The sequence below is a fragment of the Trachypithecus francoisi genome, unplaced genomic scaffold (assembly GCF_009764315.1).
Source record: "Trachypithecus francoisi isolate TF-2019V2 unplaced genomic scaffold, Tfra_2.0 Lachesis_group10, whole genome shotgun sequence".
Taxonomy (NCBI): domain Eukaryota; kingdom Metazoa; phylum Chordata; class Mammalia; order Primates; family Cercopithecidae; genus Trachypithecus; species Trachypithecus francoisi.
Genome location: NW_022681455.1, coordinates 97996986 through 98059131, shown reverse-complemented (window position 1 = coordinate 98059131; position 62146 = coordinate 97996986). Strand labels below are relative to the sequence as shown.

The window sequence follows — 62146 nt, the reverse complement described above, 5'->3', positions numbered from 1 at the left end:
CCTTGGGGTGGAATTCTGAACAGAACAGGAAGAATCCAGATGGTAGCCTTTTGGGAGCTTTAGAGTCCTTCTTGCCTCCCTTAGCTGGTCCGTAATCCTTTATTTCTCAATCATAGAGTACTTCATCCACCTCAGTCATTTCATCAGGCTTAGACTTCTCTTTTCCACACATTGCCTTCCACCTCTCAGAGCACTTCTTGGAAATTTCTGTGAAATTGACAAGCACCTCTGGGTTTTTCTTCCTGTGTTCTTCTCTGACATCTGCATAAAAAAGGCATAAGCAGACATCTCACCTTTTGGTTTCTTGGAGGTCATCTTTAGCCATCCTGACTGTATTGTTCGCTAGTCTGGGCAATGCAGGGCACCTGCTTTACACATTTTTAATTGGGCTTTTTGCCACTTTCTTACTGATTCATAGGACCTCTTTGCATGTCAGAAACCTTAATTCTTTAATACATATGAGCCAAATATTTTCCCAGGATCTTCTGTATGCTTTTAGCTAAATTCTTGGTGTCATTGGTCATAGAAAAGTTTTGCATTTTTATAGTTAGATGTAGTCTTTCTTTATGATTTCTGGTTTTCATGTCTTGCTTTAAAAGGCTTTTTCTGATTGGAATTTATTTTAAAAATACTCTCCTATATTTTCTTTTTAATACTTTTATAGTATCTGTTTAACATTTAATTCATCTGGAATGTTTGTGTGCGTGAACATGTTGTGAGGTAGGGATCTAATTTTTTGTAGAGTGAGTCTTTTTAAAAATTGATAAATAATAGTCATACATACTTATGAGGTACATGTGATATTTTGATCCATGCACACAATGCGTAATGATTAAATTAGGATAATTAGGATAACCATCACCTCAAGCATTTATTATTTCTTTGCATTGGGAACCTTCCAAATCTCCTATTCCAGCTATTTTGAAATAAACTATAAATCCTATTAACTATAGTTGCCCTACTAGGATCTAATTTTGTTTGCATCTAAATGGAGAACCAATTGTCCCAACATAATTTATCGATTAAGTCACCCCTTCCTGCCTGACTTGTGATGTCCCTGTGTCAAAAGCGTCTCTCTGTCATTTTATGCATTCTTCTTGTGGTTGGCACATGGCAGGACTCGTGAATGTTGACTTTAGGAGCAGCTGAAATGTCGGCTGAATGAGAGCGAACATACGCCACAGTGCAGCTGACCAGAGCTCACCTTGCAGCTCAGAACTCAGAACCAGAAATGAATATGAGTGGCTCCCAACATCAGTTAATATTTGTGGCTTTGGTTTTGATGCTGTTTTCAAGACAACTTTGCTTACCTACAATAAAATTTCCACATTTTAAGTGTACAGGGTGATGACTGGTGACTTGGCAAACATGTACACTCTTGGACCAAACACGCCAACCAAATAATACAGAACAGTCTATCTTTCCAGAAAGTTCCCTTGGGACTCTTTGCAGTCAATTTCCCCTCCACTTCCACCCCAGGCAACCACGATTATCTGAAACCACACGTGTGTAGCACATTGATAACATTGTCACAGAAATAAATAACCCAGCTGCAGCATGAGCTTGTTGGCTGAGGAGGAAGGCCAACTTCCCCTAAGTGGCAGGACTTCTCTCTTGAGGCCGACAAACTCCTTCCTGGGCTGGTTTGGTTAAGAAGAAATGGGATAACCCAAACCAGGTCTCCCCAACTTCAGGTAGGCAAGTTCTGTTCCAGTGGTTTTCAACAAGTCTAGAAATTGGCCAGATATTTACTTAATATTTTCTTCTAGATCAATTGGTCTTTTTACATGTAATTCAAAATGATCACTTTAAAAATAAAATATAATATCCCATTAAATGATGAAGGGCACATGCCATAATTAACAAAGGACTAGTGATTATGTAAAATGAAACATGAATCTTCTGTGCCATCTGAAATCACATGAATACTGCCTCAGGGGGCAACCACAGACATGAAAGAGGTAAGGGAAAAGTAGAGGAAGAATCTGGAACTTCATTCAGGTTGGAGGCTGGTGGTTAGAGGGGAGGCAGAGGGGCACAAGGGCTGTCTCAGCAGAGCTAAGGGGTGAGGGCTCCCTTTATCACTAAAGCAAAGGAGTTGCTTTGGGAACAAACCTGAGTCTATGCAATCCCTCCCTGCAAGGCCATAAGAAGGTAGAGAAACAGCCCCTTAGCTCATAGGTTCTAGGACCTTCCAGCCATAAAAGGAAACAGAGTGGTTTTTGAGGGGCCATTCAAGGGGAAAATACCTCTGGCGTCAGACAGACTGGGATTCACTTCTACTTAGGTGACATTGGGGAAGAGAGTAAGTAGAAAGGCCTCAGTTTTCTCATCTGTATAATGGATATAATAGTAGTACCTCATTGTAAGGACTGAAAGAAGTGTGGTTTATAAAGCACATTGCCCAGAAATGATAACCAGTCACCTTTCATTTGCCCTGGGATCCTGAAGGATACAAACACGTGGATATCAGCCTTTGCCCCAATGACTGAGTAGTTAATAAAATCAGTCCCCACTGAAAGAAGTGGGGCTGGCAGTCATGAGTTTTATTAATTAATTTCTCATTAAAGTTTTGCCAGTGGGAGCAGTTAACTGCCTGTAGGCTGGAAGCCCTAACTAAATGAGAATGGATTCGGGGGTTGGCCTAGAAGCAGGGCAGGATTTGGGTGAGCAGAGGCTCTGGCCACAGAGGGCCTGCAGCAACTACTCCAGAACGCCTTGGCCAAGGCCTCTCCCAGTTCTGGCTTCCTCTGAGGGTGGAGGCAAGGGGCCTGCAAGGGCCTGGCAGAGGCAGGAAGCGTGCATCGGTGGGCTGGGAATTACTTTTTGCATGACTGAGCTGACCCTTTCCCAGGCCCTGTGCAAATTAGCTCCTGCAATCCCGCGGGGTCCGCCAGGTGAGTGCTGCTGCCACCTGCAGGCACAGGTGAGGAGTGCTCGGTGGTCAGGTCCTTGCCCCAGTGCCCACACTCAGCACTGCCCTTTCCCCCGCGGGAGCAGACGGAGATCAGGGCCACACACTAGGAGGGACCGTCAACACCTTTGCCTGATGAGCAGGGCAGGAGGGGCTCTTCAGACTTATCTCAACTGTGCCTTACCCCATTTCACTGAGCGGGTGGGGAGGACTGGAGCCCAGAGAAGGGCAGGGACTGGTTTGAGGTACAGAGTTAGAGGCTGGAACCCAGGTGTCCTGCCTGGGCTCAGGGAAGGCAGGTCTCAGGTGGGCCTGGAGGCCCAGAAAGGGAAGCCTGCCTTCTTGAGTTTGTCCAGCCCAAGGGGAGCAGTAAGTTCTCACCTAGAATTATTCATCCATCCCTGTGAGAAACTGCTGGCCCAAGCCAGATACTGGGTAACACCTACCTAGGTGCTATGGCTGTGGTAACTTTAGAGACTGTAGATTCTGAAGACTGTGGCTTCTGGGGAGGCAGCTTCATCTCATCAGCTCACTCTCTATCACCCAGCTCTTCAGGGGCCTTGAGTAACTTCAGCAACTCTGATAACAAACTTCCCAGTACAGACACAACACTGGGACTTGGTCACATGAGCTGGTGGCAGGAGGGGAGATGATTAGCCCTTCCTCTTGGTTCACCCCTGGGGAACCTGAGTTCCAAAAAGACAGGACTAGGCTACAGTCACACAGCAGCTATGATGGCAGAGCTGGGACTAGAATCCTGGGAATCCTGCTTTCTATAATGAAGGCAAAATACAGACACTTTCTGGCAAATAAAAACTGAGAAAGTTCGCCACCAGCAAACCTTCACTAAAGAAAATTCTAACACAGGTACTTGAGGTGGAAGGGACCCAATCCAGATAGAAGGTCAGAGGTCACAAAAAGAATAGGGATCAGAGAAAGCGGTAAATATGCAGACAAATGTGCACAAACATTGACTGCATAAAACAGTACTGATCGGCTGGGCGTGGTGGCTCATGCCTATAATCCCAGCACTTTGGGAGGCCTAGGTGGGCGGATTACGAGGTCAAGAGATCGAGACCAGCCTGGCTAACATGGTGAAACCCCGTTTCTACTAAAGATACAAAAAATTAGCTGGGCGTGGTGGCACGCACCTGTAATCCCAGCTACTCAGGAGGCTGAGGCAGGAGAATCCTTTGAACCTTGGAACCTTGGAGGTTGCAATGAGCCGAGATCGTGCCATTGCACTCCAGCCTGGGCAACAGGGCAAGACTGTGTCTCAAAAAACAAACAAACAAACAAAAAAATCCAGTAATGGTCATATCTAGTAGAGTTTGGAAAAAAATGTAAATACCAGACAACATAACATAGGAGTTGGGGTTAGGAAGCCAATAGATTCAAAATATTCTAATATCAGTGTGTTGTCCAGAAGGGTAGAGGTTTTCATTAATTGTAGGCTTTGATAAGTTAAGTGTGCATGTTATAATTTCTAGAGTGAACACTAGAAGAAGTTACACACTATGGCCCATGGGCTAAATACAGATTGCAGCCTGTTTTTATATAGCCTGCAAGCTAAGGATGGTTTCTAGATTTTTATTCATTCTTTTTTTTTTTCTTTCTAGTTTTTAAATGGCTATAAAAAATCTGACTGTGGCCCACAAACCCTAAAATATATATTATCTGGCCCTTTACAGAATAAAGGTCTCTAACCCCTGCACTAAAGGAATAGAAGCAATATGTCATTTCAAACAAGCTAAGAGACAAAATTAAATGATAAAATATTTGCAGATAATTTTTTAAGTCCAGAAAGAAGAGAAAAAGAACAGAATAAGCAGATAAGATAATGGATTTAATTCTAAACATTTACAAAGTATACACTATGTTTACAGTTACATATACATTTACATTAAATATAAATGAACTAAATGCTCCAGTTAAAAGGCAAAGAATTTCAGACTGGATTTGGAATGGGGGGAGGGGAAATTATGGTGTTTACAAAAGAAGAGATACATTTAAAGCATAAGAATAAAGTTTAAAGTAATAAGGTAAAAATACTAATGAAGAGAAAGTTGAAAAATTACCTATGGAATACAGTGTCCAATATTTGAGTGATGGGTATACCAGAAGCCCAACTGCACCATTACACACGTAATATCCACGGAGGAAACAAGCACATGTACTCCCTGAATCTAACACACACACAATTTATTACACACACACACACACACACACACACAAAGGCAGATATATTTATATTCATGAAAGACAAAATAAACTTCAAGGCAAAAACCAGAGGTAAAGATAACAAACATTACTAGGAAGACATAACAATATTAAATTTGTGCCTACAACATAAGCTCAAAATATATAAGCAAAACTTAATAACACTATGGAAAAATCAACAGCCATAATAGAAGAGTTTAAGACACCTTTTTCAATTTAATTTTAAAAACAAGACAAAAGAGTATACAAGATTTGAAGAACTCTGTTAATAAACTAGACTTAATGAGCATGTGTATAACACTGCACACAATTGTTGTAAGATACATGTGTCAAGCAGAACGTTTATAAATTTGGCTCATATTCTAAGCCTAAAACAAATCTTGATAAATTTCTAGGAATTTTAACCATTTATGTAATGTTGCTCTGACCACAATATAATTAAGCTAAAATCGATTTTAAAAAACTAGAAAATCCCCATAATGTGGAAAATTTAAAGACATACTTCTTTATAATATATCACAGAGAAGTTACAATTAAAAACTAAAAGCATTTTGAGGTGAATAATAATGAAAATATATATATCAAAGCCGGTAGGAAATGTTTCTAAAGTTAATACTTACAAGAAAATATAGAGCATATATTAGAAAAGAATAAAGACTTAAAATTAACGAACTAAGCATCCATTTCAAAGAGCTTAGAAAAAGAATCGTAAATTCAACCCAAAAAGTATAGGAAAGACCAAAGCACAAGTTAATAAAATAGTAAGCATACAATTAAGAAAATGAACAAAAATCAAAATTGGCTCTTTGAAGAGACTAACAAAATTGGCAAACCTCTGGAGAAATAACGAAGACCCTAGGAAAAAAAAGCATAAATAACCTATGTCAGGTAGAAAAAGGAGAACATTATTGTGACCATAATTATATAAGAAGATAATATTATGAACAACTTTATGCCAATAAATTTAAAATTTATAAAAAGCCTTAGAAAAGCATTGCTTACCTAAATTGGTGTAAGTAGAAATAGAAATTCTGAGCAGTCCTAGACATTCTAGGATTTGTATTTATACTCAAAAATCTTCCCACAGTGAAAACTTAAGACCAGACAGTTCCACTGGCAAGTTATACCAAACATTCTAGGAATAAATAATAATTCCAACTGGCCCCAAACTCTTATGAAGACTCAAACTCATTTTATGAGGCTGGCATACTCTTGACACCAAAATCCAACAAGACAGTATGAGAAAGAAAAATTACAGGCTACTCTTTCTCAAGAACATCGATGCAAAAATTCTTTTAAAAAATTAGTAAACTAAATCCAGTAATATATAAAAGGACAACATTAGGTTTAACAAATGCAACATTTTTTTTACATTGCCAAAAAAATTAATGTAATTCACGACATTAAAAGATCAAAATTCTAATAATGATCGCAATATATGCAAAGAGATGTTGACAAAATTCAACATTCATTCATGATTTTAAAACAAACAAAAACCCTTAGCAAGCTGGAAACAGAAGGGAACTCCCTAAATCTGATAATATCTGATTAAATATACAGGTGTATGAAACCCTACAGCAGATAGTATATTTTCAGATGAAACTGTTAAAAACGTTTCCTTGGAGATTGGTAACAAGATAAGGAAGCTCACCATTACCACAGCTGTTAAACTCTTGTTCTGTAAGACCTGGCCTGTGTACCAAGGAAAATAAATAACATAAAATAAAATGTGCAAGGACTGGAAAGATAAAAATGAACTTTATCATTCATGGATAATATGATAAGTACATGAAAAATGCAAAGCAATCCACAGATAAACTATTAGATTCAACAAGAGAGTTTAGCAAGGTTGCTGAATACAAAAATCAATACTAAAACATCATTATGAGGCCAGACATAGTTGCTTATATCTGCAATCTCAGCACTTTGGGAGGCTGAGGCCGGTGGATCACTTGAAGCCAGGAGTTTGAGACCAGCCTGGCCAGCATGGTGAAACGGCATCTCTACTAAAAATACAAAAATTAGCTGAGCATGGTGGCATGTGCCTGTACTCCCAACTACTTGGGAGGCTGAGGCACAAGAATCACTTGAACCTGGGAGGCAGAGGTTGCAGTGAGCCAAGATGGCACCACTGCACTCCAGCCTGGGCAACAGAGTGAGACTGTATCTCAAAAATAATAATAATTATGTAATACTATATAGCAGCCGTAAGAATTAGGAAATGAAAATTTTTAAAAATCACTGCAATAGACAGCCTCTAAAGCAGTCTCCCAGTGAACCCTACTTCCTGGTATTCACTCCTTTGTGTAATCTCATCTTCTTGTATGGGCTGGATTTAGTGACTAACTTCTAATGAATAGAATATGGCAGAAATCATGGGATGTCCCTTCTGATATTAAGTTGTAAAGAGTGTGGCTTCCATCTTGGATTCTCTCTCTCTCTCTCTCTCGTACTATCTTTCTCTCTCAGATCACTTGCTCTGTGTGAAGCTAGCTGCCATGTCACAAGGCAGCCCTGTGGATCACCTCCACAGTCAGGCCCTTAGATGAGACCTCAGCCCTGTCCTCCAACTTGACTGAAGCCTCATAAAAGACCGTGAGCCAGAGCCACTCAGCTAGGCCACCTCTGGATTCCTGGCACACAAAAATGGGGAGATAAATATTTGTTGTTTTAGCCACTGAGTGTTGGAGTGATTTGTTACATGGCCATAACTAATATGACCATTATTTATAATACTTCAAATATATCAAGTACTGAGAAATAAATCTAAATGGAAATGTACAAAACCCAGATAAAATTCTAAAACTGAAATGAGAAATAATTTTTTTTTTTTTTTTTTTTTTTTTTTTTTTTTGAGACGGAGTCTCGCTCTGCCGCCCAGGCTGGAGTGCTGTGGCCAGATCTCAGCTCACTGCAAGCTCCACCTCCCGGTTCACGCCATTCTCCTGCCTCAGCCTCCCGAGTAGCTGGGACTACAGGCGTCCGCCACCTCGCCCGGCTAGTTTTTGTTTTTTAGTAGAGACGGGGTTTCACCGTGTTAGCCAGGATGGTCTCGATCTCCTGACCTCGCGATCCGCCCGTCTCGGCCTCCCAAAGTGCTGGGATTACAGGCTTGAGCCACCGCGCCCGGCCGAGAAATAATTTAAGACATGCAGAAATATACAAGTTAGGGCACTCGCCAGTAGTCTAATACATATGTGGCTGCCTGGTTTATGACAGAGGTGACATTTCTGAACATTGAAGGAAGAGTTGACTTTTCAATAAATGGTGCTAGAACAGTTGGGTAGCCCTATGGGGAAAAAAATGAAATTTGACCCTAGCACGTACCAGTCACCAAAATCAATTAAAGATCTATGGGTGAAAAGCTATTAAACTGCCAGGCCATAACATAAACTAACCAGAAGTAAGAGTTTAATCAATTAGAATATATTAAACTAAAGAACGTCTGTTTGTCAAAAGACAGCAGGGAAAAAAAGTGAAAAAGAAAATTCATAGAATGGGAGAATATATTGACAATAATATAACTGACAAAGGAGTACTATCCAGAATACATAAATACCTCCTACAAATGGACAAGGAAGAAATGAAGAGTGAGCCTGAGACAAGGACTTGGGTGCAGGCAGTATATCTAGAAGGTCATGCCAGGAGCAGGAGTTGGTGGGGGAGGGAGGTAGAAACCCAGTTCACAGGCATTGTCGAGGTCACTGCTATAGGTACTGAAGACTGGGTTCCTTTGGGACCTCCAAGGCCCCTGAGAGTTCCAGGGTTGTTTCCACAAGGTCAGGAGGCTGGAGCATTTCTCCACCATTCCAGGCTTTCCACATGGTTGGAGGAGTCCCTGGGGTAGAATGTGGAAAGACTGACTTTCTGGCAGTGGGAGGCTCCATGACATGGAGGCTGAAATCAGAGTGATGCTGGCCCCAGATGTGTCTGCTATAGAGCCAAATGACCCAATAAGAAGCTGGAAAAGCATTTGAATAGGCACTTCAAAAGAGGAAATCCAACTGGCCAATAAATACATGCCATGGAAATACAATTTAAAATAACAATGAGCCATCACGACACACCCATGAGATTTCCCCCAAATTAGCCATACAGAGTGTGGCTCTGTGGAGCACTTAGGAGGGGGCAGAGGATGGCTAGGTGGGGCTGTAAATTTGTTCAACCACTTTAGAAAGCAGGTATTATCTAGTAACATTGAAGATGCTCATGACCTGTGGTTCAGACAGTCCACTTCCAGATACAGAGCCTGCAGAAGTACACGCATATTTGTACCTACTCACCTATAAGAATGCTTATAGTAGCATTGTTCATAACAGCTTTAACCTGCAAACATCCCAACATCCATCAGGAAATGAATGGATTAATAAATCAGAGTATGTTCACATATTGGAATAGTATACAGCAACGAACAGGAATGAACTACTTCTACGTACAGCAATGCAGATGAATCTTACAAATATAACGTTGAGTAAAGGAAGGTGGGTTTCATTCATGTAATCTTCCAAAATAAGCAAAACTAAAACTGTATTGTTTCAAAACTAAAACTAAAGAGCTAAAACTGTATTGTTTAAAACTGTACAGGTGGTAAAACCATAAATAAAAGTGAGAGAGAGATTCCTCTAAGTGTTGGGATAATGTTTCCCTCTCCAGCACAGTGAGGTTGTGATGGAGGATTGGGGATGGGGGTTTCTGGGGTGGTGGCAATGTTCTCTTTCTTTACCAGGGTTGTAGTTACACAGGGATTTGCCTTATCATTTTTGTTAAACTATCGGTATATCCTGTGTATTCTCCATAGTTCACCATTTTTTAATGCTTAAAAATAAATAACTAGGCCAGGCATGGTGGTTCACACATATAATCCTTATGCTTTGGAAGGCTGCGGCAGGAGGGTCACTTGAAGCCAGGAGTTCAAGACCAGCCTAGGCAAGGAAGCAAGACCCCCATCTCTACAGAAAAATTTAAAAATAGCTGGACATTGTGGTGCACACTGGTAGTTGCAGCTACTCAGGAGGCTGAGATGGGAGCATCACTTGAGCCAAGGAGTTTGAGGCTGCAGTGAGCTCTGATTGTGCCACTACATTCCAGCGTAGGCAACAGAGTAGACCCTGTCTCTGAAAATCCATCAATCTATCAATCAAACCGACCCACACACATCACCAATTCTCTTCCCTCCCTTGGGTTCTCCACCTTAGTTACAGACAGGCCACCCCAACTACACAAGAGTCCAAGACGTCAGCCTTGATGATGCCCCATCCTCACCTGACCTGCAGTGTGGGTTCTACCTCCCGACACCTCCCAGAGCCTCACCCCTCCCTTCATTCCTGCTGACAGCATGACCCAGGTGGGGTGGCTCACCATCATCTGCTGCTGATGCTCAAGGACAATCCAGGACAGCTACTCCTCCCTGGATGCCACTCCAACCTGTCTCCACCCACTGCCACAGTGATCTTTGTGAAACACCACTTGGATCAGGAACTCCCCTGGTCAAAGACCTTCAGTATCTCCTTACTTCCCGAGCACCATAATTGGCCCTTCCTTATTTTTCTAGTTTCTCTCCAGCTCCTCCCACCACCACTCTGCTCACCAAGCCCACTCTCCTGCATTCTCTCTCCACCCAGTCACCCCCAACCCCAAGCCTGTGCCACTTCCCCTCCCTTTTCTCCTGCCTAACCCTATTCAACACTGTGGTCTTGGTGTAGAAGTCACCTTCCATAGGAAACCCTCCTGCCCTGCACCACCTGACGCCTCTTTCCCCACTCTAACACCCACTAGCGGAAGCAGCCTAGCCCACAGGCTCCAGGCACTCCAGAGAGGTCTGTGTTCCTGCAGCCTGGGTTCCTGGGTAAGGGAACAAATGCAGGGCCTGTCTGAGACCAGAGACTCCCACTGTGCCAGGCACAGCCTGAAAGCAGGTCCGGGGTGCTTCTGAGAAGGAGGCTTCTCAGCCTCAGCAAAGCTTTCCCTGGACCAAGCCTGGAGGGTGCAGAGAACCACGATGAGACCACCCAGGTCTAACCCTAGGCCCTTTCCCCGTTTTCCTTCCAGGAGCAAGCAACCTAAGCCACTCAGATTTTTGTTTAACCCAAGGGCCTTCTCCACAAAGGACAAATTGAATTTCCTACCCATGCAGGGGATGGAAGGCCTTGGAATCTAATGTGATGTAAAAAATAATAAAGAACTATGACATTTTTGCACTCCCAAGCTTGACCACACACATCTCACTATGTTAGCACTGCCTAATACCTCTCCAGGTCCCAGCAAATGGTGAGCCAAAAGTGGGGGAGTGAAGTGGCAGAAGCGGGAACCAGGTCTCCTTCCTTCATAGGGTACCCTGGAGCTGAGCAAGTCCTGGCTCAACAGAAGGTCTCACTGCATGCTGGATAGGCAGAGGGTAGATGGACAGGTGTTTGAACATTGGATGGATGGATGGATGGATGGATGGATGGATGGATAGATGGAGAGGTAAACCCACAGACATTAGAATGGACAGATGGACAGATGAGCGGATGAAGGAGGAAGGATGGATGGATGGATGGATGGATGGATGGACAGATGGATGCACAGACATTAGAATGGACAGATGGACAGATGAGTGGATGAAGGAGGAAGGATGGATGGATGGATGACGGGTGGAGGACAATGGACAGATAGATAGTCAGATTAATGGCTGGATGAAGGAAGAGATGAATGGATAGCTGAGGAAATAGAAGACAAAGGGATAACGGATGGATGGACAGACAAAAGAATGAACAGATAAATGGATGAATGGACAGAAGTATAAATGGATGAGTTAGAACAACAGACAGTCCAACAGATGGATGGACACACTTACCAATGTTCTTCTTTAACAGGACTGGGAAAGTCAAGCCAGGGCCTCAAACCTGCTCTTGTTGGAAACGCTCCTCCTCATAGATGGCAGGGATGTCATCGCCACCCACAGGTGCTGGGACGAGGGAAGAAGGCAGAAGTGGCCAGCCTGACCCCTGGTGGTTGCTATGGGAATGATCACCCCAGAGCCTGGCTTGGCTGCTGGGGGCCGTAGGGCCTGTGGGAAGCTGGGAAGGGTGGGATCTTCCAGAACACTCTGATCTTCTGTCATCCAGGCAGGTTCCCATCAAAACACTCTTGGACACAGTTTGCCACATCTATAGTGTGCTAGGCACCAAACCAGGACTTTGCTGGCACTCTGAAGGGCCTAGTCTTGGCCAAGCCCTGCTAGAGAGAGCTGCTGGGGCCACCGTGGACAGGTGACTCACACAGCATACATTTATGCATTGCTTGTCACACCAGGCAGTGAGCCAGGCCACTCACACCTTTCTCATCAGCCCTTGAAGTAACACCCAGGACAACCCGCATTTGACAGGTGAGAATACAGAACCTCAGAGAGGCCAAGAGGCTTGTGTGGGCCTGTAGCGAGTGAGGGGCAGAACCCAGGCTGTCAGGGAATCCCCCCCTCACCCCCTCACCCTGACCATCCTTAACGACCTTGCTCCCTGCCTCCCCGCCGGACCCTGTGGGGAGGAAAATTGAGGTTGATGTTCTCAGCATGCCGGCCTCAGCATGAGCACACACACAGCTCCTCCCACCTCAGATATCCCTGTCCAGTAGGGTCACTCCTAACCTCTCACGGTTCTGGTGGGGAAGCAGAGTCTGGTGTGATCTCAGCTCCAGCGCTGAGTACCTGTGTGACCCTGGGCGAGCCACTTAACCTGTCTGTGCTTCAGCTCCTCATGCGTGTTCCCAGGATGACACTAAACACATGGCTGGTGTCAACATTCAACAGGCAGCCATATTTAGAGAGTATCTGACTCACCGGGAGTGTTTTCCTCTTATCATTGCTAGGGAGGAAATGGGCTCAGAGAAGAAAAAGCCTGAATATGGAAGACAGCAGTTTCCCCCACGCTCTCTTTCATCATTTTTCAATAATACGGTGGTATCATCATTCTTCTTAGAAAACAGTGCCCCCTCCTTCGCCTGCAAATAAAATCTAAATTTCTGAGTCTCCCCTACCCTTCCCTACCTCCCCTCCCCAACCCCAGAGGCATCCTGAATTTTGTATGTACCCTTTACAGCTCTGTCTGTAAAGTTCAGTGCAGTGTAAGTGTTTAGATACGTATTACTTACTTTTTCTTGGCATTAAACCATTATTTAAAAGGTATGGGCTGGGCGGGTGGCTCACGCCTGTAATCCCAGCACTTTGGGAGGCCAAGGTAGGCAGATCAACTTGAGGCCAGGAGTTTGAGACCAGCCTGGCTAACATGATGAAAATCAATCTCTACTAAAAATACAAAAAATTAGCCAGGTATAGTGGCACACACCTATAACTGCAGCTACTTGGGAGGCTGAGGCAGGAGAATTGCCTGAGCCTGGAATACAGAGGTTGCAGTGAGCTGAGATTGCACCCCTGTGCTCCAGTCTGGGTGACAGAGCAAGACACTGTCTCCAGAAAGAAAAAAAAAAGGCATATCCACCAAGATTACATGCCTGTAATCTCAGCCTGGGCAACATAGTGAGACCCCCGTCTCTACAAAAAATAAAAAATAAAAATAACTGGGTGTGGTGGTGTGCTTGTAATCCCAGCCACTCCAGAGGCTGAGGTGGGAGGATCACATGGCCAACATGGTGAAATCCCATCTCTACTAAAAATACAAAAATTAGCTGAGCATGGTGGTGTGCACCTGTAGTCCCAGCTATTCCGGAAACTGAGACAGGAGAATTGCTTGAACCCAGGAGGTGGAGGTTGCAATGAGCCGAGGTCACACCACTGGAATCTGGAATCCAGCCTGGGCAACAGAGTAAGACTCTGTCTCAAAAAAAAAAAGTAAAATAATTAGGTAAAATTTTTAATGTTATGAAACTGTAGTCTCTGGAACTTTTTTTTTTTTTAATCAGCACCTATGTGTCTTAGCTTCGCCCACGCTGTGGCTGATAGCTGTGGTCCATTCGTTTTAGAGGTTTAGAATGTTCTGCTCTGTGATGATACCACAAGGCCACTCTCCTATCAAGGGGAAGTTGGGCTATTTCCGTGATTACTAGCAACGCTGTTACGAACATTCTCAGGTGTGTCTCTAGGAACACTGCAAGGCTTCCCCTTAGATATAGTAGGGAGGTGGATTTGCCAGAGCATAGGTGTGCCAGTGTGCCTCTATACCAGTGATCCCCAACCTTTTGGGCACCAGGGACTGGTTTCATGGAAGACAATTTTTCCACAGATTCGGGGTGCACAGCGGGGAATGGTTTCAGAATGAAACTGTTCCACGTCAGATCATCAGGCATTAGATTCTCACAAGGAGCGCACAATCTAGATCCCTCGCATGCACAGTTCACAATAGGGTTCTCAGTCCTATGAGAGTCTGACGCTGCCACTGATCTGACAGGAGGCGGAGCTCAAGTGATCATGATTCCTCCCCAGCCAGTTCATGGCCTGGCGGCCGGGGACCCCTGCTCTATACAAAGAGAAATGTCTAACTGCTTTTCCAAAGTGCTTGAACTAATTACACTCTCACCAACAATTTTGAGAGTTCCTGTTGATCCACGTCCTCACCAACACTGAGCAGTGTCAGACATCATAATGTTTGCCAATCAAAAGTGTGGAAGATGCTGTCTCGTTGTGGTCTTGATTTCCACGTGCCTGATCGCCAGTGGGCTTAAGCATCTCATCATATTTTTTTGGCCATAGCTGTTTCATCTTTGGTGAAATGCTGGTTCATGGGTTTTTCTGCCCATGTATCCTTTTCTTGCTAGTCCATAGGGGTTTTGATACCAATCCTGATCATACATGTATATGTGTATATGCCTCTCGCAGATTTAGCTTGTGTTTTCACTTGCTTAATGGTATCTTTGGGGAAACAAAATTGTTATTTTTTAATTGCATCAATTATTGTATCACAGTTAATGCTTTTTGGTGTATTTTATTTAAGAATTCTTTCCCTGAAGGCAGAAAGATATTAACTTATGTTTTCTCCAAACAGTGTTAAAGTTGTACCTCTATTATTAATCCATTTAGAACTGCATCTTGGTTATGCTATAAGGTAGCGATCCAACTGCACTTTCCCCTCACGTGAACAACCAATTTTACCCACTCTGAATAATGAATAGTCGCTCTTGCACACTGATCTGACATGTTCCCACTGACAGAGGTCAGAGCTCCACATCTGCCTGCATCTGTTTCTAGGCTTTCTTCCCTGTTTCTTTGGTCAGTTTGTTGATCCCTGTGACAAATTCCTAAATATATGGGGATTTTTTAAATTGTATTTTTGTTATTACCCTCTAATTTCATTGCATTATGATCTAAGAATGTCCTCTATCAAATACAGGTTGAGTATCCCTAATCTGAAAATCCAAAATCCAAAATGCTCAAAAATTTAAAACTTTTATTTTTTTTGTTTGTTGTGTTTCTTGCTGTTGTTGTTTTAAGGCAGGGTCCCACGCTGTTGCCCAGGCTGGAGTGCAGTGGCACAGTCTCGGCTCACGGCAACCTCTGCCTCCTGGGTTCAAGTGATTCTCCTGCCTCAGCCTCCCGAGTAGCTGGGACCACAGGTGTGCACCACCATGCCAGGGTAATTTTTCTATTTTTAGTAGAAACAGGGTTTTGCCATGTTGACTAGGCTAATCTCGAACTCCTGACCTCAAGTGATGTGCCCACCTCAGCCTCCCAAAGCGCTGCGATTACAGGCGTGAGCCACCACACCTGGCCCAAAATAAAAAACTTTTAAATCACAGACATGACACTCAAATGCTCACTGGGGCTGGACACAGTAGCTTATGCCGTTAATCCCAGCACTTTGGGATGCTGAGGTGAGAGGATCACTTGAGCCCAGGAGTTCGAAACCAACCTGGACAACATAGTGAGACCCTGTCTCTGCAAAATTTTAAAAATTAGCCAGGTGTGGTGGTGCACACCTGTAGTCCCAGTTACTTAGGAGAATGAAGTAGGAGGATCCCTTGAGCCCAGTATACTCAGTGAGCTATGATAGTGCCACTGTACTCCACCCTGGCTAACACAGCAAGACTCTGTCCCAAAAAAAAAAAGAAACAGAGAGAGAGGGGGGTAGAAGGAGGGGAGAGAGAGAGAGAAAAGAAAGAGAGAAAGAAAGGAAAGAAAGAAAGAAAGAAAGAAAGAAAGAAAGAAAGAAAGAAAGAAAGAAAGAAAGAAAGAAGGAAGGAAGGAAGGAAAAAAGAAAGAAAGAAAGAAAGAAAAAAAGAAAAAAAGAAAGAAAGAAAGAAGGGAGGGAGGGAGGGAGGGAGGGAAGGAGAGAAGAAGGAAGGAGGGAGGGAGGGAGGAAGGAAGGAAGGAAGGAAGGAGGGAGGGAGGGAGGGAGGGAAGGAGAGAAGAAGAAGGAAGGAAGGAGGGACGGAGGGAGGAAGGAAGGAAGGAGGGAGGGAGGGAGGGAGGAAGGAAGGAAGGGAAGGAGAGAAGAAAGAAGGAAGGAGGGAGGGAGGGAGGGAGGGAGGAAGGAAGGAAGGAAGGAAGGAAGGAAGGAAGGAAGGAAGGAAAAAGAAAAGAAAAGAAAAGCTCATTGGACTATTCTGGATTTCAAATTTTCAGGTTAGGGATGCTGAACCAGTAAGTATACAATGCAAATATTCCAAATAAGAAAAAAAAAAAAAAAAAACCCAAATCCTAAGCACTTCTGATCCCAAGCATTATGGGTAAGGGAAAATCAACCTGTACCTCTTCTTTGAAATGTTTTGGAACTTGCTTTCTAATCTGGCATACAATCAATTTTTGTAAATGGTCCATGATTGCTTGGGGGAGCGCCTAACTGTGGAAGGTGGGATTGAATCACTGTCCATTAGATCAAGTTTAATCTTGTTGTTCAAATCTTTGGTATTTTTTTCGGTTTTGCTATCAATAATTAAGAGAAGCATTTTAAATATGCCACATTGATGGTACATTTGTCAGTTTCTCCCTATTCTATCCATTTTTTTTTTTTTTTTTTTAGATGGAGTCTCACTCTGTCACCCAGGCTGGAGCGCAAAGGCGCAATCTCAGCACACTGCAACCTCTCTCCCTCCCAGGTTCAAGCAATTCTCCTGCCTTGGCCTCCCAAGTAACTGGAACTACAGGCATGTGCCACCACACCCAGCTAATTTTTGTATTTTTAGTAGAGACAGGGTTTCACCACATTGGTCAGGCTGGTCTCAAACTCCTGACCCTGTGATCTGCCCCATCTCGGCCTCCCAAAGTGCTGAGATTACAGGCGTGAGCCACTGTGCCTGGCCTCTATCAACTTTTAGAAGTCAAGTTTATTGGAGTAAATTTAAACACAATACAATTTACTTTTTAAATGAGCAGTTCTGTGAGTTTTTATATATACAGTTACGCAATCACCACCACTCTCAGAATATATTATATTTTTAATAGCTTAAAAAGTCTCAGCCAGGCGCAGTGGCTCACACCTGTAATCCCAGCACTTTGGGAGGCTGAGGCGGGCGGATCGCCTGAGGTCAGGAGTTCAGGACTGGAATGGCCAAGATGGCAAAACTCGTCTCTACCAAAAACACAAAAATTAGCCAGTCATGGTAGCGCACGCCTGTAGTCCCAGCTACTTGGGGAGGCTGAGGCAGGAGAATCCCATGAACCTGGGAGGCAGAGGGTGCAGTGAGCCAAGGTTGTGTTACTGTTCTCCAGCTTAGGGGATAGAACAAGACTCTATCTCAAAAAAAAAAAAAAAAAAAAAAAGTCCCAGCTGGATTTGGTGGCTCACATCTGTAATCCCAACACTTTGGGCCACCAAGGCAGAGGGATCCCTTGAGGCCAGGAGTTTGAGACGAGCCTGGGCAACATGGTAAAACCCCATCACTACAAAAAATAAAAGATTTAGCTGGGCGTGGTGGCATGTGCCTGTAGTCCCAGCTACTTGGGAGGCTAAAGTGGAAGAATCACTTGAGCCCAAGAAGTCGAGGCTACAGTGAACCACGTTTGCATCACTGCACTCCAGTCTGGGCAATAGAGCAAGACTCTGTCTCAAAAAGAAAAAAAAAAAAAAAAGATGAATTGTTAAACAAAATGTGGTATATTCATGGTGGAATATTATTCAGCCAGAAAACAGAATGAAATTCTGATACGTTCTACAACATGGATGAACCTTGAAAATATCATGCTAAGTTAAGAAAAAAATCTCCGAACAAAAGATTCTACTTGTGATATATGTTATTTCATTTATATTGAATAATTAATGTCCAGAATAGGTAAATTCATAGAGACAGAAAGTAGATAAATAGTTGGCCAGGGTCTGGGAGGAGAGAGAAGTGGGGAGTTACTGCTAATGAGTATGAGGTCTTTCTCTGGCATGATGAAAAAGTTCCAAAATTAGGTAGTGGTAATGGTTTTACAACCGCAACCACTACACGGAAAACTTTAAAGGGTTAGCTTTGTGGTATATGAATTATGTCTCAGTAGAGCTGCTATGCTTTAAATGTTTGCATACAGGTATGAGTGCAGACATGTGTTTTTATTTGTTTGGATAAATATCTAGGAGTGGGATTGCTAGAGCATAAAGTCGGTGTATATTTAACTTGTGAGAAACTGTCAATCTGTTTTCCGAAGTGACTGTACCATGTGTATTTCCACTAGCAGTATATGACAGTGCCAGCTGCTTTGTACCCTGATTAGCACTTGGCATAGACAATCTGGGGTTTTGCGTTTGTTTTTTATGTAGTTTACTAATAGATGTATAGCATATTCTCATTGTGGTTTTAATTTGCATCTCCTTTATCATTAAAGATGTTGAATATCTTTTCATGTGCTTCTTTTCCATCCATATGCCTTCACTGGTGAAATGTCTGTTCAAACCTTTTGTCCATGTTTTATTTATTTTTTTTAGATGTAAGAGTTCTTTTTTCCTTTTATTGTTTGAGACAACAATCACTCTTGTTGCCCAGGCTGGAGTACAGTGGGATCCAGCTCACTGCAACCTCCGCTTCCTGGGTTCAAGCTATTCTCCTTCCTCAGCCTCCCAAGGAACTGGGATTACTGGCATGCACCACCACACCTGGCTACGTTTTGCATTTTTAGTAGAGATGGGATTTCACCATGTTTGCCAGGCTGCTCTGGAACCCCTGACCTCAGGTGATCTGCCCACCTCGGCCTCCCAGAGTGCTGGGATTACTGGTGTGAGCCACCGCGCCCAGCATGTGAGTTCTTATATATTCTGGATATAAGTCCTTTGTCAGCTATGTATTTCTGCAAAGTTTTTCTTCTAGTTTTTCCTTTTATTTCTCCTTAAGAGTGTCTTCTGAAGAGCAGAGGTGAGGTCTAGTTTATCTATTTTTGATAAATAGGTATGGTTTCTCTATGAATGAGGTCTAGTTTATCATCTATTTTTGCCTGTTTTGTGTCCTAAGATATGTTTGTCTAACCACGGTCACAGTGATTTTTGCCTATGTTTTCTTCTAGAGGTATTATAGCTTTGTACCTTATGTTTAGATCTATGATTCACTTAGTTAATTTTTGTCCATGGTATGAGATATGGGTCGAGGTTCATATTTTTTGCATATAGATGCTTATTTGTTCCAGCATCATTTTTTGAAAAGATTATCCTTACCTCCATTCAATTTCCTTTGTGCCTTTGTGGGAAAAAAAGTCTGTTGTGATTTTGCTTGGGATTTCATTGAATCTCCCCAGTTTAGAGAATCCTCTCATCTTAACAATATTGAGTCTTCCAATCCATGGATATGGCATAACTCTCCAATTATTTCGAGCTTGAAAAACTTCTTTCAATTTTTGCCTTATACTTTTTTTTTTTTTTTTTTTTTTGAGACAGAGTCTCACTCTGTTGCCCAGGCTGGAGTACAATGGCACGATCTCGGCTCACTGCAACCTCCACCTCCCGGGTTCACACCATTTTCCTGTCTCAGCCTCCTGAATAGCTGGAACTACAGGCACGTGCCACCACGCCCAGCTAATTTTTTGTATTTTTAGTAGAAACAGCGTTTCACCATTTAGCCAGGATGGTCTCGATCACCTGACCTGGTGATCCACCCACCTCAGCCTCCCAAAGTGCTGGGATTACAGGTGTGAGCCACTGTGCCCGGCCCAATTTTTGCCTTATACCTTTTAAGGCTACTTTATTATACCTTCTTGGTGAATTGAACACTTTATCATTATGTTGTGACCTTCTCTATTAGTGCATTGTGCTTTAAAACATAATTTGTTTTATATCAAAATTGCTATACAGGTTATCGTTTATTTTTTCCTTCACATATCTTGATTCATTTTTGTTTTCTTCTTTTTTTGAGACAGTCTTACTGTGTTGCCCAGGCTGGAGTGCAGTAGTAGGATCACAGCTCATTGCAGCCTTCACTTCCAGGGCTCAAGTTATCCTCCTGCCTCAGCCTCCAAAGTAGCTGGGACTACAGGCGCATACCACTATGCGTCACTGATTTTCAAATTTTTTTGGTTTTTTTAGAAATGAGGTCTCACTGTGTTGCCCAGGCTGGTCGTGAATGCCTGGACTCAAGCAATCCTCCTTCCTCAGCCTCCCAAAGTGTTGGGATTATAGGTGTGAGCCACTACACCCAGCCTTGATTCATCTTTTTACTTTCAACTTTTCCATGTCCTTTTACTTGAGCTGTGTTTCTTATAAACGGCATATACCTGGGTTTTGTTTTTGCATTCAATCTTAATGTCTCTTGCCTTTTAACTGATCCATTTAGTCTATTTATATTTATTATAATTATGGATATATTTGGGTATGTTTGTATTATCTTACTTTTGGATTTCTATTAGTTCCACTTTTTGTTTCTTTTTCTTTGAGTTTTATTTGATTGTTTTATCTATCCTACATTTTTCTCTCTACTGCCCTTGAAGTTGCTTTTTTTTTTTTAAGCTAAAGGCAATTAAACCCTTGAAGTTTTACCACATGCAGTTAATTAATAATATCTCATATTAAACCATATCTTAACACCCTCCCTACCCCTCCCCACAAATGCTAGCTAACACTTTAGGACACTAGCTCCAATCTTACTCTTCTTTATTTATGCACTATTATTCTCCAACATTTCACATTCCTTCTTCTTAACATCGCAAATAAAATTATTATTTTATACAGATGATTTTTGGATTGGCTTTAGCTACACTTACTATTTTTAAATTTATTTATCTTTGAGACAAGGTCTCATTCTGTCACCCAAACTGGAGTGCAGTGGCACAATCACAGCTCACTGCAGCCTTGACTTCCCTGGGCTCAGGTGATCCTCCCATCTCAGCCTCCCAAGTAGCTTGAACTACAGGTGCACACCACCACACCTGGCTAATTTTTGTATTTTTAGTAAAGACAAGGTTTTACCATGTTGCCCAGGCTGGTCTTGAACTCCTGGACTCATGCTCTCGTCCCACCTTGGTCCCCCAAAGTGCTGAGATTATGGGTGTGAGCCACTGTGCCCAGCCTTTTACCATTTTTTTCTTTCTTTCTTTTTTTGAGGCAGAGTCTCGCTCTGGCGCAATCTGGGCTCACTGCAAGCTCCACCTCCTGGGTTCACGCCATTCTCCTGCCTCAGCCTCCCAAGTAGCTGGGATTACAGGCGTGCACCACCACGCCTGGCTAATTTTTTGTATTTTCAGTAGAGATGGGATTTCACCGTGTTAGCCAGGATGGTCTCGATCTCTTGACCTCGTGATCCACCCACCTCGGCCTCCCAAAGTGCTGGGATTACAGGCGTAAGCCACTGCGCCCGGCCCCTTTTACCATTTTCTAACCTCACCATTCCTTCTTCTTGCATCTTAGGCTGACCTGGAATCATTTTCCTTCTTGAAGTACATCCTTTGGGAGTTTCTTTGGGTCATTCTCAGCTTGTATTTACCTGTATATGTTAAATGTATTTTTTTTCCTTTTTGTCTTCGTTCTTGAATGGTAGTTTTATTACAGTGGGTTACTAGTTAGGTATGAGCAGGGCAGGAAAGGACTTTCCCCCAACACACACACACACACACATACATACACACACACACACATACACACACACACACAAGGAGTGTTGGGTGACCATCAGGTGGTGGTCAGTTGGTTGTTAACTGTTTCTGTAAAGTAATTGGTCACAGCCTGCACGGGGGAAAGGCAGCCTCCTAATAGAAAACACCTGCAAGCGATCAACAGCTGCTCAGTAAGATCTCAGGAGTGGGACGCAGCTTACTTTCAAGATCCTGGATGTATGCCAAGGTATCAAACCCCAAGTCAAGAGGCCAAGCTGTGCACTCAGTTTCTCAGGTCAACCGCTTGGCCTTCTTCCACGTTGTACTTTTCTTCTTCTTCCTTTCCTTACTGTTTAAAAAGTTCTTTTGTTTTGTTTTCTTTGAGACGGAGTCTTGCTGTATTGCCCAGGCCGCTGCAAACTCTGCCTCCTGGGTTCAAGCAATTCTCCTGCCTCAGCCTCTCGAGTAGCTGGGATTACAGGCACCCACAACCAGGCCCAGCTAATTTTTATGTTTTTAGTAGAGACGTGGTTTCAACATGTTGGCCAGGGGGTTCTCAAACTCCTGACCTCAAGTGATCGCCCGCCTCAGCCTCCCACAGTGCTGGGATTACAGGCGTGAGACACCACGCCCGGCCCTAAAGCTTTTCAATAAACTTTGACTCGTGCTCTGAACTTCGCCCAGTCTCTCCTTTTGCCTTATACCCCTCAGTCAAATTCTTTCTTCTGAGGAGGCAAGAGGTTACTGCAGATCCAAACGGATTCACCAACGGTAACTTGGATATCTTCCACCAGTAACAGTTTTGCTGGACGCACTTTTTTTTTTTTTTTTTCAGATGGAGTTTTGCTTTTGTCACCCAGGCTAGAGTGCAGTGGCACAATCTTGGCTCACTGCAACCTCCACCTCCCGGGTTCAAATGATTCTCCTGCCTCAGCCTCCCAAGTAGCTGGGATTACAGGCGTGCACCACCACACCTGGCTAATTTTGTATTTTTAGTAAAGAGGAGGTTTCGTCATGTTGGCCAGGCTGGTCTCGAACTCCTGACCTCAGGTATCTGCCCACTTTGGCCTCCCAAAGTGCTGGGATTACAGACGTGAGCCACAGCACCGGGCCCCTGCTGGACACACTTCTAAGTGGACATTTATTTGCTGTCATCACTTTAAAGCTATTACTCCCGCCTCCTAGCTTTTGTCACGGTGGTTGAGAAGCCAGCTCACGTTCTGTTGTCCTTGATAGGCAATCTGTCCTTTCTCTCTGCCCGCTTTCATCGTTTCTCTCCGACATTCTGTAGTTTCAATAAAATGTGTATAAGCATGGATTTATGTATTATGCTTGAGATACTTCGTGTTTCCTGCTTCTGGGACTGTGTTTTTTCATCGCTTCTGGAAAACGTGCAGCCATTTCGTTTTCAAATACCACCTCTTTCCTGCTCCCTTTATTTGCTTCTTTTGGGACTCTAGTATATAAGATCGTCTCATTCTTTTTTGTTTGTTTGTTTGTTTTCTTTTTTTGAGGCGGAGTCTTGCTCTGTCACCCAAGCTGGAGTGCAGTGGCCAGATCTCAGCTCACTGCAAGCTCCGCCTCCCGGGTTCCCGCCATTCTCCTGCCTCAGCCTCCCGAGTAGCTGGGACTACAGGCTCCCGCCACCTCGCCCGGCTAGTTTTTTGTATTTTTAGTAGAGACGGGGTTTCACCGTGTTAGCCAGGATGGTCTCGATCTCCTGACCTCGTGATTCGCCCGTCTCGGCCTCCCAAAGTGCTGGGATTACAGGCTTGAGCCACCGCGCCCGGCCCTCATTCTTATTCTCTATGTCTCTTAAGCTCTTTTCATGTTATCCATCTTCTTATCTCTGTTGCATGCTTTATGTATATAACTCCAGGCTTACTAATTCTCTTTTTGTTTGGTGTTTGTTTGTTTTTGTTGTTGTGTTGTTGTTGTTGTTGTTAAGACAAGGTCTGGCCCTATTGCCCAGGTTGGAGTGCGGTGGCACAATCTCGGCTCACTGCAACCTCTGCCTCCCAGGCTCAAACCATCCTCCCACCTTAGCTTCCTGAGTATCTGGGACTACAGGCACACGCCACCACGCTGGGCTAATTAACTCTCGATTGAACTGTTTACTGTTAGTTGAATTTTAGATTTTGAGGTATTTTTTATTTTTATTTTTTTTTAGTAGAGACAAGGTCTTGTTCTGTCACTCAGACTTGAGTGCAGTGGAGTGATTATAGCTCACTGCAGACTCAAACACCTGGGCTCAAGCAATCCTCCTGCCTCAGTCTCCCAAGTAACTAGAACTACAGATGTGCCCCCACCATGCCTGGCTATTTTTTTTTTATAGGACAGGGGTCTTGCTATGTTGCCCAGGGTGGTCTGAAACTCCTGGCCTCAAGTGATCCTCCCGCCTCAGCTTCTTGAGTCACTAGGATTAAAGGCATGAGACACCATATCCAACTTGAGATAATATTTTATTTCTTGAAGTTCCTTTTTTTCCCCCAAATATCTCTCTCTCTTCATTCCTGTTCATTTATATGCTCATGTTTGCGATTGCATCTTGTGTTTCTTTAAACATGTCATATATGGCTATTCTGTATTCCATCCCTGGGGTCTAAATCTGTTACTTCCTTCTTTTCTGCTGACTCTCACTCGGTGGCTTACTTTCTTGTGATTTGGTAAGTTTTGCATTGAAGCCTATTGCCTGCTCTCACTCTGGGCATCCTCCTGGCCTAACCAAGGGAAGCTTTCCTCCATATTGTTTGCTTTTCTCTTGCCAGTAGCAAGGGGCACCCCAACCCAGGACCACCTCAGTCCCCTCAGAGAGTTATATCTCAGAGGAGATTCAACTTCCCATCTTCCCCACCCCTAGCTCTTCCAAAGTTCACTATCACCAAATGGAAAAATTTGCTGTAAGACTGGCTTTGGAACCAGCCCTCCCCTCCGGGCGATAAGCCAGTTCATGCCAGCTCTCTGATCCTCTCCCACGCCCCCAGCTCCAGCACCCCTGGGTTCATTCTCCAGCTCCTTCTGTTGAAACCCAGGCTCTTGGCCACTCTATTCCCTCACCGTCCTTAATTTTTCTTCTCAGCACTTGTTGCCACCTGTCCTGTCTGTCTCTCTGTCAAACTGTTCAGTGTAAGACGTTCCTTCCCCACAAGAATGTGATGACTTGTTCACTTATATATCCTCAGCAACTAGTGCAGTGCCTAGAATATAACAAGTGTTTAACAATTACATGATGGGTGAATGAATGAGCCAATGAGACACAGCACCTGTCTCCAAAATGCTCTCGGTCTGGCAGCTGAGACAGACAGGGACAGTCATAACACAGAGAAATAACGTCTGTCACAGGGGAAGGGTGCGGGTGGTGAGGCTGAAAGGAGGCCCCACCCTAGATTTGCAGGTCAGGGACCACTTCCCAGTCTGGACTGAGGGAAATGAGGATGTGCAAGGCTGAGACTTGAAGGATGTGTCGCCATCACTCCACAAACGAGACGCACAGGAGAGCCTTCCAGACAGAGAACAGCCCAGAGATGAGAAAGAACCTGTTCAGGGAACTGAAAGCTGTTCAGTGTGGCAGCACTGAGGAGGAGGGGGAAGGAGTGGTAAGACACGGCTGGAGAGGGGGACACAAGCTGGGCCCTGAGCCTTTCCAGTTCCAGTGGGGAGTGTGGCAATGACGAGGGGGTGCCGTGGAACGGCTTCCGCAGGGGAGGACACGGGCAGGCTGCAGGATGGAAAACACCCTCTAGCTTCTGGATGAAGTTGGAATTGGGAGTGGGGAGGCAGGGAGGCCATGGGGCCTCTGCAGGAGATGGAGGCTAGGTCTGCACCAGGGCTGATAGCAGGGGTGGGGACACCCACGGCAGACCCCTTGGGGTTTCTGGAGGTGGCTTTGACTGGCAATAGGAACACCTCAAGCTGAGTGGGCTGTGAATGAGGGGGACTCATCCAGTGGGCCGAGGGGCTGCCCCCGCAGCACAGCCTAGGTGCATTTAGAGAGTGAAGAGTCTACACCCTGGACTCCTGAGCCAATGCTTTTCTCATTAGAGTTTCCAAGTTTAGCAAAAATCAAAATACATCAATACATAGGATACCCTGCTACCTGTGAATCCAGGTAAACAACGAATAATGTTTTAGTATGTCTTCCAAATTGGGCATCTGATATTTTATCTGACAACCCTATTTTCAATAGCCCCACATACACACACATGCACACACCCCTTTCTGAAATAACAGTAACAAAACCACACACAGAAATCTCCAAATCTGTGGTCCTGTTGACAACTACATGTCATCCGTTCACCAAGTGCCTGCTCTGAGTCCCTGGCTCAACAGCAGCCCCCAGACTCCACCCCATTCCATCCTCCAGCAGAGTCTGGACGCTCCCAAGAGCTGGCCCCCGGGCCCCATCTGGGCTTTGCTGGGAGGGAGAGGAAGGGGGACATGGGGCCCTGGTTCCACACCATCTCCCTCAGTCCCTCCCCCACACCTGGGTGAGACATTTCCAGGAAGTGGTCCCTGCCCAGAGCCTGGACCCCAGCGGGGCTCAGGGCCACAAGCTTGGGGCTGCTTCCTGGAACTGCCAGTCTCATCCCGTGTCGCTGTGGCCACATCCTCCCTTGGGCAGCCCTGGGTTTGGTGAGGTCTGAGAGGCCAGGCTCTGGGCTGGGGGGCTCTATGCAAACCGAGCCACAGCAGGAGCCTGTGTCCCCGCTCCCTGGAGCTGCCCAAGAGACGAGCTAAAGGTTCCCATGATTCCTCGGGACCCTCATTAGCATGGGGACCCCCACCCCAAGGCCTGGAGAGCCTGGGCTTAACCATGGGAGCTTGGATGGGTGCTCACATCACCCAGATGGTGGTGGGGGTGGGGAGATTCTGCCTAGAGTTAGTTAGCGTGGGAAAGAGGCCTTCTCTACGCACCACTGGGGCGATTTTGTAGATGTGATAAATGACCACCAGGAATTTCAATAGACTGGAAGATTGGGGAACTGGGTGGTCGGGGGACATGTGGCACGGCCTGCAGGCTGCACTGTGTGGGGACTATTCCTAGAACAGCAGAAAGCCAGCAAGGTGGGAGTAGAGGCCCCACTGGGGAAAGAAACCGAGGCATGGTGAGATGTGCCTAAGAAGGAGTTGTGCCTGCAAGGTTGAGCAGAGCTGGGCCTGGGGCTTAGACAGGCTGGCCTCTGAAACTCAGTCAACACTGTTAATAATAACAGCAAAAATACTAATGATAATACCAGCAACCGTTTACTGAGCACTTACTCTGTGCCAAGTCTCTTTATTTGAATTATTTTACTTAGTCTTCAAAATAGGTACCACTGGCCTCTATTTTACAAATAGGAACGACGCACAGAGAGGCTGAGTGGCTTGTCCACAGTCTCACAGCTAGCAAGTGGCAGAGCTGGCATTGGAGCCCAAGCAGCCTGGCTCCAGAGTCTGCTCCACTCACTGCCTGGTGAAGGAGTTACTTGCGTCTGGAAATGTACAGAAGAGCAGAAGATATCCCAGGAGAACTTTTCCAGAGGAAATCCTGCTCCCATTTTCTGCCTGTGACCTTCGAGGTCATCAAAACTGCCCGATGGCCTGGGGCGGTGCCCTGAGCACCTACCCCAGCCCTGCTCTGGTGCCAGCTATATCTGGGGTGCAGCCCCCAAAAGTGACAGCGCCACGGCGCATTGGGAAAAGAGACAAATGGCCATGTAAATGTGTCTTGCCTTTCCTTCTAGAGGAAGCGGGTCACTTAGCAGGCACAGTCCTGCAATTACGGCCCCTCCAGCTGGTGCATGGAGTCTGCAAACAGGTGTTTGAGCTATTCCAGATGCAGTCTTGGCGCCAAGGGCCTCTGAGTGTTGGCCAGCGGCGCCCCCTCGTGTTCGTCCGGGGAAACGCACTGGCTTCATGAGCGCTGTCTCCCACAGGGTCTGACAGGTCTGGGGTAAGGGTAATTCTCTGCAACTATGGCCTGAGCTTTGGATTTAAAACCCACACTCTCACGCCTACCAGGGCAAATTCAATCCTGCCCAATCACCAAATAGCCAGGTCACTGGGGTCCAGCTGATTCAGCAGGAGGAGAAAGAAGTGTTTTCCTCTGCCCCCCAAGAAAACTCTGTGGGATGGGCTACTGTTCCAAACGGTCTGTAGAAGTCTTGGGAGTACGCAGTAGGAGCCTCTGGGAAGGGCTGAACCTCCCAATCTTTGGGAAGGGTGGGCTTGGACTTGGAGTCATCATAATTTAGGGAGTTAAAGGAAAAGAGGCCTCAGGCATAGGCCAGTAAAGTCTCAGACCCTGGGTAGGTCCCACCTGCCCCAAGCCAAGATGCTGTCTGGCCCTCCCCAGGAGGAAGATGACAGGGCCAAGCAGGTGCTTCATGGCAGCTTGGATGAGATCCTGACCCTAGCAAGCAGGTGGAGGCTGTGGGAATTCCCACCCCACAGTGACACTCTTCCCCCTGGTCTTATGCAATCTTTACTAAGCTCCCGGGTTAAACTGGAACAAAGCCACTTGCCCCCATGTCACAGCTGTGGATACCTAGGGTCGGTGAGAAGTGGCAGGCCCAGGGTCTTGAAACTCAGCCTCCTGATGCCCAGGCTGGTGCTCTGCCCACATCCCTGGCCTGCTGGGCCCAGGTACCAGGACAAAGTTTGCCGCCCCAGGTGAGGTTGGATCTGCCCTGGAGCAAAATGTCAGGGAGAGGTAGAGCAACACCTTCCCTTCAGTGCCTGGAGAGGCTGTGGAAGTGGAAAAGTCCCCTTGAGGGTCACAGTGGCCTCTGGGGTCCAGTAGCAAGCCTGCCACCCTCTAGCGGGAGCCGTGGCCTCAGGCTACTGGCAGCCAGAGAGGCTGAGGGTTCCAGGCCAGGAGGCCCAGACTACGGCATTGTCTGGGAGGAGCTGAAGGCCTCTACCTGTGCCTTGGCCTCTGCTTCTGAGCGGCATCGCTGGGAACAGAACCACAGGAAAAGGAAGAAACCTGCAAGAGAAAGGCTGGTAGGTGGGAGTGCTACGGGGCAGCGTGGGCTTCCCCAGAGGCCAGGGTCTCCTTGGCTGCAGCAAGCTGGCCTCCCTGGGGCCCATGAGCCAACTCCCAGAATCTCTTACTGTAGGAGGCCAGCAGTGGCAGAGCCTCAGAGCTGGAAGAGCGGCTGTGGCCAGACCATAGGGTACCTTCATGCAGATGTAGCCCCCACCATCTTAGCTAGTGGGGCTGTGGGCTGGATGTCAGTGCCCCACTCGCCCCCTTCACCTGAACCCCTTTGGCAGCGAACATCCCACCAGCCATACACCCCCTGCCAGGTGGCTTCCTCCAGGCCACCCTCCAGCCCTACCGTAGAGTGAGTTTAAGATGGTGAAGAGGAACAGCTGGGGCAGCAGGAAGACGCCAAAAGAAAAGAAGGCCAAGGCCCAGGTGGTTCCCAGCAGCACAGTGAGGCCCAGCACGGTGACAGTGTCACGGCAGGCCCTGGCATTCGGTGCGTCCGCCCGCACCCGCAGCCTGCGCAGGGTCCACAGCGCCCAGGCCAGCACCACCAGGTTGAAAAGGGACGTGAGGCCACCGTAGCCCATGACCAGGACACTGTGTACCACAGGGCTCCGCACCCAGCATCTGCAGGGGAAGGTGATGTGTGTCGGGCTCACGGTGGCTCCTAGGCCCGCGAGGAGGCCAGCGCCACTCCCTGAAGCCCCACTCCGTCTCCTGGCTCAGGCTCTATTGTTTTTTGCCTGACTGAACACACGGTGAAGCCCCTCACCCGGTTTTCCAGCCAGGCCACCACCAGAGGATGCATCTGCCGCCTTGGTCAACGATCTGAAGCTCCCTCATGCCCACCTTTCCAGTCACAGTGGTTTCTCTCACGTCCCCGTGTCTTCACCACCCTGAAAATTCTTCCTGTCTCCTTTACACATCTCACTCCTCTCTGCTTCCATGGCCAGCCCAAGGCCGGCATGCCCCATCTTCTATTGGACGCTTGGCCCAGAGTCCTCTTTCCTGGAAACTCTCCCTTCCACCCCACTACATGGTTGTCGCTGCCTCATCTTCATCTCTGCAGTGGGACACCCCTACCTAGGAGCCTCTCCCCACCTAGATGGGGCCACCATGGCCTGCGCTGGACAGTGGGCAGGCTGCCAACCCGTGGCTTGTGGACAAGGGCCCTCCAGTGTCAACCTGAGAGCACACAGAGCAGCAGGAGAGCTCACTGAGGGCTGAGCACAGAGCCATGGAGAACTGACCAAAGCCAGCCCTGATCCCGGGCCCTCCCAGAGGCCTCCACCCTCTGCCTCCCCAAGACACCTTCAAGACAGATGCCACCTTTTAGTCAGACACAATGTCATGCTGAGGCAGGAGAATAGGGTTCAGAGACAGGGAACGTAAGGACTTTCTAGAACTAAATCAAATGGAGGCCAGGCGCAGTGGCTCATGCCTGTAATCCCAGCACTTTGGGAGGCCAAGGTGGGCTGATCACTTGAGGTCAGGAGTTGGAGACCATCCTAACCAACATGGTGAAACCCCGTCTGTATTAAAAATACAAAAATTAGCCAGGCGTGGTGGTGGGTGCCTATAATTCCAGCTACTAGGGAGGCTGAGACAGGAGAATCATTTGAACCTGACAGGCAGAGGTTGCAGTGAGCCGAGATTGCACCATTGCACTCTAGCCTGGGTGACAGAGCGAGATTCCATCTCAAAATAAATAAAAATAAATCAAATGGAAACACTTCAGCTATGACAGGAAATATCCTCTCCATTTACATAGGGCATATGTCAAATGACTTTGTAACTTTACTTCATCCTCCTCATTGACAGGACGTACACCAAGTAACCAGTGGAAACCTCTAGAGGGTATTTAAACCTCCACAAATTCTGTAACACGACTCTTGAGGCCCTATGCTCTGGCCCACTCCTGCACATACTTTCATTTTCAATCAATCTCTGCTTTTGTTGCTTAATTCATTCCTCACTCTGTACACTTTGTCCTTTTTTTTTTTTTTTGAGAGGGAGTCTCTGTTGCCAGGCTGGAGTGCAGTGGAGTGATCTTGGCTCACTGCAACCTCTGCCTCCAGGGTTCAAGCAATTCTCCTCTCTCAGCCTCCTGAGTAGCTGGAAATACAGGCACCTGACATCACGCCCGGCTAATTTTTATGCATTTTTAGTAAAGATGGGGTTTCACCATGTTGTCCAAGCTGACCTCGAACTCCTGACCTCAGCTGATCCACCTACCTCGGCCTTCCAAAGTGCTGGGATTATAGGCATGAGCCACCATGCCTAGACTTGTCCAATTCTTTGTTCAAGATGCCAAGAACCTGGACAACCCCCACGGGTAACGATGTGCTTTATGTGAATTGTCCCCTGCAATCCCCATGACAACCCATAAGGCAAGCACATAATCATCCTCATTTTGCAGATGAGGAAACTCAGGCTGTGGCTCAGCAACACATTCCAGTTAGAGGCAAAGCTGGAACCTAAAGCCCCTGGCCCAGAGCCTGAGCCCCTAACTGTCACAATCCCCTGCTCAGGTTCGCTTCGTGGCTCCTGCCTCTACAGTCACAAGGGTCCCAGGACATTAGTTTGGGATTCCTCCGAGTTGATGAGTGTGGTAGGGGATCACTCACTCTCACCTCTCACCACTAGAGAATACCCCACAGGGGCAGCTCTACCACAGTCCATTCAGCCAGCGTCCTGTCAGCAGACATCTGAATGATTTCCAAGGGCTGTATTTGTTTTGTTTTGTTTTTTGAGATGGAGTCTCACTCTGTCTCCAGGCTGGAGTGCAGTGGCGCAATCTCAGCTCACTGCAACCTCCACCTCCCAGGTTCAAGCGATTCTCCTGACTCAGCCTCCTGAGTAGCTGGGACTACAGGTGCACACCACCATGCCTGGCTAATTTTTGTATTTTTAGTAGAGATGAGATTTCTCCATGTTGGCCAGGATGTGTTTTGTTTGTTGGTTGGTTGGTTGAAGTTGGAGTCTTGCTGTTGCCCAGGCTGGAGTGCAGTGACGTGATCTCGGCTCACTGCAAGCTCCACCTCCCGGGTTCATGCCATTCTCTTGCCTCAGCCTCCCAAGTAGCTGGGACTACAAGCGCCTGCCACCATGCCCAGCTAATTTTTTGTATTTTTAGTAGAGATGGGGTTTCACTGTGTTAGCCAGGATGGTCTCGATCTCCTGACCTCATGATCTGCCCGCCTCGGCCTCCCAAAGTGCTGGGATTACAGGCGTGAGCCACGGCGCCCAGCCTGTTTTTGGTTTTTAACTGATGTTTGGGTTTAGGAATGTGTACATACATAGTAAGAGATGTTTTAAATTGAAGAGAAAAAAAGTCACAAACCCCAAGGTAATTGTTTCGAGAGGAGAGGGGAGAGTGAGGGAGACCCAGGGAGAAGCTGGCTCGTAGGTGGGTGTTCTCGAACATCTGTGCATTAGTGGGTCCTGTGGATGTGTCACTAAAGCTCCTTTGTCCTCATCACATTATTATATAAGAAAATAGGCTTGGCATAGTGGCTCACACCTGTAATCCCAGCACTTTGGGAGGCCAAGGCAGACGGATCACCTGAGGTCAGTTGAGACCAGTCTGGCCAACACGCTGAAACCCTATCGCTACTAAAAATACAAAAATTAACTGAGCATGGTGGCAGGCACCTGTAATCCCAGCTACTCGGGAGGCTGAGGCAGGAGAATCGCTTGAACGCAGGAGGCAGAGGTTGAAGTGAGCTGAGATCGCGCCATTGCACTCCAGCCTGGGCAACAAGAGCGAAACTCCATCTCAAAAAAAAAAAAGAAAAGAAAAGAAAAGAAAATACATCTTCAAAGAGTATGTAAACTGAGGCCAGAGATTCTATTTCTTCATCTGTAGGATGGGGATGATTATGCACTTGCCTTATGGGTTGTCATGGAGATTGCAGAGAACAATTCATGTAAATTGAAGTCACATGTCCTCTGATACACCCAAGCCTCACTGTGAGGGATCAGACCCACCTATGTACCACACAGTCCCCCGGCCTTGCTTCAGGGGCTGGGGGCCAGGCTCTGGACCAGCCTGCTAGAGACCACGTCCCAGCTCTGCCCCTGACTGGCTGGGGCTCCTCAGGTAGAGTTCTTAAGCCGCCTGTTTCTCAGAGGCCCTAACTGTAAAATAGGGCTGGCAACAGGGCCCAGTCCTTGCCCTTGTGAAAATGAAACCGGCCGATACCCAAGGCCTGCCACAGAATCAGCCCCCAGCTATCCTGAGCCTTCATCAGCCAAGAAGGAAAAAGAAGGTTCCACAACCAACTGCAAGTAAGTAACGGGCCGGCAGGGGTTCCTTAGGCTAGTCTATGTCTGGCTGTTAGAAATGCTGCATAATAGGCCGGGCGCGGTGGCTCAAGCCTGTAAGCCCAGCACTTTGGGAGGCCGAGTCGGGCGGATCACGAGGACAGGAGATCAAGACCATCCTGGCTAACATGGTGAAACCCCGTCTCTACTAAAAAATACAAAAAACTAGCTGGGCGAGGTGGCGGGCACCTGTAGTCCCAGCTACTCGGGAGGCTGAGGCAGGAGAATGGCATAAACCCAGGAGGCGGAGCTTGCAGTGAGCTGAGATCCGGCCACTGCACTCCAGCCTGGGCGACAGAGCGAGACTCTGTCTCAAAAAAAAAAAAAGAAATGCTGCATAATAATAGCTTAATGTCCTCACCTGCAGGGAGGGGCTATAAAAAAAGCAGTAGCATGTCCCCCGGCCCCTAAAGGCCCACCTCGCTGCCTCTCCTTGCCTCCCCCAAGCCCAGCCCCCACAGCATTCTTGTCCGACTAGGAGGGCTTGAAGGCCTGGCAGTGCCAAGAGCAGGTCGGAAGGAGTCGCAGCCTGGGTAGGTGCAGCAAGGTGGTCTGCAGGGGAACAGAGTCAAGTGCAGGCTGAGCCAGACCCCCAGGGCCTGGGCACTGGAGGACGGGGCAGGACAGAGGAGACGGGAGGCCTGGCTGCCCTGGCATGTTGGCGAGCAGATGTGGCTTCATAGACTTTGTCAGCATAGAATACAAGGCTGCCTCTGCAGGAGACCTGGATCCATGGAAGGGATGTGGTGAAGCCCCCTGCAAACTCCCCTGTCAGCCCCAGCTCCCTCTCTGCCCCACAGCCAGTGCTTTACCTACAGAATATTCCATTTGGGGTCCCAGGCCCATGTGGTCCTTCTGCCAGAGCCAGGGAGCCCACTGCAGCCCTGAGGGCACTCACATGGACATGTTCCGGAAGCCCGTGCCATTCTCCCAGCTGTTGAAGACGGGGATCGTGTGGGGTCCGTACACTGAGCTCTTGACAGAGAGGGAAAGCAGCACCAGGAGGGCTGGGACCCCTGAGGGGTGAGACAAAGGCTCAGGAGATGTGGGAGAGGGCTGGCCGTTGGTCCCTGGGGCTGCTGACACAGAATTCCACTGGGCAAGGGACAACTGGGAGGAGACTGTTCTGAGCCCCCAGCTTCAGAGCAGTAAGCCTGGTGGTTTGGAGGAAGCTCAGCTCTACAATGGAACAGTGGTGGAGGGAGGAGTGGTCATACTGGGATGGTGGTGGTGGGGAGCAAATGGGAGGGAGGACAGGGCAACTGCTGAGGAATAGAAATAAGCAAGAAAGGGGCAAGGACGGTGATGAAGGTAGCAGTGATGGTACTGTTGGAGACAGAGAAGCTGGAAGAAGTGATGATGGTGATGGAGGTGGAGGAGGTGGTGACGGTGGTGAAGGAGGTAGAGGAGATGATGTTGATGATGGAAGTGGAGGAGATGGAGGTGATGATGGTGATAGTGGAGGTGGAGGAGGTGATGATGGTGATGATAGAGGTGGAGAAGATGGAGGAGGTGATGGTGATGGCGACGGAGGTGGAGGAGGTGATGATGGTGGTGACAGAGGTGGAGGAGATGAAGCAGGTGATGGTGATGAAGGAGGTGAAGGTGCTGATGATGGTGATGATGGAGATGGAGGAAGTGATGATGGTGATGATAGAGGTGAAGGAGATGGACGAGGTGATGATGATGGCGATGGAGGTGGAGGAGGTGATGGTGGTGACAGAGGTGGAGGAGATGAAGTAGGTGATGGTGATGAAGGAGGTGGAGGAGGTGATGATAGAGGTGGAGGAGATGGAGGTGATGGTGATGATCGAGCTAGAGGAGGTGATGATGGTGATGATGGAGGTGGAGGAGGTGATGATGGTGATGATGGAGGTGGAGGAGGAGGTGATGATGGTGATGATAGGGGTGGAGGAGATGGAGGAGGTGATGATGGAGGTGGAGGAGGTGATGATGGCGATGGAGGTGGAAGAGGTGATGGTGGTGATAGAGGTAGAGGAGGTGATGATGATGGTGATGGAGGTGAAGGAGGTGGTGATAGAGGTGGAGGAGGTGATGATGGTGATGATGGAGGTGGAGGAGGTGACAACGGTGATGATAGAGGTGGAGGAAATGGAGGAGGTGATGATGGAGGTGGAGGAGATGGAGCAGGTGATGATGGTGATGATGGAGGTGGAGGAGATGGAGGAAGTGATGGTGATGATGGAGGTGGAGGAGGTGATGATGGTGATGATAGAGGTGGAGGAGATGGAGGAGGTGATGATGATGGCAATGGAGGTGGAGGAGGTAATGATGGTGGTGACAGAAGTGGAGGAGATGGAAGAAGTATGTTGATAACAGGTGGAGGAGGTGATAATGGTAATGATAGAGGTGGAAGAGATGAAGGAGATGGAGGAGATGGAGGAGGTGATGGAGGTGGAGGAGGTGATGATGGAGGTGATGGAGGTGGAGGAGGTGATGATGGTGATGATGGAGGTGGAGGAGATGGAGGAGGTGAAGATGATGGTGATGGAGGTGGAGGAAGTGATGATGGTGGTGATAGAGGTGGAGGAGATGGAGGAGGTGATGTTGATAACAGAGGTGGAGGAGGTGATAATGGTAGTGATAGAGGTGGAGGAGATGAAGGAGGTGGAGGAGATGGAGGAGGTGATGGAGGTAGAGGAGGTGATGATGAAGGTGACTGAGGTGGAGGAGGTGATGATGGAGGTGATTGAGGTGGAGGAGGTGATGATGGAGGTGATGGAGGTGAGGAGGTGATGATGGTGGTAATGGGTGGAGGGGATGGAGGAGGTGATGGTGAAGACGGAGGTGGAAGAGGTGATGATGGTGGTGATGGAGGTGGAGGAGATGGAGGAGGTGATGGAGGTGTAGGAGGTGATGATGGAGGTGATGGAGGTGGAGGAGGTGATGATGGATGTGAAGGAGGTAGTGATGGAGGTGGAGGAGGTAATGATGGATGTGATAGAGGTGGAGGAGGTGGTGATGGAGGTGATGGAAGTGGAGGTGGTGGTGATGGAGGTGGAGGAGGTGATGGTGATGATGGAGCTGGAGGAGGTGATGATGATTGTGATGGAGGTGGAGGAGGTGATGGTGATGATGGAGGTGGAGGTGATGATGGAGGTGATGGAGGTGGAGGAGGTGGTGATGGAGGTGTAGGAGATGATGGTGGTGGTGGAGGAGGTGGTAGAGGTGGAGGAGGTGATGATGATGGTGATGAAGGTGGAGGAGGTGGTGATGGAGGTGGAGGAGGTGATGGTGATAACAGAAGTGGAGGAGATGATGATGGTAGTGGTGGAGGTGAAGGAGGTGATGGTGATAACGGAAGTGGAGGAGATGATGGTAGTGATGGAGGTGGAGGAGGTGATGGTGATAACGGAGGTGGAGGAGGTGATAATAGTGGTGAAGGAGGTGGAGGAGGTGGTGATGTAGGTGGAGGAGGTGATGATGGTGGTGAAGGAGGTGGAGGAGGTGACGATGGTGATGATGGAGGTGGAAGAGGTGATAAAATTAGTAATGTAGAAAGTAGAGGCAGGTGTAGACAGAGATCACAGCTAGTGGTCATGTAATGGGCACTACGATGATGAGGAGGAGGGGAAAGAAAGGACTAAAGGGGGTCAATACCCTGCCCGCCTGGAGGTCTGAGGAGAAGGAGAGGAGAGATGCTGTGCTTACCCCAGCCTAGCACACCAAGCTTGAGCACATATCTGCGGATGTAGATGTTGTAGACGCGCCCGAGGAGGAGGTAGAGGTTGAAGCCCTCGATGGCCATCCAAGTGAGGCAGCTGAGCAGCGCGTAGTGCAGGGCAGCAGCCAGAGCCGTGCACGCTGACCGGGGCACAGGAGACATGGCAAATGCGGGGCTCAGCAGGAAGGCGATGTTCAGGAGCAGCACGGAGGCGTGCAGGTTCATGTGGATGCGTGTTAAGGAGTCACTCTGTTTCCTGCAGGTGAAAGCATGGCCCTCCATGGCCCAGGGACATCACCCAGGCAGCACTACCCACTGGTGCATGCCGACCAGGAAAATGAGGTGAAGAAGGGGCAGGGATCCCACAGCAGTCGCACCAAAAGGTTGGTCTCCCACCTCCTGGCCCCCACCCTCTGGAGAAGCACACCCAGTTCTAGTTGACTAAATGGGACATAAGAAAGGGTGATGTGCCACAGTTGGGGGCAGGCCCAGCACTGTGGCAGCAGAATACCTGGAATGGAAGTGCAACAGGACCGTGATCAGCGAGGCCACGATGGAGATGCTGCAGCCCACGAGGGAGATGTATGTAAGAGGTGCCAGCAACTCTGCAGGGACCAGGGCCGGGGAGAGTTGCTGCAGGAGGGAAGAGGGGCTGGAGGCCAGAAGCATAGTATTGCCCTCCCTCCCAGCCTCGTCAGAGAGACCTCCTGAGGCCTCCTCTCCAAGTCCCCTTCCTCATAAGCCTAGCCATGGACCTGGCCTGAACGAGGTCATGGCAGATACAGTGAGTTTTGCCCCCACGACAGTTCCCATCTCCCTCTTCTGCTATGAGTGCCTCCCTTCCCCTACTCCCTATGCACCTGGGGGGTTCCACCACTTTGTCCTCTCTGTGCAGAAAGGTGCACCAGGCCTGGTCAAGCAGGGCCCTCCCTCCTCCTGCCTATAGTGATTGGTTCAGGGATGAGCACATGGCTGGCAGAACTGGGTAAAAGATTTTATTCCACTGGTCTGAAAGCTTGCAAGGCATGAGCCTGGAACTGCTGCCAGCTATATTATTATCTCATATTAGGAGTTCCTATTTGAGGGCTAAGCCAGCACAGAGCAGGCACAGTTGAGGGACAGAGATAGAGTGCTATCTTAGTGATCTTAGTGATCAGCCCCTGGATCAAGCCATGCCTGAAGCCTAACCCAGCCTTTTCAGAAACATGAGTCCATAAATTTTCTTTCTTTTTTTCCTTTTTTTTCTTTTTTTTTTTGCTTAAGCCCATTTAAGTTGGATTTTCTGCCCCTTGCACCAGCTTTTGCCTTGTTCCTCTGCCACAGACACAGGGCCCTCTACAGCTCTGGGCCCCACTCAGGATGCATACATACCATGAGAACAGCAAAGTAGGTGAGGTGGTTGCAGCGGCAGAGCACCTGAGAGTGGGAGGGCTGCTCTGTACGACAGCCCTCAGGGCTCCAGCCACCCCAGGGCTGTTTCCTGGCTCCCTCCTTCCAGAAGACACAGCTCAGGGTGTAGCCTTCCTGGGTGGAGATGCTGGAGTCAGTCATAGGGTGCAAAGGAAAGGCTGCAGATCAGTGTCTGGGAGTCCTGGGGGCCAACAGTGACTCAACTGTACATTCGCCAACATTTTACCAGGCACTGGCTGGCCTTTGGCCTCAGACAGTCTGAGATTCCAGTCCCATCTCCACTGTGGGCTCTCAGAGTGACCCGGGCAAGATGCCAAGTTGCTCTGCACCTCAGTTTAGTCATCTACAGAATAGGATCATTCATATCCATATTACAAGAATGGTGGAAAAATAAAGGGCAACACAGAATCTTGAGTGTCCAGCTCTGGCCTTTTAGACAGTAGGCACTCCATAACCAGCTGATCCCTTCCCCTCGTCCCCGTGGGGAACAGCGATGTGCTCAGACCCATGCCTGGTCGGGGCAGACGCATCCACAGACAACCCTAATGCCAAGTCCCGTGGGTGGAGAGGTGGAGGAAATGACACGGGCCGTCACGGAAAACCATGGAGGGTGGCAGAGCTGACCCAAAGGGAGAAGGCGAGGTGGGGGACCTGAGGCCTTAGAGGACGTGTTGGATTTCAACACGAGTAGGGCAAGGGCATTCCAGGTGGAGGGAACCACAGCGGCAAAAGCCCAGAAATAAAAGGAAAGGATGATGGTGAAATTTAGAGTGCAGGGCAGTCCTGGTGAGGCTGAAGGGAAGATGGAGCAGAAAGCAGAGGCTCCGGGGTTTTCAGGAATGGCAGGAACCAGAAAAGGAGGCACTGAGGCTTGTGAGCCACCCCACTCTGCCCCCACCCCCAATGAGCAGCCCTTTCTTTGTTCCAGGATCAGCATCTGCACTTCCCCTAGGAGCTCACTCTCACCCCAGTCCCTGGGCCGTGTGACCCAGGCCTGGCCAATCCACACCTTCCATCCCCCTGGACACAGTGACAGGTACAGGGATGTACACATGACCCAGTGAACCTTTAAGATCCTGAGACCCTGATCTGCACTGCGGCAGGTTGGGAGTGGGGAGTGGGGGGAAGAGCCTGATGGGAAGAAGGAAGGGAAGTCTGGCTCTTCAGCATCCATCATGCCACAGAATGGACAGCCAAGGCAGGAGACCATTGCTGAGATGGAGAGAGACTGAGCCACGAGGGCATCAGATCTGTCCCTGGATCCAGCTGTGCCTGAAGCTGGTGGACCACCCCTAGACATTTCATTGATGTGTGCCAATCAGTTCCCTCTGTGCTCAAGCTGGCTTCAGGTGGTCTTATCTCACTTGCAACTGAAAGAATTCTAACAAATGCATGAGTAAAAACTTCTCTCTCTCTTATTTCTTGAGCAGGAATTTTCAAAGTGTGATGGATTTCCAAGATGGTTCCACAGGTTTGGGTCTGGGCAAACCAATGTTCAACAGGAGAGTCACAGAGGGGCAGGGGTGCAGTGGAAATGGGGGCGCTCCCAGCAGTACCAGGCTTTGGTTGTGCCAGAAGCTGATGTTCACTGGATCCCTGAGGTTGTTCACGTGCCCATGACTCAGCTGGGCCCCCAGGACGTAGTTATTGAGCAGAGATGAGTTGTTTTCATCCTGGAAGGGCAGCAGGAGAAGGGTTGAGTGGAGGGGAAATGGGGAGGCCCTGGGTAAGGTCTGAGCTCCGCTTCCCTGGATGAGAACAAGTAGCAAGAGTTTCACGTGTGTCGCATGAAAGCCTTCCCAGCCTCCCAGCCTTTGCATGTGCTATTCCTGCCCTGTGGAAAGCTGTCCTCTTACCAACCTCTGCTTCACCTCCCATTCGTTTAATTCATTCCAGCCCCACACCCTCCACCTCACCACTATCCTCACACACTTTCAAAGCCAAGGTTGAAAGGCACCTTCCCCAGAAGCTCCCCTGGACTGCCCACTGGAAAGAGCCCTGACCCCACCCTGACTCATCCATCGCTCCGGATCTTTATGGCTATAATCGACCTTGTGCTAACATTAAATCTGTAAGGTTGGGCCGGGCACAGTGGCTCACGCCTATAATCCTAGCATTTTGGGAGGCTGAGGCAGGTAGATCACTTGAGGCCAGGAGTTCAGGATCAGCCTCGCCAACGTGGTTAAATCCGGTCTCTACTAAAAATTCAAAAATTAGCTGGGCATTGTGGTGCACGCCTGTAATCCCAGGGAGGCTGAGGCAGGGGAATCACTTGAACCCAGGAGGTGGAGGTTGCAGTGAGCCGAGATCATGCCACTGCACTCCAGCCTGGGCAACAGAGCGACTCTGACAAAAAAAAAAAAAACAACAACAACTCTAAGGTCTTAGTCTAAGCATGAAGACAGAGAGTTCTCTGAGCGTAGGGAACAAGTGTCTTCTTGTCTGTCTCCTGCCTAGCAACAGGCACATAGTAGGTTTCTTAGGTCTCATTTGCAGATGTAATTGTGCCTTCCTACCATTCTGCTAAAGCTGGCAGGGAAACTGAGGCCCAGAGAGGGACAATGGCTGGCTTGGATTGCACAGCTGGCTGGTTGGTCTCACTCCGTGCTGGTCACCCAGAGGCCAGGCAGTGCTGGGCACCTGCAGTGGATCCCAAGAAGGGGCCGGCACCCACCCTCCTTGGCCCACCATCACACTGACCTTGAAAAAGTGGGCATTGGAGAAGTAGATACAGATGAGCCGCAGCTCCCTGGGTCGGGTCTTGCAGGCGTCCCGGGTCAGCTCGGCAGGGAACTGCATGGCATGCTGACCCCAGGCATACTGACCCCGGGCATGCTGGACCCGGGCCTGCAGAGGGTCACAGACAAGCTGAGTCTGGCAACCAGGACCTGTAGACCTGACCCCAACACCTTCACTGCCTCCCACTCCCTATGAAACTTTCCGTGGGGTTTCTACCCACAGAACCTTCTCCCCCCAGGCTGCATCTCCTCCCAAACTTCCCGAGATCCCAGGCCTTCCCTCCATGCTGTTCCTGAGTTTGGGGTGTTTACCTGACCCACTGGGCCCCTGAAGATGGAGCTACCTCAGCACTCAGCCCCAGCTCAGCCCCCGCCAGGGATCCAGCCAATCATCCCAGGGTCCTAAAAGGAGCCAGGGTTCCTGGCCTCTCTCACAGCTGCCTCCCCCAAGGGGCAGCCTCCAGCCAAAGCAGGAAGAAGACTCCGCCCTGGAGGGGCCATAAAGCACCACCCTTTCCACAATTCACACAGCGAGTATCAGCCCCATTTTACAGAGGAGGTAACTCACTGCTAGTTAGGGCAGAGCCTGGACTAGGGGGTGTGGGGAGGAGGACAGTGGAGCCTAAAGAAAGTCCAGACCTTAAACCCCTGGAGGACTTCTAGGGCAGGGGCAGCTGGCCACGCCCCCACCACCACCACCTGCAGCCTCTGACCTGGGACACCCGTTTCAGAGTGGCACTGCTCAGTGAGAGGCCAGAGAAGTCGCAGCTCAGCTTGAAGGCCAGAGACTGGATGGTGGGTGTCTGCAAGGTCAGGTTGTAGCCCGGGAAGCTGGTGTTCAGTAGCATCTGCTCCAGCTGGTGAAGTTGACTGCAGCCCAGAGAGACGGCCAGGGAGGCCAGAGCCCAGAGTGGGGTAAGGGTGAGAGGGGGCTCTAGACAGCCTGGGAGGGCAGGGCCTCCCCACCCACACCCCTGTCACTCCCACCTCCAGATCACTGCATACACAGTGTCCTTGGCACACTGTTACCTCCCTACCCCATCTATCCCCTCCTCTCGATTAACTCCTGTTCAGGTCCCAGTTTGTTGTCACCTTCTCCAGGAAGCCTTCCCTGACTGCTCCCTCACAGCTTCCCAGTAGCCGCTCTTATCCTTGACCAGTCTTCGGCATTGTCTGCTCACCCAGAGCTGCTCAGTCTTTGGGTCACAGACCCTGGAGAACCCAGCCAGAATTTTAGAGTTCCTTCCCAGGAAAATGCATGGAGATCCACAGTTCTGCACTTAGTTTCATGACATCCATGATTAAGGGCCCCCAGTCCTCAATGATAAACTTCATGAGGGCAGTGACACGCCCACCCTGCATCCGCAGAGCCTAGGGTCAGGCATGCAGTAGGCACTCAAAAAAAGTGCTGAAAAAACGCACAGTTAAGAGTCTATACTAGACCAACTCTGACCCACTGATTCAAGGTGCAGGCTTGGGGTAGGAGACACAGCTGACTCTAAACAGGAGAGGAACACGTCCAACTCACCGAAAGGAAAAAGACGGGCTCCGGGCTCTGGACACCTGCATATTCTCCATGTAGCTCAGGAGTTCTTTCCATGTCTCTGTGGGGACACACCTCCCCCTCAGCTTGTGTCTCAGCTACCCTCTGGCCCCACAACCTCTGGGCTTTCCATCCCAGCCTGAGAGTCTAGTTCATAAGCAGCTCCTGCTGCCCCCAGGAAGCCTAAGTGGCCCCTTTCAATCTCCCAGGGTTTGATGCGTGCCCCTTTTGCATCACAGTTCCAGGACTGCGCTAGGGCTGCCCCCAGTTCAGCAGAGCTCCCTTACCTGCTGTTGCATTCTGCAAAGTCAGAAGGCACAGGCACAGGAAAAGGGTACCACAGTGATCCATGCCCTGTGCCTAGTCTCCTCCAAGAACTGGCTCTGGCCCTGGAAAAGGAGCATGCCATCATCATGATGATAAAAGAACAGCCTCTAACTTCTAGGTGTCTGGCATGTCCCAATAGTACAACATGCAGCATCTTATTTGACCCTCACCACTCTTGCCTTTCACAGATGAGGAAGCTGAGTATGAAGGGCAAAGGGTCTTGCTTTACTTAAACCTGCCTAAAGCCAGGTCTCTAAAACTCCAGAATCCTTGACCACCAAGTAATGGCTGCCATTAGCAGCTCTGCCTGATACACTACCCCTCCCAAAAAGCAGTCTATCTGGGGGCTTCCCCAGGACCCCAGCTTCTACCCAGACAGAAGGTGTGTGGGAGAAAGCAACATGTAAACTCCATCCAGCCCTGCTATTAACTCATCATGTGGCTTTGGGTAGGATCTGTCTCTCTCTCTGCCCTCATTTTCCTCCATTTTAAAATGAATTAATAAACTTCTGCTTCAATAGAGCAAATTTATGTGTGCCCCTGAAAGCCCTATTAACATGAGAGGGAATGAATAAAACAGGCATAAAGCCACAGAACAATGGGAAAGAAAATAGGCATGAAAAACAGTACAATGGGGAAAAAAAGAGGCACAAAGCCTCTCAGGAAGCTGCTGGAGGATGTGCTCCAACAAAACGAGAGTGTAAATCATGAAAGAAGACACAGGGTACAGGAAACCCTGTACCCTACCATGGGAGAGGTAAAGCTACTCCCTAGAAAACAGGCACAAAGAGAGAGCAATGGGAAAGAAAACAACTGCAGAGATGGGAGATGTCAGCTAAACTTTGGAGGCTACAAGTAGGTGGCACCTGGTAAGACGTTTAGCAGACTGAAAAAAGTTGAACCCAGTGCCTGCAGTGGGGAGAGGTGTGGTGTTGGCGGGAGACAAGAAGCCTCACAACCTTGGAAGCACTTGAGAACTGGAGGCATCAGGAACCTCTGAAGTGGGGATGAAGGAAGAGGCTAAAAACAGGGATTGTTGGTCAGACACGGTGGCTCACGCCTGTAATCCCAGCACTTTGGGAGGCCGAGGCGGATGGATCACGAAATCAGGAGATCGAGACTATCCTGGCTAACATGGTGAAACCCCATCCCTATTAAAAACACAAAAAATTAGCCGGGCGTGGTGGCGGGTGCCTATAGTCTCAGCTACTCAGGAGGCTGAGGCAGGAGAATGGCGTGACCCAGGAGGCGGAGCTTGCAGTGGGCGGAGATGGTGCCACTGCACTGCAGCCTGGGCAGCAAAGTGAGACTGTGTCTCAGAAAAAAAAATAAATAAATAAATAAATAAAAAAACAAGGATTGTTGTCCAGGCATGGCAGCTCATGCCTGTGATCTAGAACACTTTGGGAGGCCAAGGCAGGAGGATTGCTTGAGACCAGGAGTTCCAGACCAGCCAGGGCAACATGGCAAAACCCTGACTCTACAAAAAAATATAAAAATTAGCTGGGTATGGTGGCCTGCGCTTGTGTCCCCAGCTACTCAGGTGGGTGAGGTGGAAGAATCACCTGAGCCCAGGAGATGGAGGCTGCAGTGAGTCAAAATCATACCACTGCACTCCAGCCTGGGCAACAGAATAAGACCTTGTCTCAAAAAAATAAAAAATAAAAATAAAAACAAGATTCGTTGGTTGTGAGTCTTTAATGCCCAACTCAGTCCCCAGATCTCCCCTGCCACCTCGAGTATTCAGGAGTTTCCTCACCATCCTACCATCCCAATCCTGCTCCACACAAAGTTTACTCTCTGGAGAAAGGATGCACCATAATCAGAGCAGAAGGGGGGAATTAAACAATATCCCCTCCCCTACTCAGATTCCAGAAGACTGCAGAAGACTGCAGCAGCCAGGGTTATGCCCCGAGGCAGGAGAAAAGTCTCTGAAGAGCTAACCATTCCCAGAATAGTATCCTATAGCTACTTCCATTTTTGTGTTCCTCAATGTCATGGCCAAGACCTAACTTACAGTGAAATTTCACCAGTCACCAAGCTCTGCCAAACAATTAGGTTTTTAGTGCTCCTCTCTTGAACGGTCAACCAAGGATTACTGAAAATTTCAAAACACACACCCTTTCTTGAGAAGCTGCTGGAAGATGTGCTCCAACAAAATGAGAGAGTAAATCATGAAAGAAGACACAGGGTACAGGAAATCCTGTGTCCTACCATGGGAGAGGTAAAGCTACTCCCCAGAAAATGTGTGAAGGGAAGGCCTGGGTTGATGCTGAACAGCAGGACTAGGGCATTTCCCACCCAGAGGGAGCAGGAGAAAAGAATGCCCTGGGAGGGAGTTCTTCAAGAAAAAAATAAGGAAGAGGAAAAGGAGAGTAGATAGACGACCAAATAGGTTTGAACATCTAGAAAAATTGTTTTTGAGATGTCTTACAGAAAGTTTGTAAATGCAAAAATAAAAAGAAGCAATTAATTTCAAGAAAACCAAGTTGTACAAGAAAATGAAACGCTGCTACATGACTTGATATGGAATGGAATGCATATAGTCATAATAGAAACGTTAAACAGGAGTCTTTTTAATTGTGTAAAAACCATATTAAGATGATTTTGATTTCCACCTAGAAAGTAGACAGCCAGATGGGAGCATTGTTCCCATCATAACAATGGGAAAGCTAAATAATGTACAAAATCTTTTTTTTATTTTATTTTAGCCTACTGGAGAGCTGAGGTCATAGGCCACCAAGCAAACTGGTTTCTGGAGGTAACCAGAACACATTATCTTTCATGGATGAAACACATGATCTGTTTCATGTTTGACAGAGCATGGAGGAATAGGTAGTTGCTGCAAAAGTAGATAAGGAGAAAATGACTAATACCTTAAAGAAATCTTAATGGCTGAGCATTAGCTAGAGTGGCAGTTTACTGGGAGCCCCAAACACAAGGGTAACCTGTACCCCCAGACAGTTTCTTCCTACAGTCCTCCACTGAACACTCATGAGAATGATGTGGAGTAGGACAGGGCCCGAGGGAGGCCCCTGGTAACACAGCCATGCAAGATGTGCCAAGGGTTGAGGGTGGAGCAGGAGTACCTGGAGAAGCCCATCTGTGCTCTGGGCTCTGCATGAGTGCAAGGTGGTAACTGGCTGATGCCAAGAGATAAACACCTATACCCTGGCTTTGCTTTGATTTAAGATGCCCATCCCACAGGTCCCTGACCTGCTATAAAGCAAATGTTGACTGCCTGTGCTGGAGTAGAAGACCCTCCCACCACAATGCTACAGTGACACTAAGCAAAAGCCGTCAGGGCCGGGTGCCTTGGCTCATGCCAGTAATCCCAATACTTTGGGTGGCCGAGGTAGGTGAATTGCTTGAGCCTAGGGGTTCAAGACTAGCCTGGGCAACATGGCAAAACTCTGTCTCTGAAAAAAAAAAAAAAAAAGCCAGATGTGATGGTGCATGCCTGTAGTTCCAGCTACTCAGGAGGCTGGTGTGAGGATCACCTGAGCCTGGGAAGTTGGAGGCTGCAGTGAGCCGTGATAGCACCGCTGTACTCCATCCTGGGCAACAGAGTGAGAAAGGAAAACAAAAAAAAAAGCCACTGGACACTGGCAAGGAAGAGGCAACCCATTAGTGTCCAGGATTTTGCACTGATATAAAACAGAGGGCTGCTGCTACTACTGGGAAAAGAGCAGGAATCTCACTCCCACTCAAGATCCCCCAACCAGTAAGGCAGAGTTTAGTTCCCACGGGGGTGAAGGGGAGGAAGTCAGCCTGCATTCTAGTACCTGCACTGAATAAGAGGCTGAGGTTGTCAAAAACTGGAGGAGAAACAGGAACACTAAGAAACCCCCACTCCTGGGGCTCAGGCTCAAGACTGTCTAAGGCTGAAGCTAGAGCAGGATAATCAAGAATTCACTGCCTCCACCACAAGCTTTGCACCAAGCAACAAGTAACAGCAGTCTACCGCTGGAGAAGGGACTAGAACACAAAGAGAGATTTCCTCTGTGTTGCATGCATGCAGCGCAGAGCGGGGACACTGGGGAAACTCCTGTGGGACTCAAGTCCTCATTGAACACAATGTAGGGACAGTCTACCACTGGAGAAATTTGGAGCCTGTAGTATACCAAAGGTAACTATAGCAACAACAAAACCTAAATCCAGCTGGGCACCATGGCTCATGCCTGTAATCCCAGCACTTTGGGAGGCCAAGGCAGGAGGATCATTTCAGCCCAAGAGTTCAAGATCAGCCTGGGCAACATAGTGAGACTCCATCTCTAAATAAACAGATAAATAAATAAAACTTAAACCTAAATCAACTACAGATTAGATTGACTTGAGGCCTATACCAAAGCCATGACATAAGAAATATTTCAATTTCTTTCTAGGCATAAATATCATTTACTTTACTACTGTTCCATTACACACAATGCCTGATAGTTAGTCCAAGATTTTAAGAGACACAGAACCAGATCATAGAGATGGCCAAAATGTTGGAACTATCAGATAGAGACAAGATAGCTCTGATAAATATGTTAAAGGGTGCAGTGGAAAAGGTAGACTTCTAAGAACAGATGGGAAATTTCAGCAGAACAATGGAAACTATTAAGACTAGTCAAGCAGAAATGTTAGAAACAAACTCGATATCAGTGATGAAGAATTCTTTCAATGAGTTTATTAGCAAAGTGGACACAGCAAAGTAAAGAATCCTTGAACTTGATGATAGTGTAATATAAATTATCCAAATTGAAATATAAAGAGTAAGAAGAGTGAAAATAAAAATTAACAGATTACCCAAGAACTGTGCAAATGGTCTGTATATATGTAATTGGAATCCTAGCTAAAGGAGAGAGAACAGAGAAGAATAAATAGAAACAGAAAGAATAGAAAATTAAAATTTTTTAAATGGCCAATTTTTTTCCCAAAACTAATAAAAGACAACAAACCACAGATCCAAGAAGCTCTGCAAAACCCCATGGAATAAATGCAAAGAAAAACACATCTAGATACATCCTAGTCAAACTGCTGCAGAACCAAAGATAAAATCTTGAAGTCAGCCAGAAAAAAAGAGCCATTGTACACAGAAAATGAAAGATACAAACTACAAGAGACTTCTTATCAGAAACTATCAAAACCAGAAGATAATGCAGCCATATCTTTCAATAAAAATCTGTCATTCTAAAACTCTATGCCCAGTGAAAATATCTTTCAAAAACGAAGACAAGGTTGGGTGCAGTGGCTCACACCTATAATCCCAGCACTTTGAGAGGCTGAAGTGGGTGGATTGCTTGAGTCCAGGGGTTCAAAACCAGCCTGGCCAACAGGGTGAAAATCTGTCTCTACAAAATATACAAAACTTAGTCAGTCATGGTGGCATGCACCTGTAGTCCCAGCTATTCAAGAGGCTAAGACTGGAGGATCACTTGAGTCCGGGAGGTCAAGATTGCAGTGAGCCATGATCATGCCACTGCACTCCAGCCTGGGTGACAGAGAAAGATCCTGTATCAAAAAAAAAAAAAAAAAAATGAAGACAAAATAAGAACTTCTTCAGATGAGCAAGGAGTTGGAGAATTCATTGCCAGCAGATTGGCACTAAAATAAATATTGAAGAAAATTCTTAGGGCAGAAGAAAAATTATGCCAGTTGGAAATTTGGACTTAAACAAAGAAATGAAGAGTATCGTAATTGGCAAAAATGTGTCAAATATAAAATAAATTTCCTCAGTTTTAATGTCTGTTTAACGTAAAAACAGTAACAATGCATTGTGGGGATTATAGTGTATGTAGAAGTAGAAGTATACTACAAAAATAGCACAACAGGCAGGAGAGCAGAAATGGAAGTATTTGGTTGTGAGGTTCTTACACTATATTTTAAGAATTGCAATGTTATTCGAAGATAAATTGTGGAAAGTTAAATATGTGTATTTAAATCCTACAGTGCCATTACAAAAAAGGAAAAATTATAAGATATAGCTAGTAAGGCAATAGTAGACATAAAATAATATTATGAAAACTGCTCAATCCAAAATAAGACAGGACAAGAAGAAAAAGAAACAAAGAACAGATGGAATAAAGAGAAAACAAACAGCAAGATGGTAGATATAAACCCAATCATATAAATAATTACATTAAGTATAGTCTAAATGCTCCAATTAAAAGGCAGAAATTGTCAGACTGGATTATAAAAGCAAAACCTAACTACATACTGTTTTCAAGAAACATGTATCAAATATAAAGACACCAATAAATTATATGTAAAATGATGGAAAAAGATATACCAATCATAAGTGTATTAGTCCAGCCTCACGCTGCTATAAAGAGCCATCAGAGACTGGGTAATTTATAAAGAAAAGAGGTTTAATTGACTCACAGTTCCACAGGCATGGCTGGGGAGACCTTAGGAAACTTAACAATCATGGCAGGAGGTGAAGGGGAAGAAAGCACGTCTTCACATGGCAGCAGGGGAGACAGAGAGAGAAGGGGGAAGTGCCACACACTTTTAAACCATCAGATCTTGTGAGAACTCACTCACTATCAGGAGAACAGCAAGGGCGAAATCTGTCCTCATGATCCAATCACCTCCCACCAGGTCCCTCCCCAACACTGAAAAATTACAGTTCAACATGAGATTTGCATGGGGACCCAGAGCCAAACCATATCAATAAGTAAGATGGAAGAGATATATTAATATCTGAAAAAGTAAACTTCAGGATAAGGAATTTTACCAGGGATAAAGATTATACAATGCTAAAGACTAAATCATCAAGAAAATGTAACAATCTTTAATGTGTGTGCACCTAATAACAGAGCTTTGAAAAATAAAGCAAAAATTGATAACGCTAAAGCGAGAAATTGACAAAGCAATACTTATAGTTGCAAAATACAATATTTGTCTCTGAGTAATTGACAAAAGTAGACAAAAATTGATATAGAAGATGTATCGGGTCGGGCGCGGTGGCTCAAGCCTGTAATCCCAGCACTTTGGGAGGCCGAGACGGGCGGATCACGAGGTCAGGAGATCGAGACCATCCTGGCTAACACGGTGAAACCCCGTCTCTACCAACAATACAAAAAACTAGCTGGGTGAGGTGGTGGGCGCCTGTAGTCCCAGCTACTCGGGAGGCTGAGGCAGGAGAATGGCGGGAACCCGGGAGGCGGAGCTTGCAGTGAGCTGAGATCCGGCCACTGCACTCCAGCCCGGGCTACAGAGCGAGACTCCGTCTCAAAAAAAAAAAAATAATAAAAATAAAATAAAATAAAATAAATAAAATGTATATGTAAGAACAAAGGATCTTGAATAGACAAAACAATTTTGATAAAGAAGAATGAAGCTGGAGGAGTCCACACTACTTGATTTCAAGGCTTACTATAAAGCTACAATAATCAAGACAGTGTGTTACTGGCATAAGCACAGATATAGAGATAAATAGAACAGAATAGAGTCCAAAAATTTGTTCATATATTGATTTTTTGTCGATTAATTTTTGACAAAGATGCAAAGGTAATTCAGTAAAGGATAACTGATTCAACAATTAATGATGGAACAATTGGATATCTCACGCAAAAAAAAAAAAAAAAACCATCTTGAATCCATATATTGAAGCACATACAAAATTTAACTCAGAATGGATCACAGACGCAAATAACAAGACTAAAACTGTACAGGCGTACCTGGCTTTACTGTATTTTGCAGATCTTGTGGGTTTTTTTTACAAATTGAAGACTGTCTATCAAGGAAGTCTATCTGCACCATTTTTCCAATAGTACGTGTTCACTCAACGGCTGTGTCCTATTTTGGTAATTCTCATAATATTTCAAACTTTTTCATCATGATTATCTCTGCTGTGGTGATCTGTGAATAGAGATCTTTGATGTCACTACTGTAATTGTTTTGGAGTACCACAAACTGCGCCCATATAAGATGGCAAACTTAACCAATAAATGTATACATTTTGACTGCTCTACCAACCAGCTGTTCCCCTGTCTCTCTCCCTCTTCTTGGGCCTCCCTATTTCCTAGGACACAACAATATCGAAATTAGAACAATGAATAACTCTACAATGGTCTCTAAGTGTTCAAGTAAAAGAAAGAGTCGCACATCTCTCACTTTAAATCAAAAGCTAGAAATGTTAAGCTCAGTGAGGAAGACATGTCAAAATCCAGATAAGCCAAAAGCTAGGCGTCTTGCACCGAACAGTTCACCAAGTTATGAATGAAAAGGAAAAGCTCTTAAAGAAAATTTAAAGTGCTACTCCAGTGAACACATGAAGCGAAACAACCTTATTGCTGATATGGAGAACATTTCAGTGATCTGGATACAAGATCAAACCAGCCCCCCCGCCCCCCGCCAACACTCCCTTAATTAAGCCAAAGCCTAGTTCAGCGTAAGGCCCTAACTCCTCAATTCTATGAAGGCCAAGGTGGGCGAGGAAGCTGAAAAAAAGATGGAAGCTAGCAGAGGTTGGTTCATGAGGTTGAAGGAAAAAAGCCATCTCCATGACATAGCAGTATAAAGTGAAACAGCAAGTGCTGATGGAGTAGCAAGTTATCCACAAGAACTAGCTAACATTATGCATGAGGGTGGCTACATTAAACAACAGAATTTCAGTGTGGATGAAATAGCCTCATATTGGAAGCAGATGCCATCTAAGAGTTTCATAGCCAGAGAGAAGAAATCAATGCCTGGCTTCAAAGCTTCAAAGGACAGGCTAATTCACCTGTTAGCGGGTAATGCAGCTGGTGACTTCGAATGGAAGCCAATACTCATTTAACATCCTGAAAATCCTAGGTCTCCTAAGAATTATGCTAAATCTATTCTGCCGGTGTTCTACGAATGGATTAACAAAGCCTGGATGACAGCAATCTATTTATAGTATGGTTTCCTGAATATTTTAAACCCACTGTTAAGACCTACTGTTCAAAAAATATATATTTATTTCAAAATATTGCTGCTCATTGACAATGTACCTAGTCACCCAAGAGCTCTGACAGAGATGTATAAGGAGATTAATGTTGTTCTTGTGCTGCTAACACAACATCCATTCTGCAGTCCATGGATCAAGGAGTCGTTTTGACCGTCAAGTCTTACTATTTAGGAAACAAATTTCCTAAGGCTATAGCTGTCATAAATAGTGACTTCTCTGATGGATCAGGGCAAAGTAAATTGAAAATCTTCTGGAAAGGATTCACCCTTCTAGATGCTGCAAGAACATGTGTGATTCATGGGAGGAAGTCAAAATATCAACATTAACAGGAGTTTGGAAGAGGTTGATTCCATGCTTCATGGATGACTTTGAGGGGTTCAAAACTTCAGTGGGGAAAGTAACTACAGACGTGATGAGAATAGAAAGAGAACTAGAATTAGAAGTGGATCCTGAAGATGTGACTGAATTGCTGCAGTCTCATGATCAAACTTGAATGGATGAAGAGTTGTTTCTCATAGATGAACAAAGAGTGGTTTTTTGAAATGGAATCTACTCCTGGTGAAGATATGGTGAACACTGTGGAAATGACCACAAAAGATTCAGAATACTAAATAAAAGTAGTGGATAAAGCCCCTGCAGGGTTTGAGAGGACTGACTCCAATTTTGAATGAAGCTCTACCGTGAGTAAAATGCTATCAAACAGCATCACATGCTACAGAGAAACATCTTATGAAAGAAAGAGTCAATTGATGTGGCAAACTTCCCTGCTGTCTTAAGAAATAGCCAGCTACCCCAACCTTCAACAACCACCACCTTGATCAGTCAGCAGCCATCAGCATCAAGGCAAGACCTTCCACCAGCAAAAAGTGTGTGATTCATTGAAGGCTCAGATAGATTGTTAGTATTTTTTAGCAATAAAGTGTCCTTTAATTAAGGTGTGTACATTTTTAGACATAATGCTTTTGCACACTAAATAGACTACAGTATAATGTAAACATAACTTTTTTCGTGTGTGAGACAGAGTCTCGCTCTGTCGCCCAGGCTGGAATGCAGTGGCACAATCTCAGCTCACTGCAACCTCTGCCTCCGCCTCCCGGGTTCAAGCGATTCTTCTGCCTCAGCCTCCTGAGTAGATGGGATTACAGACACACACCGCCATGCTCAGCTAATTTTTGTATTTTTTGGAGAGACAGGTTTCACCATGTTGGCCTGGATGGTCTCGCTCTCCTGACCTCGTGATCCGCCCGCCTCGGCCTCCCAAAGTGCTGGGATTACAGGCATGAGTCACCGCGCCCGACGTAAGCATAACTTTTATATGCACTGGGAAGTCAAACAGTTTGTGTGACTCACTTTATTACCATATTTGCTTTACTGTAGTGGTCTAAAACCAAACCCACAATATCTCCAAGATATGTCTGTAAAACTCCTTGAAAAAAACAAAAAAGAAAATCCTTCTAACTTAGGTTATGCAAAGATTTCTTAGAAACAACACCAAAAACATGATCCATGGCAATGACAACAACAAAAAACTGATAAACTGAATCAAAATTAAAACTTCTGCTTTTTGAAGGTCATGGTTAGGAAAATAAGAAGATAAGCCACAGACTGGGAGAAAATATTTACAAACACATATCTGATGTTTTTAAAAAATTGTATCTGGACTATATAAAGAACCCTTACACAACTAATAATAGGACAAACTACCCAATAAAGATAGGAAAAGATCTGAACAATCACTATACCAATGAAGACGTATAGATGGGTCGGGCATGGTGGCTCAAAGGCCTGTAATCCCAGCACTTTGGGAGGCCAAGGCAGGTGTGTCACCTGAGGTAAGGACTTCGAAACCAGCCTGGCCAACATGGTGAAACCCCTATCTCTATTAAAAACATAACAATTAGCCAGGTGTGGTAGCAGGTGCCTGTAATCCTAGCTACTCGGGAGTCTAAGGCAGGAGAATTGCTTCAACCCAGGAGAAGGAGGCTGCAGTGAGCTGAGATCATGCCACTGCATTCCAGCCTGGGTGACAGAGCTGAAACTACATGCTAAAAAATATAATTAAAAAAAAAACCTATAGATGCAAATAAGCACATGAAATATGCTCAATATCATTAGTCATTGGAGAAATGCATATAAAAACCACAATGAGATATCACTACATACCTTCTAGAATGACTAGGATTAAAATGACTGGTAATACAAAGTATTGTGAGGATATAGAACAGCTGGAAGTCTCATTCACTCCTGGAGGGAATGTAACATGGAAGTGGAACCTAGAAAAGTCAAAACTATTGGATCAGAGAACAAATCAGTAGTTGCCAGGGAGTAGCTAAAAGATATTAACTACAAAAGGGCCTGAGACAACTTTTCAGGGGACAACAATGTTCTATATTTTGATTATGATATACATGTATACATGATGGTACACATCTGTCAAAATGCACCAAACTGCTCTCCAAAAGGGTGAATTTTATTGTATGTATACCTCTATAGACAAGACTTTAGAAATCCAACTAAAAAACATATTAAGAGGATGAAGAAGAGGAAATAGGGGAGGGAGAGCAAGAGAACTGATGATCCTCCTCTTAGAAGAAAGAAAGTCAATGAAAATTTGCAAGGCTTCAAAGAGGGAGAGCCACAAAACTCAAAACACCTGTTTGATGGTAGTGGCAGAGGAAAGTAGTTAAGAATATGAGTTTTCATTTTTCCACCACTGGATCTGCAAAAATCTGCAATATGATAGCACCCAGTGAGTCTGTGGGGACAGGCACATTCCTGCACTCTCTGTCTAAGATCTGAGCATCATCTGCAAGGGAGTGGCTTAGCAACATATTCGAACTTTATGTTCTGAATATCCTTTGAGCCAGGAAACTCATTCTTATGAATTTATCCCATGGAAAGAATAGGGCAAGCCAGGATTATATACATACAAGAATATTTAGAGTAGTATTGTTAATAAGGAAAAGTTGAAAGCTATGTGAACGTCTATCAATAGAAGAATAAATAAATTACACTCCAGTGCCATTCTGGGAAACAGCTCGACAGTTTCTTATAAAACTAAACATGTACTTATCATATGGCCCAATAATTGCACTCTTGGGCTTTTATCCCAGAGAAATGAAACCTCGTGTTCACACAAAAACCTGTATATGAACAGTCATCGCAGCTTTATTCATAGTAGCCTCAAAGTGGCTGAAAATGGTTAAATGGTGATACATTTACCCTCTGAAATACAATTCTCAGCAGTTAAAAAAATGAATTTCTCAAAAAAGGCTACTGACACACACAACTTGGATGGATCTTAAAAGAATTATCATGAGCCAAAAAAAAAAAAAAAAGCCAATCTGAAAACGTTGCATGCTGCGTGATTCAATTTATGCAACAGTCTTGAAATGACAAAATGATAGAGATGGAGACTAGATTGGTGGTTGCAAAGGGTTGGGGGGGGAGTCTGTTTCTTTAAAGGTCTTGCACAAGGGATCCTTGTGGCGATGGAACAGTTCTGTGTCTTGATTGTGGTGTTGTTTACAGGAAACTTTTATTTTATCAAGTCATGAAATTGCAAGGAAAACTGTCTGGCAGTTTCTTATAAAGTTAAAACACACTTACCAAAGAACCGGCATATATAAATGAGTGTGTATAATACGGAATGAAGCCTGTGAACTATACCAAAGACAATTTCCTGGCTTTGATATTACACTATAGGCATGCAAGATGTTCCTACTGGAGAATAAGTGAAGGGTATACAAAACCTTCTGTACTATTTTTTGCAACCTTCTGTGCATTTATAATTTTTTTCAAAATTCAAATATGCAACAGATTGTCATTTCACTATTAAGAATTATGTGTATTCTTTCAAAAAAAAAAAAAAAAAGATGCGTATAGCCGGGCACCATGGTTTGCACCTGTAATCCCAAACTAAGACAGGAGAATCCCTTGAGGCCAGGAGTTAATGACCAGCCTAGGCAACACAGCGAGACCCTTTCTCTAAAAACAATTTTGAGGCCAGGTGTGGTGGCTCATGCCTGTAATCCCAGCACATTGGGAGGCCTAGGTGGGCAAAGCACTTGAGGTCAGGAGTTCAAGACCAGCCTGGGCAACATGGCAAAACCCCATCTCTACTAAAAATATAAAAATTAGCCAGGTATGTTGGCACATGTGTAATCCTAGCTACTCAGGATGCTGAGGCAAGAGGATTGTTTGAGCCCAGGAGTTCAAGGCTTCAGTGAGCTATGATGGCATATCTGCACTCCAGCCAGGATGACAGAGTGAGACTCTTCTCCAGAAAAAAAAAAAAAAAAAAGGCTGGGCACCGTGGCTCATGCCTGTAATCCCACCACTCTGGGAGGCCAAGGCAGGCGGATCACAAGGTTAGGAGATTGAGACCATCCTGGTCAACATGATGAAACCCCGTCTCCACTAAAAATACAAAAAAAAAAAAAAAAAATTAGCTGGGTTTGGTGGTGGGCGCCTGTAATCCCAGCTACTCGGGAGGCGGAGTCAGGAGAATCACTTGAACCCAGTAGGCGGAGGTTGCAGTGAGCCGAGATCGCGCCACTGCACTCCAGCCTAGCGACAGAGTGAGACGCCGTCTCAAAACAAAAACACAAAAAAATAAGGCTAAGTAAAAGAAGAGCACAGCATATCATTGAGTGGAAAGGGCAGGTTGAAAATAACACACAAAATCTCATTGACGAAAAATTATGTTTGTATGCATGCTGAAGCATATGGGAGATCTAGAAGGACAGCCACCAAAATGTTAATAATGCTTTTTTGAGGGGAGAGGTTTTTCTTTTTAAACTTCCTTCTATATTTTCTGTATTGTTTAATTTTTTTACAACATATTGCCTTCATGACAACAACAAAAAAAACACAAATATTTCAATAGGATTTTTAAATGCTCCAAGTGACTATCAATATGGAAGAAATAATAGTGACATATTGCTCATGAAAGACAGAAAGCACATTGCAAAACAATCTAATTCCATTCTCGCAAAAAAAAGATCATATATTTTATTATATGCAAAATCTGGACAGGCCAGGTGCAGTGGCTCACACCTGTAATCCCATCACTTTGGGAGGCCAAGGCGGAAGGATCATTTGAGCCCAGGAGATGGAGACCACCCTGGGCAACACAGCAAGACCCCTATCTCTACAAAAAATACAAAAAATTAGCTGGACTTGGTGGCACAAGCCTGTAGTCTCAGCTACTCGGGAGGCTGAGGTGGGAGGATCGCTTGAGTTCGGGAGGTCGAGGCTTCAGTGAGCTATGATTGTGCTACTAAACTCCAGCCTGGGTGACAGATCAAAACTCTGTCTCAAAAACAAAAAACAGAAACAAAACAAGAAAACAATGGAGTGGGGAAGGTTTTTCTAGCTATGACTCAAAATCCAGAAGCCAAAAGAGAAAATACAGATACATTTTATTACATAAAAATTATTTAAGGCCAGGCGTGGTGGCTCAAGTCTGTAATCCCAGCACTCTGGGAGGCTGAAGTGGGTGGATCACGAGGTCAGGAGATCGAGACCCTCCTGGTTAACATGGTGAAACCCCGTCTCTACTAAAAACACAAAAAATTAGCCAGGCATGGTGGCAGGCGCCTGTAGTCCCAGCTACTTGGGAGGCTGAGGCAGGAGAAAGGCGTGAATCCGGGAGGCGGAGCTTGCAGCGAGCCGATATCGTACCACTGCACTCCAGCCTGGGCAGCTGAGCAAGACTCCATCTCAGAAAAAAACAAACAAAAAAAATTGTTTAAAAAGACACTTCTACCTGGCCAAAAGAAGGCCATATGTAATGTTGAAAGACAAATGACAAATTAGGAAAACTATTTGCATATAATACTTTTATCTATGTATAACAGACAAGAGCTGATTTTCCTATTACGTAAAATGTTTCTAGACATTGATAAGGAAAAGTCGAACTCAATATAAAAATGAGCAAATGGCGGGGCGTGGTAGCTCATACCTGTAATCTCAGCACTTTGGTAGGCCAAAGCAGGAGGATCATTTGAGCTCAGGAATTCGAGACCAGCCTGAGCAACATAGCAAGATCTTGACTCTACTAAAAATCAAAAATGTTAGCTGAGTGTGGTGCCACGCACCTGGTAGTTTCAGTTGCTTGGGAGGCTGAGGTGAGAGGATCACGTGAGCCCAGGAGTTTGAGGCTTCAGTAAGCTATGATGGTGTCACTGCACTCCAGCTTGTATGACAGAGTGAGACCCTGTATCAGAAATAAATAAATAGAGCCGTGCATGGTAGCTTATGCCTGTAATTCCAGCACTTTGGGAGGCCAAGGCAGGAGGATCACCTGAGGTCAGGAGTTCAAGACCAGCCTGGCCAACATAGTGAAACCCTGTCTCTACTAAAAATACAAAAATTAGCCAGGCGCAGTGGAGCACGCCTGTAATCCCAGCTACTCGGGAGGCTGAGTCAGGAGAATGGCTTGAACCCATGAGGCGGAGGTTGAGGTGAGCAGAGATCATACCACTGCACTCCAGTCTGGGTGACAGAGCAAGACTCCGTCTCAAAAAATAAAAATAAATAAATGGTGAACTCACACATGTGAGAAATAATATAAGCATAGCTACATTGTTTGTAAGAGCAAATAAATAGAACCAGCACAAATGTCTATGAATAGGGGACTAGTTAAATAAACTGTAACTTATCCCTACAACACTAGAATATGCAGATGACAAAGTGGAAGCTCTCCTCTTATTGACATGGAAAGCTCTCCAAAATGTATTTTCAAGTGAAAAAGCAAAATGCAGAATAGTATGTAGAGTATACAACTTTTTGTATCAACTGGCACATCCACGCCCAGTTAATGTTTTTATTTTTGTAGAGACGTGGTTTCAGCATGTTGCCCAGGCTGGTCTCAAACACCTGGGCTCAAGCGATCCTCCCTCCTCCCGCCTCAACCTCCCAAAAGGCTGGGATCACAGGAGGAAGCCACCAAGCCCAGTCTCTACTCCAATGTCATGAAGGAATTTGCCCGTTTCTTCCAGTACTTTTATAGATTCATTTTTCAAATTGAAATCTCCAACCCATTTGCATTGATACTGGGGTACAGTGGGAAATATAAATCCAATTTCATTTTTTCTCCAGATGGTCACCCATTTTTCTTAACATAATTTTTTTAATATATATGTTTATTTTAAATATGAAATAGAGACTCTGGAGTCACAGAAGGCTGGGTTCTTATTTATTTGGCTATTCGGTTATTTATTTCGCTGTGTTATTTACTTACCCTCTCAGAACCTCAGAGAAAAGACAAAGGACAAGATTTGGGGGAGCCGGGTGCGGTGGCTCATGCCTTAATCCCACCACTTTGGGAGGCTGAAGCAGGAGGATCACTTGAGCGCAGGAGTTTGAGACCAGCCAGAGCAACATAAGGAGACCCCATCTCTACAAAATTAAACATTAAAAATCCTAACCCAGCATAGTGGCATGAGCCTGTGGTCCCAGCTACTCGGGAGGCTGAGATGGGAGGATTACTTGGGTCTGGGAGCCATGATTGTGACACTGCACTCTAGCACTCCAGCCTGGGTGACAGAGTGAGACTCTGTCTAAAAAAAAAAAAACAAAAAAACAAAAAAGATTTGGGGAGGCAAAAGAAGCTACTGAGCTACTGAAGGAAATCACTTAGGAGAGAGAACTGAGGTCCAGTAGTGGAGGACCTGATAGCACAGAAAGGATCTTGGGCCAACTTGTCTGCCCCTTCACTATACTGTTGGTGAAACTGAGGTCCAGTCAGATAGATGGATTTGACCTGCAGGGTGTGGACCCTAAGACAAGGCTCTTACCCACACTGGTTCCAGGCAGGCACTGAGGGAAGACAAGCCTGACCCTACTACACAACTGAAGAAATTGAGGCCAAAGCAGAAGTGATACCTCCCCCAGGCACTCCAGATAGAAGCTGTGGTTTCCACCCCCTTTCCCAGGAGCAAACCACGGTCTTCACTTCTGCTTGCAACCTCCAAATTCCCCTCCACATCCCTTCAGAGAGGTCACCATGCACCATCGTCTCACACACTGAGTCATTTCATTTTCCACCCTGCAATTCATTATTTGGGGCCTTCTAGGAAATAGCAATCCCTTCCTTACCTGACTTCCAGAATGGTTCCAGTTGATGGTGGGGAAACTGAATACTGCACAAGAGGAGTCTGCTTGAGTTCTACAGCAGGCCAGTGGGCAAGCTGGGACTCAAACCCAGGCCTCCAGGGTCCAGGGCGCTACCCCCTGCACACTGCAGCCTCCCAAAGATGGTTGGGCAGCTGAGTTGCTGTGTAGACAAGTAAGACTCTATTTAGGCCAACAGAGAAATGACAAGCTGTGGAGCACAGGACAGAGCCTCTGGAAGATGAGAATCTCATAACCAGTGCCAGTATTCAGTGCCTAGGCTGTGTGACACTGGACAAGGCACTTGACCTCTCTGTGTCTCAGGTTTTCTCATCTGTAAAATGACGCCAAGGAAACCTATTTCCCAGAAAGAGAAACTCCAACAACAATTTCCCTGATCCTCTACTGGGAATCAGGCTCTGAGCCAGGTCCAGGGCTCTGGCCAAAGTCCTTGGTCAGGAATACATCTGAGCACAAGGCTTGGGAATCCCTGCCTTCCTCCCTGCAGCTGACCATGCACCCCAGAATCCCACCTCTCCCCAGCAGCATGAGGGCCTACTGAGCCAGCCATTCTCCACACACAGCCCCACCTGCCCCTGCCAACCATAGTCTGGAGCCCCTGCCTCTGGCCTGGGTGAGGAATCAATCAATCTGTGGTCTCTGCAAAAAAAGCCCTAAGAGGCCAGGTGCAGTGACTCACACCTGTAATCCCAGCACTTTGGGAGGCCAAAGCAGGTGGATCACCTGAGATCAGGAGTTCGAGACCAGCCTGACCAACATAGTGAAATCCCGCCTCTACTAAAATTATGAAAATTAGCCAGGCATGGCGGCTGGCGCCTGTAATCCCAGCTACTCAGAAGGCTAAGGCAGGAGAATCACTTGAACCTGGGAGGTGGAGGTTGCAGTGAGCTGAGATCACGCCATTGCACTTCAGTCTGGGAAACAGAACAAGATTCTGTCTAAAAAAAAAAAAAGCCCTCAGAGATGCTATTAGTGACCCCATTTCACAGGTTGGGAAAGAGAGGCCACCCCGGAGCCCAACAGGAAGTCTGTGACCAAGCCAGCAGCAGGGCCATTTCCCTGAGACATGCTGTCCCCAGGATCCAATCCAGGTCGCTCTGAAAGGAGCTGCACCTGCTCCAGTTTGCCAAGCACAAAGTATGTGCCAGGCCCTCTACTGAGCCTCTGACAGCCATCCACAGTGCAGGTTCCCAGACTCACCCCATTTTACAGATGAGAAACTGAGGTCCAGAAAAGAAACCACCCTTCACTTGTCGCAGACCTCATGGGGAAGCTAAGATTCGAGCCCCAAGCCTAACTACTTCTTAATTTAAATCGCCCCTCCTTCCAAAAGCATAGATCGCTACATTCCCCTAGATGTGGAGCTGCCAACCAGAAAGGGAATGAGGGTGGGTCCCCAGCTTGCTCACCCAGGATGTCCCCAGGCCTGTGCCCACCTAGGTGTTGGTATGCCCAGTACTCACTGAGGGGCCTGTGGATAAGGACAGAGAACTGGGCAGGGGAGAGTGGGGAGAGGCCCAGAGGAGGCTGACCTGTGAAGCTGCCGCTGCCGTCTCAGCTGCTGTCTCGGCTGCTGTCTTGTTGCTTCTGCAGGAAGGGGAAGTTGGGAGGCGTCTGTGGGTGGCCTCTCCCTTCGCCCCACACCTGCACCCCCACTGCACTTCTCTCTGCTCCCTCCACCCCAGGCCCAGGCATCACACTCTCACTTCACTTCTCCTTTCACCAACAGCATCCTCTTTGCTTCCTCCAAGCCGGTGGTCATGCCCTGGTCACCCTTTGATGGTATCACCCCGTAGAGCCTGCAGCACTTCCTGGGGTGGCGGCTCCTCTGTGGAGGTGCTCGAGGACATGGCAAAATGGCCTTATGCAGTGTTCAAGACCCACCTGAGCTCCGCATCCTTGGGCAAGAGATGTCGCCCCTCTGGGCCTCAGTTTTCCCACCTATAGAAAAGGGAAAATGATCCCTGCCTGACCTGACACTCGATGGTGTATCAATGATGGCAAGGACCTCAGGCAGGAGCTGGGTCAGACTG

General features: G+C 46.6%; 1 protein-coding gene across 8 annotated transcripts; it reads right to left on the bottom strand.

The window, feature by feature from the left end:
* Positions 1 to 27295: 27295 nt before the first annotated feature.
* On the bottom strand, positions 27296 to 61838 carry ADGRG5 (adhesion G protein-coupled receptor G5). Of its 8 annotated transcripts, none has more exons than XM_033218539.1 (14): positions 61820 to 61838; positions 61646 to 61700; positions 60078 to 60255; positions 43015 to 43116; positions 42713 to 42788; positions 41898 to 42054; positions 41147 to 41293; positions 40003 to 40119; positions 38408 to 38560; positions 37548 to 37669; positions 37024 to 37292; positions 34250 to 34367; positions 29375 to 29652; positions 27296 to 29019 (listed from the first exon to the last, which is right to left on the bottom strand). In XM_033218539.1, the coding sequence occupies exons 4-14, from the start codon at positions 43076 to 43078 to the stop codon at positions 28919 to 28921; spliced, it is 1602 nt and encodes a 533-aa protein (XP_033074430.1). In that variant the 5' UTR covers positions 43079 to 43116; positions 60078 to 60255; positions 61646 to 61700; positions 61820 to 61838; the 3' UTR covers positions 27296 to 28918. The 8 variants fall into 8 exon arrangements, with proteins under 8 accessions (XP_033074430.1, XP_033074436.1, XP_033074437.1 ...); XM_033218545.1 differs by having other exon boundaries at positions 37548 to 37666; XM_033218546.1 differs by lacking the exon at positions 29375 to 29652.
* Positions 61839 to 62146: the final 308 nt, after the last annotated feature.

What these genes read in the sequence shown, in the direction of transcription:
- ADGRG5 (XM_033218539.1), bottom strand. Translation starts at nt 43,078, where the DNA reads ATGGATCACTGTGGTACCCTTTTCCTGTGCCTGTGCCTTCTGACTTTG. An exon ending in CTGTTGCACTTCCATTCCAG is followed by an intron (nt 37,293 to 37,547) that starts GTATTCTGCTGC and finishes TTTCACCTGCAG; the next exon opens with GAAACAGAGTGACTCCTTAA. An exon ending in GGCTTCCGGAACATGTCCAT is followed by an intron (nt 29,653 to 34,249) that starts GTGAGTGCCCTC and finishes CTTCCCCTGCAG; the next exon opens with ATGCTGGGTGCGGAGCCCTG.